This window comes from Uloborus diversus, chromosome 4 (assembly GCF_026930045.1).
Source record: "Uloborus diversus isolate 005 chromosome 4, Udiv.v.3.1, whole genome shotgun sequence".
NCBI classification, from domain to species: Eukaryota; Metazoa; Arthropoda; class Arachnida; order Araneae; family Uloboridae; genus Uloborus; species Uloborus diversus.
The window spans coordinates 19,345,455-19,417,543 of NC_072734.1; the positions used below are offsets into that span (position 1 = coordinate 19,345,455).

General features: G+C 32.5%; 2 protein-coding genes across 6 annotated transcripts in view; one reads left to right on the forward strand and one right to left on the reverse strand.

Annotated features, from left to right (window-relative positions):
• Positions 1 to 12,959, forward strand: part of LOC129221533 (filamin-A-like) — a 112,966-nt gene extending 100,007 nt beyond the window's left edge. For both annotated transcript variants that reach the window (XM_054856024.1, XM_054856025.1), the window contains exon 16: positions 12,792 to 12,959. In XM_054856024.1, the coding sequence (XP_054711999.1) occupies positions 12,792 to 12,809 (18 nt within the window). In that variant the 3' untranslated portion in view covers positions 12,810 to 12,959. The remainder of the gene's footprint in view (positions 1 to 12,791) is intronic.
• Positions 12,960 to 17,698: 4,739 nt separating this feature from the next.
• Positions 17,699 to 57,628, reverse strand: LOC129219632 (zinc finger protein 629-like). 4 transcript variants are annotated; one of them, XM_054853891.1, is made up of 4 exons: positions 57,491 to 57,623; positions 40,973 to 41,007; positions 37,962 to 38,066; positions 17,699 to 22,476 (listed from the first exon to the last, which is right to left on the reverse strand). In XM_054853891.1, exons 3-4 carry the CDS (start codon positions 38,056 to 38,058, stop codon positions 21,317 to 21,319), a joined length of 1,257 nt encoding a protein of 418 aa, XP_054709866.1. In that variant the 5' UTR covers positions 38,059 to 38,066; positions 40,973 to 41,007; positions 57,491 to 57,623; the 3' UTR covers positions 17,699 to 21,316. The 4 variants fall into 4 exon arrangements, with proteins under 4 accessions (XP_054709866.1, XP_054709867.1, XP_054709865.1 ...); XM_054853892.1 differs by having other exon boundaries at positions 40,894 to 41,007; XM_054853890.1 differs by lacking the exon at positions 40,973 to 41,007 and having other exon boundaries at positions 57,491 to 57,628.
• Between the last annotated feature and the right edge of the window lie 14,461 nt (positions 57,629 to 72,089).

The window sequence follows — 72,089 nt, forward strand, 5'->3', positions numbered from 1 at the left end:
TCGTTTGACTGTTGAATTAGCACTTTCTTCCGTTGGTTTAAGATCTGATAGTATTCTTTAAATTTGACTTTTAATGATATGAATTTTGATGTCTTAGCTTTACGAAATTTTTCGTAATCATCGGTCTCTTCTTCGTTTTCAACTTGCATTACTTCTAGAATTACATTATTTAAAATATCTTTGTGTCTTCTAATTTCGACAATAAATTTTCGTATAGAAAAATATCTGTATCTGTTTTAGCAATAAAGTCTTTTAGCAATGATTCAAATGTACACACTTCTTTTAAATGTAAATTAAACTTAGCTTGAGCTAATAGTAATTTTTTGACCATATTTGCCACACTAATAGATTAAAGCAGTTTTAATACTTGAATTTTCAAAAAAAAAAAAAAAACACGGACCATATATGGTATACGATGCTTGTCCGTTCAATTTAGGTTAGTTTTAAACTGAGACAGATGACATCTTAAATAAAAAAAATTCTTCTTTTATTTACGATATTTACAATGCCGCTTCTTGGCCAGCAAACAACTGAAGAGAATAATTGAATCTTTGACTAAGTATAATGGCCTTCAATTAAAGTTTTAAATACAAAAGCCAAGATAGTCCTTTGATATTATCTCTACTAATAATAAAGCTGAAAGTCTCTCTCTCTGGATGTCTGGATATCCGGATCTCTGTGACGCGCAAAGCGCCTAGACCGTTCGGCCGATTTTCATGAAATTTGGCACAAAGTTAGTTTGTAGCATGAAGGTGTGCACCTCGAAGCAATTTTTCGAAAATTCGATGTGGTTCTTTTTCTATTCCAATTTTAAGAACAAAAATATCATAAGATGGACGATTAAATTGCGAAATTATCATAACGTGCAACCGTAACAGGTGCACAAGCCAATTGGCGAGATACGAAATTATCATAATGTGGAACCGTAACATGGGCACAAGCCAATTGGCAAGATACGAAATTATCATAACGTGGAACCGTAACATGGGTACAAGCCAATTGGCGAGAAAATTCACAACACATTATTTGTAAATGTACAGGTGAACCAAAAGACCTTTTATTTTTCTATTCTGGGCAAAGCCGTGCGGGTGTCACTAGCAAATAATAAATGAAAAGTTGCTTTCCTGGTGTCTTCCCAGTCTGTGGTGTGAAGAATATGTACTGTTGAGATTGACTCGTTATAAACTGATGCATGAACGAACTGGCGACGACGACCTTACTCATAGTGCAACTCGCACTTTTAACCAGTTCGCGGTGTATGACGTATAACCTCATCATTTGCATTTCGGGAGGAGACTCTCACCATGTTTGCCGCAAAAGGGGGTAACAAAAGTTTTTCATCTAAAACAACTAAAATATACAGATTTAGCCAACGAGGTTTCTTAAGGTACTCCTTTCCTTTTCTGTTGAAAGGGGTGTTCTAAAATTGGATTTTAGAACTTCAATTTCGCAATAATTCCAGGGGAATGTTTCGACCCCCTCCCCCGAAAGTCGGCTAAAATTGCGCTTTTTTGAAACTTCAGTTTCGAAAAAATACCAGATGTTAGTCACTGAACCCATTCTTTACCCTAAAATTTCCCGACGTGTATAAAATCGCGTCTTCATGACTCACATTGTACAAAATGCCCAGGGGGGAGGCTTCCAAACTTCCTATCCTACCATCGCCAAAAATTCCCTTTTTGAAACTTCAATTCCGAAAAGTTTCTGGGGCGGTGTGGGGGAGATTCGAACCCTATTCCTTTTCTTAACATCATCAACAAGGGCCGACATTTGCATTTGTACTACAATTCAGAAAAAATGCCGGTGCACGTTCCCTCAAGGGAGGCACGATAGCCCCACCCTTGTATCCGTCCTTGGGGGTACAAGAGCAGATGCTGAGTCAAACATGGAATCCTCAGGGCTTCAGTGGCGTAGCTAAAGTGTTTGCTGTTTCTCAATTTGCCGCCCTTTCGTTGTGAAATAGCTAATGCATTTAACTGCAAAGGGTGTTTAAATTAAAACTAGAAATTTAATTTAAGACAAAAAGAGATAATTAATTTCTGCGTACATACAAAAGAAAAAGAAGAAGGGTGGGGGAGGCCTACACTTGGAAAAAAATTGCTAAACTTACCTTAAAAAAACGGTTTAGGCAATTTTTAGTAAAGTGAAGAGAAAGGGCGGGTTTGGTTTGCTCCCGATTTTTTTCAAATCAGTCTCTTTTAGTGTTTCTTTGTTCACGTTAGGGATCGGTGGCCACTGCAAGGAAATGTTTCGAAATCAAAGTTTTAAAATGCAGCTTAGGCTACTTTGTGGAGAGGTTAAGAAAATCTGGAATGGTCGGATACTCAATTCGCAAATTTTCAGCTCTGAGATATGCAATTTTAGGCCATCTTTGGCAACGCAATTGTATGTGTAATGCAGTTGTAGGCGTTAGATGGGAGAAGGGCGTTGAGGTTTCTTACTGAAATATTTTTTAATTGAAATCAATTTTAAATGTATCTTTGGTGATTTACTGGAGTGGAGAAGGTTTGATTTCTTTCTTTGAAAATTGTTCAGCACTAAAGTCTCAAAAACATTATTCTAGGCTGCCTTTGGTAATGTTAAAGGATTCCCTAACAACCTAATAGCACCAAAAATGGTGTGAAACCGGGCGGCTCTCTCGTAGAAAATTGCCGTAATTGACGCCCAACTTCGGGCTTTGCTTGATATTGATAATGTTATGAGCAAAAAGAGGCAGTGGGAGGTTTCCCTCCCAAAATCTTTCTTAAAGCTAAAGTTCATTTTAGGCTATCTTTGAGGAGGAAGGATTAGCGAGCACTCCCACCCATGCAAGTTTTTATGAGCGAAATTTTGGGCCATCTTTGGGGACGTTAGGAAAATGTATCAGGAGCTCGGTTTTCCTTCCTCGGAAATTTTTCAAAATTGAAGTTTCCCAAACGCAGTTTAAATCATTGGAGACGTTAGATGAGGAGTGCGGGATGATTAAAGTGTCGTTCTCGGAAAAATTCCAACACTGAAAGCCTAAAAACGTATTTTAAGCTATCTTTGATTACGTTAGGAGATAAAGGATAGTCTAGGATCAAATGAGGTAGTGAGAAGCAAAGGGATGCAAGTGGCAAAATTAAAAATTTTGAGATGACTAGTGCAAATGGTAGTTGAACCTCTCCTCTATCTTGGGACAAGAGATTGTACTAGTAGCCCCTGGTAGGTGCTGCTGTATAGCATGATTTTAAAAAAAATTTCAATGAAAGCCTACCTACGATCTGATCTTTAAAGCGTATTACTCGAAACTTAAAATAGTCTACTTGCATCCCTTTACTTCTCACTGCCTCAAATGATGTTTTCGCAAATTGATATTGAAGTTTTAAAAACGTAATTTTAGGCTATATGTTGAGACTTTAGAAGAGAGGGTAGTAGTTTTCTCCTGGAAAATTTGCTACGTTAGAGGAAAAGACAGGGTTCGGGGTTCAACCCAGAAGTTTTTAAACATTGAGGTCTAAAAACGTATTTCTAAGCTACACTATATGACCAGAAGTATTGGGACACTTTCAAAAATTCAATTTTACGGACTTCTCGAGAAATAAAAAAATAATTGCTCTGTATTTTTTTTTCCACATAAAAGGTATATTCCAGCCGCCATTTTCCAACAAAAATTAAGTCTACTACTTATTTAGGGGGCGAACAACAAATTGATGAAACAGAAGAATGGGTTTTGATTATTTTTCATTGTAAATAGCTGGGAATAAGCTATGAATTTCAGAAATAAGTTAAAAACCTATCTAGAATTTATTTTTATATTTTGGTGAAAGCATCTCTTATACCCAAGGAGATATAGGCATTTCTTTCAAAAATGCAATTTTTTTTTTTGCAGATTTTCGGCTTGTATCACGCAGAGTTTTCCGTCAAACGTTATTAAACTTTCAGAATATTTGACAGCATAATAAAGAAACATAATAATAATATTTGAAGTTAAAATATTGAAAATTTAATGAAATATGAACGTTTAAAGCAATTAATTTTTCACTGCGCATGCGCGTAAGATAGACTTTATAACCTTTCTAATCGGAAGCCCAGATGTATCCTACATCTTATAAAAAAATTTCACCTTGATATCTTTAAAATCTAAAACGTTATCAGCGATCTAATGAGCCGAATTTAAATAATTCTTGGCTAGACGACGAATCGTGAGGTATCGTTCGCGAATAATCCGTTCTTATCATGAATCAATTTGAAACGATAGTAGGAAAGTGTTGCCAGTTTGCGAACGACCCCTTCCATTCGTCGCCTATCCAAGAATTATAGAAATTCGGCTCATTACATCGCTGATAACTTTTTAAATTTTAATGATATTGAGGTGGATTTTTTTTTTTTTTTTGAGTTGTAGGATATATCTGAGTTTTTGATTATAAACGTTATAATAAACTGCTATATCTTTCGCGCATGAGCAGCGAAAAATTGCTTTAAACGTTCATGTTTCATTAAATTTTCAATATTTTAACTTCAAATTTTATTATTATGTTTCTCTGATATGCTGTGAAATATTCTGAAAGTTGAGTAACGTTTGACGAAAAACTCTGCGTGATATGAGCCGAAAACCGTCAAAAAAAAATTTACATTTTTGAAAGAAATACTTATATCTCCATGGGTTTGAGAGATACTTTCACGAAAATATAAAAATAAATTCCAGATAGGTTTTTAACTCATTTCTGAAATTTATAGCTTATTCCCAGCTATTTGCAATGAAAAATGTTCAAAAACCCTTTTTTGTTTCCTCAATTTGTTGTTCGTCCCCCAAATGAATAGTAGACTTAATTTTTGTTGGAAAATGGCGGCTGGAGTGTACCTTTTATGTGAGAAAAACTACAGAGCAATTGGTCTTTTATTTCTCGAGAAATCTGCAAAAATGTGAATTTTTGAAAGTGTCCCAATACTTTTGGTCATATAGTGTATCTTTGGTGATATCAGGAAAAGAGATGAAATATTAGAGAGCTCCCCCTCCTAAAAACATTTTAAAGCTATCTTTCACGCCGTTAGGCTACAGAGTGGAAGTGGGAGAGGTTCCCAACCGGAATTATTTGAAACTGAATACGCCAAAAAAAATTTTAGACTATGCTTGGTCAAGTTGAGGGACCGAACCAAATGTTGAAAATTGAAATTTTCATAAAAAGGAATAGACGAACATGTGATCCAAAGTTGTAAAATATATTTTATACTCTCAAAAGCAAGAAAACATCCATACCTTTTACTTCTTTTGAAATAGAGTACTCTTATACTGAATGAGAAATCAAAGCAAATTCTGCAACGTATTAAACCACCCATATGATGAGCAATAATTGTTTCGTGTACTATTTTTCTCCTCCCCCTCCCTTTCTTTCTTAATCTTATCACCATTTCCATGAAGTAAAAAAAAATATTAAAAAAAAAAAGGTTTTGTTTCTCTAGGAAGTTTTTAAGAAACCTGTTAACTCTTTCTTATAACGAAAATTAGAAAACTTCATTGTTTTCTTCCTCCTCGAGAGCTAACCTCTACAGTCTAAAAATTTCGATTTCGATTCCGAGTAGGCCGTGGTAGCCTGATCGGTAAGGCATTGGACTCGGGGCCGGAGGGCCTCGGGTTCGATCCTTGCTGGTCGAAGACCCACCGTCGTCATTAAAGGGGACTGGGCGACGTTAAATATGTTCGTGGTCTCAATGTCCTCCAAGTGAAACGATACCTCTGGGGGTGCTAGCACCAGGTAGCTATTAGCTCTTGGACTAGTTCTAAATTCTCATTAACTCTTGATCCGGTGATGGTGCTGCCATCTATCGGTATATAAAATAATAGAGGCAAGGCACTCAGTATGCAGACCTCGACATAAATGCAGTTGAAGTCAGTTGTGACTCTGAATCGAATCGATTCCGAGTCACAACTGACTACAACTGTGTTTATGTCGAGGACTGCATACTAAGTGCCTTGCCTCCATTATTTTTTTTATACCGATAGATAGCAGCACCATCACCGGATCGACCAGTTAATGAGAATTTAGAACTAGACCAGGAGCTAATAGTTACCCGCTGCTAGCATCCCCAGAGGTATGGTTTCACTTGGAGGACATTGAGACCACGAGCATATTTAACGTCGCCCAGTCCCCTTTAATGACGACGGTGGATCTTCGACCATCGCTGTTCGAATTCAGGACCCTGCGGCCCCGAATCCGACACTCTACCGATCGGGCTACCACGGCCCCTACAGTCTAAAAAAACATTGGTCTCATGACTGTCCACTGCCGCCTCCTCAGAAGAAAAACAAGGATATGTACTGATATGCTATCAAGAAAGGCTTTCGAAACTTTTTGAAAGAAAGCAGAGTTTTGTATAAAAGTGATTTTTTTAACCTGGTAGTGATGCAAAAGTTTTATAATTCGCAAATTATCTCTTTATCTGCAGTAGCAGATTAAAACCATAATCTCCTTATCTGAAAAATACTTTTATTTTCCTCCCTCAAAAAGTCCCATACGGGGCGGACCGCCCCACCCTAGTTACGCCACTGCAGGGCTTACACCCACTGAAAAGATGAACGGCTGAGTCAACCATGAAATACTGTTAAAAAAATCACATCAAAAAAATAATATACTTTTCGTTTTGCTGGTGAATCAAAAAGCTCCACTACCTGCACACATCAATGCAGAGAAACTCAAGCCTTGAGGAAATGTTTCTCGTCATTTCAAGTTGCATAGTTGACCGCAACCGTAACTTTAATTTTCTGTTTGTTTACATTTTCTTGAAATTTTGCATGTTGATTCGCCGAGTTGTAAGTTTCGCCGAAATTTGAGCTATTTAATACACTATCAATTGCTGAAAACGTTTAACAACTTTTCCTTTAAAAAAAAAAAAAAAAAAGGTAAGAATGAGTTTCTATTCTGAACTAGACTATTAAATACAGTGGCTCCCAAAAGTGTTCGTACACTTACGACTTTCAATGAAATAGGCTCCGGTCCATTGGTTAGAATTAATTTTTCGAAATAGGTATTTAATCATAAGATCTATGATTAATTTTTAACAAAACTACATGAAAATTTATAATGAAAACTTAATTTTTTTAAAAATCCAAAACCAAAAAGTACCGGAATCGTACACTTTAAAAAATGTTTGTATATTATGGAATAATCTAAATTTTTTATTAAGTTGTTAGTGAGTAGAATATCATTTAACATCCACAACAGCTTTTAAATGTCTGCGAGTATATTTCAATGTTTTTTTTTTTTCTTTTTGTTTAATTTCTGAGTAAGTGTTCAACCACATTTGAGTCTTGCTGTTTCTAGCTCTCTTTTCGTTTCAAAGCCGCATTTTCGTAATCTAGCCTCCAGATATGTGTCTAAACATGTTACATTAGGTTCAAATCTAAAGATTGAGGGGATATTTTCTAAACTTTAGGATAATTTTCGAGGCGCTAGACGCAAACGTTAAAAACTGTGTGCTCCTTATCGTTATCTTGATAAAAAAAACAAAGTTGTTTCCGATAACCAAATTTTGGTTGCTGGTTTTAAATTGTTTTCAAAAATATTTGAATAAACAGCATGAGTCAATATTTTATCAAAAAATTTCAAACTACCAAGTCCTGATGCTATTACCAAATCCTAAGAAAGCAATGAAAGTGGATAAATTACATATTTGCTCCAGAGAAGCTTTGATTCAAATTTTTTTTTAACAATTAGTACTATTAATATTACTGTTGTAAGGCAACAAATTTGTAACGATGGGTTTTATATTTAAACATTTAATTCAGAAATTGCATGAAATTTGCTGTTTTCCATCCTAACCGAAATAATTATTATATTTTAGGATTGAATTTTTTAGCGTTAAGTTGTACCTTAAGATTAAGCAAACAATTAGTGAAATCCCGAAGCCTCCAAGTGGTCAAGTTGCTGAGATATAAGCAAAAGCAAGCCTCAGATTTTTCCATTACAATCAGGCCAAGTATAATAAAAGTGCTTAATAATAATGCAAAACTGAATTCCAACTAGTTTGGTTGTTATATATCATTTCAGATTGTGCCTTACAGCAATCAGAACTTTTTTTCACTTTCCATGGTTCGAGAAAACTCCGTTTTCAGATCGGTTATGCTAGTATTTTAAAATGTCTCATACAGTAAATTTGTCATGATGCAGTAACTTACTTCTATAAGGGAGCAAATTGTATCATCTTTGAATCATGCACAACTCGTAAATGTTGTAATTGGTTAATAAGACTTTTTAATTTCACCCTTAGGACCTGTGAAATAATTCTGAGCAAAGTTCATGTGTTGTATAACTTCAGTGTCTCCAATATTACTTATTAGGGGTGCGACATCAATGTCGATGTTTTTGTTAAAAAATCGATGTTTTACTTTCAATGTTTTTGGACCATCGATGTTTTGGTTTCGATGTTGATAGTTTTGCATTTTAATGGAAAATTATTATAAAATTTGCTCCAATTTTCTCGCTAGGTAATTAAGTTTACTTATGTAATTGCAAAAAAAAAAAAAAAATCATTTTTTAAACCCATTTTATAAGATCAATTTTTCTGTGTAGAGGGTGATTTTTGGGAAGATCACTACAAGATAGTAGAAGTTTAACTAGAGAGTGAGGAAGAGATCAAAGCTATTGGAAGAACCTGACCCTGGTAGTCGGTGTCAGAATTTGCAGTCTATTTCAAGGCTCCAGTTCTTAAACTAAAGGGAAATCCTTTACATTACTACGGTGAAAATTATAACTTTAAAAATTCAGAGCTGGTAAAAGTTGCTTTAAAGTATTTGATAGTGATGGCAACTTCTGTTCCATCGGAAAGAGATGTTTCTCTGAGTGGTGGGATAGTCTGCGAAAAGAGAAATGCACTTCTGGGGAAACAAAGTAAACAAACTTCTTTTTCTCCAAATTGTCAACACCGATATTCGGAGTTACTTATCGATTTTCCCTCTATTACTATTTTTCTTAGAATCCTTTTTGATGTAAATTTACTTTGTTTCATTCAGTTTGACAATATTTCCTTATTACTATAACTAGTTTGTATTAATCGGTGCTTGTCTTATTACCAATTTTTGTCTTAATATAATACCGAGATGTTGCGAAATTTTTATATTCATGATTAGAGATTCAGTATTTTCAATATATTCGTCGGGTACGTATTCTTTTGTATTGCTTAAATTAGTGTAGTATATTCAAAAATGTATGTTATACATTGATAAAAAGATCGATGTTTTTCGGCTGATGTATCAATAGCATCGATGTTTTAATTTCTAACATTGATATTTTGAAACATCGATGTTTTGCCATCAATGTCACACCTCTATTACTTATCTCTTAAAAATAATTTGCATTTTCACAAAACAGTAGTTAGGAGAATGTGCACAGCTGGTTATTTATCTCCTTTAAAACTATTTCTGTACCTCAGAACCAAAGTGACTTAAGTCAAAAAATTGCGATTTTCTGTTTATTAGTGCATTGTATGTTGAAGCCAATTCCGCATCAAGCTACGTAAACGTAATTATTTTTAAAAAATCCTTTTAAATTTTTTAGCAGGGTTAAAAGAACGGGCGTCACATATTTTATATGTGCCAGACAATTTTTTTCCTCTATCCTATAAAATTATCATAATGTGACATACGTTCCTTTGGCTCAGAGGTACAGATTTTACCCCTCTGAAATTTGCAAGAATTAAATAACAGTAACTTACTAAATAACCAAAAAAAAAAAAACAAATGGATATAATTCAAATATGTCCTGTTATAGAATTTTCAGTTTTCCCAGTTAATTTTTTTAAACTAAATTGTTAATTTGTTGAGAAATAAAATGGTTTAATCTTCTAATTAATTTAGAAAGTTAAAAACACTATTTTAAATGTTGTCACACCAAATTTCCCCAGAGGTTAAAATGTTATCAAACTCAAACATTGTACTTTTATTCATACTTGCAAACATTAGACTTTTGGAAACTTTTACGTGTTTTCCATGGAGGAACGCATTTGCTACAGTCAGTGACGCAGCAGGGGGGTGGGGGGTGAAAACACCCCCCAGAGCCAGTGGTTTAAACACAAATGCAAATTCTAATACAGTAGTTTATGCGTATGAGTTGGCTGTTTTGTTCCAAGAAAAAAAAAACCTTCAGAAGATATTTTTGATCAAAAAATCCCCTTCAGAAGGTATATTTGATCAAAAGAAAAAAAAAAACACCTCCAGAAGGTATTTCTGGCTGCACGATTAAAGCTACAGTAGTTTAAACATCTTTTTTGTGACGGATGTGAGAGCGAGACCTTATAACTTTCTTTATACTAAAAGTCCTATCAAATATGTTGTTATGGAAAATTAAGTGTCCCAAAGGATAAACAAATGTAACAAATAATAATTTACACACAATAAAAATGTTTTTCCTACATACAAGTTTGTTGAATTACGATAACTTTAGGCTCAAAAAATAATGAAAAAACAACTTTTATGAAAATGTTTTTTACAATTTCATAAAACTCATGTTATTAGCTTTAATTTGATATATTACTTGTAGCAATAAAGCAATTTTTAAATTTCAACCCTCATGTTCACTTTTTTGTGGAATTGCCCAATACCGTTACTTAGAAAGCTTTTACTATGCCGCCTCTTTTCTTCTCTTTATTTTTAATTTAAAATGTATTGGATGCTTTAGGATTAACCTAAACATAAAGATACGAGGATTTAGTGAAATTGCCGAGTGTTGTAATCAAAAAATAATACACTTAATTTATTTCATACTTTTTAGTGCATATCAAGTTTAGTCTTTGGATTAACTAAAATATTTTTTATTTAAGTTCAAATTAAAAATATTTATTGCATTCACAAATAATGTATGATTAATTACTGATTTATGATAAATTACTTGTTTTCAAAATATTTAATTCAAAAACAGCTGTTTGAAAAATACAGTTACCAAAAGAATAAAATTGCGCCCGTTTAGTTAGTCACTAATGTAACGTTTGTATGATCCACATATTCCTTATTTTATAGTTCAAATATTTCGTGCCAATTGGCAAGTTTTGTTGTTATGATCTGAAGCTCAATTATACTTAAAAATCAATTTTTTTTAAATATATTTCTTTCCAAATTTTGGTAAATTTAATGTTTATCATTCATACATATTTTGGGGGTGTTAAATACTTTTCGGAATATAGTTTAAAAAGATAAAGTAAAATTTCCATATCTTATTTTAAATATCTTTAATGCAAGTCTAAAATTCCAATTTTGGAATAAAAGATCCAAATGTTATTTTCTCAATTGTCTCCACTCTAAGTAAAAATTAAGCAAAAATTATTCCTAAGCAAAGAAACAAGTTCACATTTTTGTGTTTATTTCAAAGTACTGAATAATTCGAGTTGATAAAAATGTATAAAATTAAGTTTTCATTAAAAAAAAAATTAGCTTGCGCAATTGTTTTTAATTAGTCCCCAGCGAGTATTATCATTCCCTCACAACAGTCCCTTTTCTTTTCCAGAATCTTAACAAAATAAGGGTAAGCTAAGCCTTACCCTTATTTCGTTTATTATTACTTATTCGACCTTATAGCTTTCTGATCACTTCTTCAGCAATTTTAATTTGTTTAACAATGTGTATGTTTGCAAGGCGGAAGACAGGCTTTTTTTAACTGCAAAATTTCATGTTCACTTCTAAAATATTGTGCGGTTTATAGAGAACTACGTTATATAGGCCGGTGTTGTAAAGATATTCTACACTATAATACGAAAACACGTGTTATTTGAGGATTCTACGCCACTGTGTTGATTTTTCTTAAAAAAAAAAAAAAAAAAAAAAAAAAGAAGCTATATATATTCACTATTACTATCATTAAAAGATTTTTACAACTGGAATTTATTGCAAGAGAAAACACCTGTTACGAAACAGCAAGAGTCGCCATTTTGAAAAATAGGTAAAGTATGAAATACGGTCACCAAAAATACATGTGGGTTTAGATTGAAAAGCAACCCTGCTACGTAAGGCGAATTCAAGTTAAGTCGCCAGATCTACCCCAACCCATTACCCCCTACAGTGCGGTCATCAATAGGGGAAGTAGTTAATCCCCTGAACCTCTTAGGGAAATTGGAGAGTTTGGAGTACACTTTAGCCTGCATGTTTTGCCAGAATGAAATGATAATTGCCCAAAACTTTGCGATTGTGCCAAAATCTCAAGTAACGAAATATCTCTCAGCATTAGAAGCCTAATTTAACTTCAATCAATTTTGTAGAATAAATACAAAATTATTGTGCTACAAATTTATATAACACTGCTACTCCAGTGTTAATCTATTGCAAATTAATTATTGCATTTGATCTACTTGTCTTTGCTTGAAAATTTATAAGTAGATTATGGAAAAGAAATTCATCCTGACATTTCTACATAATAACCTGTCAGCAATTTTATTGCCTGCAGCAAAACCATCATTCAATTTTCTTAATACAGTGAAACCTGTGCATAACGATACTGTCTATAACAATAACCTTCAAATAACAATATTTTTTTTGGGCCCCAGCAAAATGTCAGCATGAATAATCAAAATGTCTATAACAATAACCTGTCTATTACGATATTTTTTCAATAGGTCCCAACAGTATTGTTGTAGACAGGTTTTACTGTATAAAAAGAAAAAGCATTTACTGAATTTGATGCATCCTTAAACTTGACATAACTTATCTTCCCATTAAATAACACTCAGATTTCTCGAGACTAAAAAAAGGATTAAACGTTTTAAAGTTCCAGATTTTAAATTTTATTAGCTCTACCATCATTCTTTGATATATTAAGACAAAAATTAATCAAAATACTTTTTTTTCCTAGGTAAACGCAGGTAGATAACTTCTAATGTCAACATCTGCTAAAGTGGCCCTGTTTTCAGCAAGTGGAATAGCAATTGCAACAGTTGCGTATGTGCATTTAAAACAAGAATGGGAGCGTCAAAAGTTACATGAAGGAGTGATAAAAGACATGGAAAGACAAAAACTTAATTCAATGAGAAAAAAACTGGATCAATTTGAAAGTGAAAAAACTTAACTTTTTGTTAAATCAATATTTTGTCTTATACCATGTTTAAAAAATAGTTGTCAATAAATATTTTAGTTTATTCTGTTAGTCTTAGTCCAAAAGTTTAAAGCATTAAATTTTCAATACATTAATTTCAAAACATTCAAATGATTATTCCAGAAAGTGCATGAATTTGCAGACTCACTTTTGTGAAACTAAAATAAAATTTTTATCAGCATAGACTTCAAATAAATCTTGGTACAGTAAAACCCCTCCCAACGGACATTTCTCAAATTCGGACACACCTCTACCATGCTTATGCCCAGACAACTTTTAATTACAAGATTTCAAGACAGATATTATTAAACACATCCTGCGACACCCCCTCCCCCCTATGTTGAACAAAAATACTTGTCCCGTTAGTATCCCAGCATTAGAGTTTTTTTACTGTACAATAAATACATTTCTCCGGTGTGTATCATGGAAGGAAGATATGGACATGCATTTTGCATTCTCCTTTTGATTGCTCATCATAAATATACAGGATGAGGACAAATGATAGACCTGATTTCAAAATACCATATTGTCAAAACTAGAGGAAAGTTACCTTTAATTTTAATGTTTTAGGAGATTTTTATGATAAACTAAGATTGTTCCTAAACATCGAAATTTCTATGTATCGATTTTTTTGCGGAACTTTGCTACTTCGATAGAGGTCCGACTGTATTTCCTTTGCTTGGCCCTCAGCTTATTTTTCCACAGTCAAGTAAACTTGCAGTCAAGTATAGTACATATGGTAGAAGAAACTATAATCTGTATACGGAAATTTTCGATTTTTCAATTTTATTTTTATATGATAAAGTAATATGTATGAACATCGTAGGTGAAAATTTTTTCCGATACAATAAGCAGTTTTTTTTAAAAATTAATTTTTAAAGTTCACGCGATTGTGACATCAAATGGCACAGGAAGTGACGTCATGTGCTCTTCTGCCGCGGGAGAAGCTGAAGGACTTGCAGTCGGCTTCGAAGACGAAACGTAAGACTTACCTCCTCGCGTTTCTGGAACATTAAACCTTTCATCCTCTCGGAAATATTCGAATACCATCATTGATGTTACTTGAGGAAGATTATTAGATTGTGCTTTAACGAATTCGGCCTCCATAGTGTGTTCAAAAGGATTATTGAATTTCTAAAAAATAAAAATATCAGCGTGCTCAAAATGTCCATAGCGAAAACAAGGGACCTTCGGCGGAAGGCTGCCCATTAGTGCCCTGCGACGTAAGCTCGTGACGTTTCAGAAGAGCGCACTTTTAAAATTTGGCGATGGTGAATTTTTTAGTTTTGATGGTCAATTAACAATATCCAATAGTCAAAATATGAACATTTAATAGGTTGCAACTTCCCTATTGTGGTAAGAGATGGTATGAGTAGCCCAGGTAGATGTAGCAATACAGTAGGATTTAGACAGACTTTTCAATGAAAGCCTACCTATGGTTTGAACTTAGCACAGATACCCTCTTACATTATATCCCTTTGTTTCTCACTGCCTCGTATTTTAAAATAAAAGTGATACTCATTGTTTTTGCGTAGTTTTTTTAAAACTAGCATTAGTGTAAGGACATATGTGCAGGACAAAATCTTCTGCTGGATCCCGAAAACCACTCAAAAGAAAAGTTTAAAAAGCTTCATAAGATCCTGTTGAACGCAAGTACAATAACTACAAAGCAGAAATACAGTAAGCCAAAGAAATGAACAAAAGTCAAATGGAAAACTATCACAAATATTTATTATTCATTTTCTGAAATGACTATGCATTACATTTGTCCTCTCAGCAAAATGATAATAATTTTTTTTTTTTTGAAATAATTTACAAAGTAAATAGCAAACTATTTGCACCTGTTGCAATATAACTTACATATAATAGTCAATAAGGACTAATTTTATCAAATTATTGCATATAGAATTGAATTAAAATTGCATCCGTTGTGAGAATATGACACATTGAAATTAAATCAATATGTACATTTGTTTACATATGTTAATAAGCATTCACGAGTCCTAACAAAGTTAGTATGAGAAATCTAATTTTGTTACATTAATTTTAATAACTTTTTGACAATACATTAAGCAACTGTCTTTTTACTCGAGATAAAGTAAGCAAAAAGACAACTGCAAATTCTTTACATGAATAGGTTTATTAAGTTATTCTTTAACTTTTCAAAAAAAGGAGGGGGGGGGGGGGGTTACAATCATTTGTAATTAATTTTCACAAAATAATACATAACTTATACGTTTTTTGTTAATAATAGAATATATAAATATTAGAAAACTTTTTTTTTTACAAATATTTATACAACCATTTATTCTTAGTTTAAAAACATTTCAATGATTCTCATAAAATTGCAAATGAAACATAAGTACTTATGAAGGGATTTTATTAATGATGCTAATCATTATTCAAATTCATTAAATATTCATAAATAAATACTCACGGTTGCTGCATAATCATATCTAAAAACTCACTGCATTTTTTCAATCCCAAGGATGAGCTTAAATTACGTGCAAAGAATTTTGAGTTAATTGTATTATGAGTGCTTATAATAATTATAAAACAGTAGTCTCCAGATTGACCAGCCTCTGTAAAACTGGATCTCTGCTTCAACCGGTGCCAATTTAAGTATGAAAACCGAAAAAGAAAGTTTAAAAAAAAATTAAAAAGTTTGTATCATAATTAAAATATTAAAAAAACTAAAGCGAGAAATATCTCACTAGTACGTTGAATGGTATGATTCTTTTTACAATTTAAAAAAAAAAAGGGAAAAAGGATCGCTGACATGGTTTACAATGAACATGGCTACCGTCATATCGCTTGGAGGAGCAGGCATTAGAAATGGCACCATGCTATGTAGGACACTAGTTATCAACTAACCTTATTCTTTTTTAAAAACTGCAAAAATTAAGATCAAATCACTTTAATCTTTCAGCAAAAACAAAATTATTGATTTTTTTTTAACATTCCTATTAATGATACATAAAAATCTTCAAATAAATTCACTCACTCAGAAATTGCTTTTAATTTAAGGTAATTAAAAGCTATTTCATTGTTTAATGCAATTCTAAAAAAAAAGAATATCTTATATGATTTTTTTTCTTTCACCTCACTGGATCACCCCTATCCCAATGAAGCCAGTTAAACGGGAGTCTACTTTATACAGAAGCACATATATAGTTTTGCTTATCAGCAACAATAGACAGGCACGTCACTTGGTGAGGGAGCGAGAGGTCAACTGCCGGGAAATTAATGTATTTAAAGTGTAGGAGTCAAGAATTGGAGAAGATCAACGACTTATGCAATACTACATTATGGGCAAAACATTTATGGATGTCTTTTCATCCATTAGTTAATTTCTCTTGCATTGAAAAAGGCATTCCTCGTAACACCGAAACACATGTCTGCAATTTATAATGTCAGTTTCTGTGGTCTATATTAATAACCAAAAAGTTTAGCTCTGAATTTTTTTTCTAAATTGAAATTTTGAACATTGGCCATCATTTGTTACATTATTAATATGCCACAGCACTAATTATGCTAACTAACTTGGCCAGTATAGTCTTGTTTTAATGCCAAAATTAGTATTCAGATTTCAAATTATTAACCATGTTTTTTGAGTATGTTTACTACAATCCTTAGGGAAGAATATTATAGGAAGGTGTGTCACACACACACACACACACAGAAGACTTGACATCTGCCACAGTACGAAAGTTTCACATACCAACCATTTGGGGAAACAAACTTGGTAGAGTTTCTTTCTATCGATGTTGTTTCCTTATTGATAATATGTTTTCCTTAATAAGCCCTCCAAACCTCTAAGGGAACAATCCCACCCTGCTTTTACAAGGGGAGGGTTATTCCAAATGTAAGGTCGGATCAGTAGCGTAACTAGAGGTTGGCAGGAGTGGCTCTTGCCAGGGGCGCAGCAGCCAGGGGGCAGCATTCCGCCTGATTTTTAAAAAAAAATTAAGCTTTTTTTTTTTTTGGATCATAAAATTTGAAAAATGCTTTAAATTTTTTTTTTTAAACTCGCAAGAAAAAGAGTTAGAGGGGGCATATATATATATATATGCATACATCTACTGAGAAGGAACACTGGGCATCTTAAACACAATTCTAAAAAAGAAAATAAGCAATACTGCCTCCTATTTGCCGAATCAATTTTTTGGAGGTCACAGTGACCTCCGGTGACTACCTGTGCGGGCAACCCTGGGGAGGGGGGACGGCGCAATTTCTTTAGTTCGGCAGGGGCGCTAGATCTCATAGTTACGCTACTGGGTTCGATTCACTGTAATCAACTTGGCGCAGAGAAATTTCTAGTTGTTCCACTATCTAAAGAAGTTTTGTCACCAATGATGAAGTGAACAAAGCTGTTAAAGATTGGCTATCCTCACAGGCGGCCGATTTTTCTAAGGCTTAGACATTCAAAAGCCTGTTGAACAATATCTGCAGGCACCCGAAGCTGAAGTTATATGGAGTTGCAGTGGGCTGGAGTGATGAGTCCCCACAAATGTAATAAATGTTTAAATAATTATGAAAATAACGTAGAAAAATAGAGAAAGAAGTAAGGAATGTACATATAACAATTGTTTTGAAAAAAAAACGAGTTACTTTTGAGTTACTTTTGGAATAACCCTAGTATATACATAAATATGAGAATCTATACATTTACACACATACATGTATAAGCATATAGGGACTAAATGTCATGCTAGGTGGCTGGATTTCAGCTGAAATCCCTCACACCCTCTACTTGAAATAAATTAATTCGGGAGAGTGATGCCTATGGAAATTGACAACATTTCTTTAAAAAGGTAGAAATTCATTTTTTTGGCTTGTGTAATGTTGCAAATATTGTTGTGCAAAATGGATTTTTAGTCTGCCCCTAAGGAAAAGGGCCATAATTTTAATTTCTTTTGCTCAGAACAAGAAACTAACCCTGAATAAATTTATTGCACCTAACTAATAGTTCGAAATCAAAGATTTGAGTTTGGCACATTGTTGAGCAGATTTTCCATTACAGAGTAATTTTTTAATCTACTTAAACTGTACAGAAATTCTCCATTTCAATAAACATCTAAAGTTATTACCGGACTTAAATTTTATTTTCACACACACACACAGTCAAAAAAAAATTCCTTTTCCATCATTAATTGTTTTAACTTTCAACATCAACCTAGCTATGGCACAGGATTAGCAATTTTACACACAACAAAAAGGGGAAAAAAATAATTGCAGGGTAAAAAAAAAAGACAAATTAAGGAGAAACAGTAAACAATGACGAAAAGCATAAAATTGCAGATTTGTTGAAGAATTTCATGCCTAGGCAAGATGCCTATAAAGTTCAATTGTTTATGGAGGAGGGCTGATCCAAATTCTGTCTGTTATTTTTCTTTGACAGACGGCCCCCTTTTCGATTTCTTTAAGAGGAAATTGTATATCACAGTCGAACTGGCTTATAACGAGCTCAAAGGGACTGTGATATTAGCTCCTCATAACCGAGTGCTTGTATACAGCAAGTTTGAAAAAAAAAATAAATAAATAAATAAAAACTCAACAGTTTCTTTTTTTCTTCATTTTAATCACTGTTCAGTACCAAATAAGTTTGTTATTTTGCTTTGAAATGTCTGAATGTCTCTTTCCTTTGTCATTGTTTTTGAGGAAGACATACATACATACATATATATAACTTTTAAATGTTTATTTACTCCACAAATTAAAAAAAGTGCTGTCATCGCTTGGTCTCAGGATTTATGATTTATCAAACTTTGGTTGACTTTGAAATGTTGAAGAAAATTTACTAAAAAAGGATAAACTGAGCTGGAAATCAAAAGAAATTATACGAATCGCAAAAATATTGCTCGCTGAGCTTTAAGAGGAGTTTGTGCTCATTACGAGTTATGCTCCCGTTGACTTAACATTGTACCAATCAAGTATTTCTGATTTCCTCACTAAATCCGGGTTCTCGTTGGCTGTATTTAGTTCAAAATGCCTTTCCTCCCAAACTTTGTGAGAATTAAGATTGTACTGTATAAAATAGTGCTTTGTATACAAATAAATAAATGAAATGATATCAGGTGCCCTCAACGATTGGCTAGATCGATCACTGCTTCAGAACGTATATCACATTCTAGCTGCATGCACTAAATTATATTAAATGATTTTTTAAAGAAAATTATATCAGCTTTGAACAGAAAAGTGGAAGTTATAAGAACATGCAAGACTAGAATAAAGAAGGTGAATAGGCAGCACAACTTAACTGTAAAAGAACTCAAACACTCATAAAGAAATATGAACTAGTAAACAAGTGTGAAGACGTTTAATCTTGTGGAATTAAAAACTAAAATTCACAAAAAGATTGTATAGAAACAATGAGTGCTTATCAGAAATTGCTAAAGGCAAAGCTAATTTCAATTGAGGCAGTGAGAAGCAAAGGGATGTAAGTGGCAAAGTTAAAAATTTGGAGATAACCAGTACAAATGGTAGGTGGACCTCTTCTCGTCTTGGGGCAAGGGTACTAGTAGCCTTAGTAGGTGCTGCTGTACAGCATGATTTAGAAAAAAAAAAAATAATAATGAAAGCTTACCTAGAAATCAAACTTTAAATATGATTTACTCGAGACTTTAAATGGTTCACTTACATCACTGCTTCTCACTGCCTCAATTAGCCTTTTTTTTGTGAAGGTGTATAGATATTAAATATAATAACCAATACAGTAATATTTACTGGAATGTATTGAATAAGTATTGCTTTATCCATTACCTCTATTCACAGACAACTTCAAAAAAAAAAAAAAATTCTGATCCAGTGGGTGATCTTTTTAGAAAAGAAGGGCTTGACTCTATACATAATTTATTAAGAGTTTTTTTTTTTTATCTTCCATTTTTGTCCCCTCTTTTAGCAGTCGGACCCTGATTTAACGAATTTCACGAATTTTTCTTTTTCCTCAACTAAAATGAATGCAATAAAACCTATTTAACGAATAATAAACCCCAAATTAATAAATTATTTTAAAAGCCGATTTTTTTTTTTTTTGTTAATTTGAGTTTTGAAATATTTTATTGTTTTCCAAATGTTACATTCACATTGTCCGAAGCAGAAAAAGACTTTGCTTAGAACCAGCCATTTTTGACGGGAGAGGGCGAGGGGGCAACCAACGAGTAGTGATTCTGATGCAGAGAGCAATAAAGAAACTCCCACTGTTACTTTTTCAAATGCTTTACAGGCATGGAAACTCCAAAACATCTCATGCAGCAGGCTACAAAAAACACAGTATTTTCTTCTCTCCATAAAGTCAAAAAAGAACTATTTCGAGTCAAGCATCAAGGAAATTGTCAAACATCTATTACTCAGTGCAATAAAATTTCAAATTAAGTAGTGTGTAATGAGTCGTGGAAGGCTGAATATTAAGTGTACGCTTTCTAATTATGGATATTTTTGTGCAGTTGTTTATCAGGGATTTTAGATTATAAAAAAAGGTGCATTTTAAAAAGAAATTTTTCACACCGATATTACGAATAACCCAGATTGAACGAATACAAGTTTCGGTCCCGGTAAATTCGCTAAATCGGGCTCCGACTGTTATTTGAACTTTCGTAACTAATGATAACAGACTTTTTTAAATTTTCAAACCAAGCAGAAATAAACTAAGTTGTAGGAACAGAATACACCCCCAAAATGCAATAAATTAAAAGTCACTAAATTAAATACCTATTATATTTATTAACTGGTACATACTACTGTTAACATTATACTTAACTAGATTGTAACTATTTTCATTTATAACATTCTCCTGGTCAACACAAAACATACCAATAAAAGTGAATGCCATTTTATTGAACCAATACTATCTGGTAAAACTTAATCTGGCATAACTTAACAGAAACGTCTAACAAAATTATTAAAAAGTCATCCCTGAAATTGACTTTTTAAAAACCTTTTATTGATTTTGATCAGCTATGTATCAAAAGAAATTACAAATCATTTTGTGTTTTGCCAGCTTCCAATTTTTCTTTGAGCATATTTATTACCCCCCCCCCATTTTAAACAATTCTGCACTTTTCCTGCCTCTCAGGCTCTTTATATGCAGCAACCCTGAGTTCACATTTTAAAAGCAACACTTTCGATATTTTTCTAATATAACACGTTCATTTATGGAACTTATGTAGTAGCAGGGTTTCTTACCTTTTGAGTAAAAAAGCATCATTGTATAATTGTCTATGTGAGACAAAAGCAATTTAAATACATTTCTATAGCTTGAATTCCCGAATTTAAAAATAATTGAACTAAAAAGTTAGATAAAGAGGAGTGTCTTCATTTGGATTAAATGTATCAATGTACATATTTTCCCTTTTATGCATTCTACGTACATGAGATCGTAAATTGTCTCTACGAGCTGATCGATAACTACAATGAGGACACAAATGAGGTTTTTCTCCAGTATGCATCCTACGATGCTGAATAATTTTTTTTAATTGAACGCTAGAAAAATTGCATAGGTCACATAGAAAGTGTTCTTCATTTCGATGCTTTCTCATATGTTTTTGCATTTCACTCTCAGTTGACCGATCTTTACCACAAATTTTACAACTTAATTTGAGTGTAAATGTTTCAGTGCCGGCTGCATGCACTTTTTGATGCTTTCTAAGAGCTTTGTAAACAGTGCATGAATATGGACACAAAGGACATTTGTATTCTTCTGCATTATGCCGGTGTCGCTGAGGTAAAGCTTCGGGTTTATGCCGCCGTTTGCCGCATGGATGAACGCCATCTAAAAGAACATGCTTTTCCATATGCTTGTCTAATTTATCCCTCCTTTGTGATGAGTATGTACAAGAAGGGCAATTATACCGCTTGTTTGTATAAAGGTATTTATCTTTTGAACTTTTTTTGCTTTTACCCTTTTGATATTTGCCGTGTTGACTTTTTAGGTGCTTCTTAAACGCCACTCTGTTTTTTAAAACCACACCACACTCACCACAATCATAAGCTAAGCAAGAAGGATCTTCAAGATCATACTGCGTATCTATGACGAGTTTGGTGTCTTCGAAACTAGGGTCATCCATTTGATCAGACCCTATGTCGATAGAAGATCCTATCACAAAATGATCTGTATCCAGATGAGTGTCCATGTGATCATCTATAACCACCTCACTTTCAACACTGGATCCAACAATAACTTCACCACCCTCAATGATATCTTCCTGCTTAATCATGGTGTTGGGAACTAAAATGATTTCTGCATGAGGGTCTTCACTGCCAACTTCCACATTCTGCTCGACGATTAGCTCATTTGAGACAGCATCGTGGAAAAACAGCTGATTAACGTGAGTGGTGTCCAGAACAACCTCCTCCATGCCCTCGGTTTTCATTGTTATGTACCCATGATCAACATGATTATCAGAGATGATCAGTGAGTGGTCACTCATCATCTTTGCAGGATTACCTGAATAAAAAAAAGTGCAATTCAAACGATTTGTAACATTACAAAAGATCATTCATTTCAGAAAATTTCTTAAGTGTTCAGAATTTCTACAAAATTAAAAGCAAACAAGAAAGCATGCATTTCTTCTCTATCTGCTGCAAAACAATAGGTGATCCAATGTGATTTTTTTTTTTTTTTGTTCTGGAAGTTTGGAAAAATAATCTGTTTCGAAACTTCTTGGGATGCACCAATAAGCAAATTGGCAAAAAATAATCAGCCAATGTTGATTAATCATAATGAATTTTAATATTAGAATTTTTACATAAATTTTGTTTTAAAGTTTTATTTAAGTTCTGTAGACCAACATTCTTATAATAAATATTACATTCAGATATTAACTACAGGGGTCCCGATCAAACAAAACGGACCCTTCACAAAATTCCGATAAACAAGATAAACAAGATCGGATCTTTCACAAATTGTTAATTGAAAGAGCAAATCTGAAAGCAAAACAATGCATATTTCTGTGTATAAACGGATAATTTTTGGAACCTTTTTTGAAGTCAAATTAGAGGGATCAGCTTATACAAAATCGGCTAATTTTGAAGAAAAATATGGGCACTCTTGCCATGCTCCTGCAAGCGATAAATAATTGCTACTGCCAAATAAATATAATGGTTGTTTGTTTGTTTTATCACAGCTAATTAGCAGCGGTGTTGTTGTAAACTTTTCTGAAAAGGCATTGGTAAGCACTTTTCTCCCTGCTCATGATTTAATAAACAATAATAATATATATCTGCGAAATGAACTTAGAACTGCAAAAGGATAGCAAGGGTGGGGAAAAATATGATCGCTTCAGATAGGGTTACCAACTTCAAAATTATCACCACTTAGCATCTGGCGTTGAACCTTTATAATGACTTGATTAGAAAATATTCTCATTTTACTAGCTTGTCAATATTTGCGTTTTTAGTGCGATGTTTAATTGTTATTTTGGGAGAAAATTATATGGGTTTTGATTTTTCGATGCTAACAAGGATGATTAACTTTAAATAAACTCTTTTAATTACCGTTTTTTTTCTTTAGATGTCTACATTTTGAAAAATGCAATCCTTTAAATCTGATATGGGAGTCATATTTTGTTCTTTTTTCGAGCTAACTTCTTTATACGTTTTAAACGAAATTCTGTGCTTTTTAAGAGTGTCTTGGGTCACAAAGTTAATGCTGAACCCTATTCTGAATTTTATTTATTTTTTTTGTAACAATTATTTTAAATACTGGACAGAAATATTTGTAGTATAATTTAACAAAATGTAGAATGGTAGATAAATATTGATACTTGAGAGAGCGATGCCCCCCCCCGCCAAATATCAGAAAAACACTCCAGAATGGGGGGGGGGGGGCAACAGACACATTTTGCCATTTAATAACTATCTGCTTAAAACATATTCTTAAATTATATTATTGAAAGAACTTGCTCTGTTTCAAGAAATTTTATTTAGTTTTTAAATTTATTTCTGCAAAATATTAAAAACAATCAGGGCTGTTTGATTTTAGCTGGGCCAAAAAAGGCCGGCCGGCTTTTTTTTTTGGTTTAAACCACTTTGAAAAAGTCAGCTTTTTAAAAAAAATAATATTTTGAGTTTTTTTAATTGTAATTTAATTAAAATGAAAATTATCTATATATCCTTAATGCAATTACTACTGTATTAAATCTAATTCCATAAAACAAGGATAAACATTTGGTAGTTGTTAAATAACATTGTTCATTACAAATAAAAAACTTGCTCTATATTAAGAAATTAGTCTAGTTCAATGGAATTTAAATGATTATAAATAAATTTTAGTTAAATTTGAAAGATCGCATGACACTTCTGCTCTCATGCCAGTCATTAGGTTCAGACTTTAAATAACAATGAACTTACACCTTTTCGTTAAATCACCAAAACAGTTTCTTATTTTCTGAAGAAAAGTGAAAATTATTTTTACAAAAATAGTTTCCTACATAAGAATAAATATAACAATATATGTTAAGAAAATCGAGAGGACCACAATTGGTGAACAAATTTGAATTCCGCCGGAATGATATATTATATCATTTAGTTCTTGTTTTCATATTTTAAGGTGCTAATCTATAGCAGCAGAAATCTAAAATATGATGTTTCATGAATGTTGAATTTAGTTGTTTTATAAATACACATTAAGATACATAAAAAACATTATTAAGGCATGAAGAGTGGCAAATTTTTGCATATAAATGTTTCAAGGAAACAAGGAAGCTATTTTCAGTGTTAAAGACATTAGCTTATGGCGGATAATCCAATAAAAGCGTAAGGGTTTCGTCTGAAATATGTTTCAGTTTTTTTGACTATATTCCTTTTAACATTTTAATTTCAGTTTACACTTTGCTCATTATTGTTTTATTACTTCAATTGACATTTGTTAGCTTATTAAAATGTAGAGATCATTATTATGAAGAATATAATATAATTTATCAAAGCTAAAAAAGACTGGCTTTTTTGCTACCCTGAAAATAATATTCCTACATTTTACTAAAATGGGAAAGTGAGCTGATCGAAGCAAGCAACTGTCTGATTTTAAGTGAATTTCAAGTACTAAAAGTACATATGAATATTTGAAAGGAAAGTATAGCAGATAGAGTCGGGTTAAAATGCCTTTTTTTTAAAAAAAAAAGGTCAGCCCACCTAAGTTTTTGATGAAAAACCCAGGTTTGTTTCTTTTTTTCAAGAATCACTTTAATCTCAAACTCTATTTTAACATTGAACTGACTTACCGTTTCGCAACTCAGAGAGCAATATATATTTTTAAATCACAAAAATCAATCCAGGATTTTTAACAATGTCCGTTTTTTGTGAAAAATGAAATAATTTTGTGAGTTGCAGCATCGACATATTCACTGCACCCTAAAAGAAGTGGGCCAAAAAAATTTTAAATGCTCAGAAACGCCGCGCTTAAAAGCGATGATTTTCCCATCCATGTTACATCCGAGTATAAAATACCCATTAAAAATAAAGAACTTACAGTATATACTTGCGTATATGCAGAGCTGCCAACTGTTAAGAAAAAATCGTAGTTTCTAAGAATTATAGCTTCAAACTGCAACGCTACGAAAGCGGGCCCAAAAATTACGATTTTCTATTTTTTTTAAATTTATAAACCCAAAAACGCAAAAACAGCATGAAAACTAAACCGGTAAGTTCAGAAAATCAAACTTCTACACTTGTGCTGACAATGTCTGCGCAACTAGCATTGCTCTTTGAAAGTTGCATGGTGTAAAGATGGATAAGTTTCTAGATCGCAATGCTGATCCAGTCATTGAATCTTCGGCAAAAAAGGCAAAAAACTGCCGAAAAATCTGTGAAGCATAGAAATTTGTTTGTTCTGTTTTAATATTTTCTGTATCATATTTAAAATTTGTTAGGTATCTTTGTTTTTGTTCTTTATACTGTTGACAATTCATCAGTGTGTTTAAATCTGTGCGCCCCCCCCCCCCCACTACAAAATTCTACTACGATTTTGGATTTTCAGAAAATGGCAGCTCTGCATGTATGCATAGCTGCCAACATGCCAACTTAAAAAATCTTACAATGTAAGCAGTGGCTATATTTCTATGCTTCTTCGACCATTATAAAGCAAAGTATTAAATTTTAAAGAATTATAATATTTTTAAATCCTTACATTTACTTAATCTGTGCATTTATAAGCAAAAAATTAATAAATTCAAAAATAAGTAAATAAACTTTTGTTTCTTAAACTTTGAAAAGTTGCTGACTTCGCAGCTTTCAAAAATTGTCAATCTCAAAACAATAGTTTTTCTGCAAGTTCTTACAGATTAAAATGTTCTCCATGCTGTTATCCGATAACGAAGTGTGCAGTTCTCGTACAACAATACAAAATCGTACAAATCTGCCATAAGACCGTACAAAACATTCGAAAATCTTACAATGTTCCGTTAAATCGTACAAGTTGGCAGCTATGTATATGGTTCTACCCCCCAACGTATTAAAAAAATTAAGGGAAAAAACGGAATCCAGCGTTTAAATTAATTCATGATTTTTGGGTAAAAATCAGGAAAGTTTTGCTGCGTTTTTTTGCAAATTAACTAGATACAAAGAAATAAAATGAAATTTTATAATCATGTGAATGATTTGGAATGAACAACAATAATTTTTGCATAAAAGCATTTTTTTGCAAAAAGTTTGTTCTCGTGATTTTTTTAAATGGTTCGTTTTAGCGAATTTCTGCTATCTGTTGCTTTAATTCTGTATTAACATCAGTAAAATATGCAGGTTTTCCTTTTTTGTTTCCTTACGTTCCTTTTAAGTTTTACATTGCCTTTTTGTTTAAAAAACGAGCTTCCTGTTACTTGTAATCAACTACACAAAATTTTGCGAAAAGGAAATTCGGATTTTCCAGCACTTTTTGAATAGTCGGCTGTTAACTGTAATTAAAGCTTTTAACTATGGGGTAGATAAGATATAACTGTATCAGAATATGTCAGTATCTATTTCTTAACTGTTTCGTAAAAACAGCTGGACTAAAATCAGGGCTATTACAGAAAAGTCGATCGCCCACGATGCAGCAGTAGAAAGACCACACTTCTGAAAATTTAACTTTTAAACACGTAAACACTGAAGCATTTCATCAAGAAATTACTGTTTAAATTTACATATCATCATTCAACATTCTTCTAAATTTTACTCATTTAAAGTCTTCATTCAGAAGATCAGGAAAATACTATAACCAGAAGTATTTGGCTTGGTTGGTTTTTATTTTATTTATTTATTTTTTTTCAATCTCTATGTAAACTTTTCAATTAAATGACCTTGCTGAATTTAAAATGAAATTTTATTTGTTTGCCCTTTAAAAAGTTATAATAACCAATAAAAACGCGAAAAATCCGATATCCATTGTGGAATGGCAATCACTAAATGGCACTAAATTAAAAGTTTGTCTTTCTTTTCTTTTTTTTTTGTTCAAACCATGAACAGGAAGAAAAGTCCGATACAGAATTTTCTATGGGCCCGTGATTGCATTTTCAAAGAAATCTAAACAACCTCTCAGCCATTTTGTTTTTGTTTCTGCTGGATTAAAACAATCAAGCAAAATAATAGGAACAAAACAACCGACTTGATTTAACATCAACAAACTTTACAAGTAAGAAGGTTGTATTTGGCAGTAGTTAATGATTAATCTTTTGTGCATCCCCCCCTCCCTTTTTTTTGCTGAATTATCAGATTAGATCCACATATAAGATGATCCCCCTAGTTTAATTGAAAAAAATTATCAGAATACACACCGAAATTATACCTTATTTTTGTTTCCGATTTTCTCTTTCAATAAATAATTTGTGGAAGGTTCATTTGGGCTGATCGGATTTTGTGAAGGGTCCATTTTGGCTGATCGGATTTTTGTGAAGAGTCCGTTTTGGTTTATCGGATTTTTGTGAAGGGTTCGTTAACAGATCCCAAATTTTCTTCGGCCAGACCCCTGAATCATGCCTCTATTTTTACTCAAACATATTGTAAAAAAGGTAAACTAAAGAAAAAATATATTGGTGCCTTAGAGCAACAGTAAGATATCTTAGTGTTATTTGTGGGACTAGATATCTTACTGTTGCTCTGAGGCAAAAAAACACTCGTTAGAGTCGAGTGGTACGTAACAGCGGTTGCAAAATTGAACAAAAAAATGGGTTAGTAGGTGGTATGGTCCCCTCTAACAGACATACAGGCCTCGCAGTGCGACTCCATACTTGAAATGAAGCTTCTTATGGGATCCTAGGGCAACTGCTTCCACTCATTCATTAACGCTGTTCTCAGGCTATGGAGGGTCCCCGGAGGGGCGTTGCAAGTTGCGATCGACATCCCGAGAGCGTCCCAGGCATGCTCTATAGGATTGGAGTCTCGAGATATGCTTGGCCAATCCATCCAGGGAATATCCTCCCTTCCAGGAATTCGTCGACCAGAAGAGCTCTATATGGAATTGCTTTAACATCCATTAAAATTAGCTCAGGGTTAGCAGTGCCCCTCAAGAGGTGAGCAGAGGGTTCAAAGACCACATCTCTATTACTCGCAACTGTCACAGAGTCTCTCTCAAAGACATGGAGGGGTGTGCGGCCATCCAACATAATGTCTGCCCAGACCACCAAACCACCACCGCCATAATGGTCGATTTTGCGGATATTGGAGGGTAAGTAGCGGGTCCCCGGTTCATCTTAATTGACTATTATTGTCCTATGTTCATTTGGATAGAAATAGGAACCTGCGACCTATCCTCCAATATCCGCAGAATCGACCATTATGGTGGTGGTGGTTTGGCGGTCTGGGCAGACATCACGTTGGATGGCCGCACACCCCTCCATGTCTTTGAGAGAGGCTCTGTGACGGTTGCGAGGAACAGAGAGGTGGTCTTTGAACCCTCTGCTCACCTCTTGAGGGGCACTGTTAACCCTGAGCTAATTTTAATGGATGTTAAAGCAAGTTCATACAGAGCTCTTCTGGTCGACGAATTTCTGTAAGGGAGGATACTCCCTGGATGGATTGGCCAAGCAGGTCTCTAGACTCCAACCCTATAGAACATGCCTGGGATGCTCTCGGGATGGCAATCGCAACACGCAACACCCCTCCGGGGACCCTCCATAGTCTGAGAACAACGTTAATGAATGAGTGGAAACAATTGCCCTTAAACTGCTTCATTTCAAGTATGGAGTAACACTGCGAGGCCTATATATCTGTTAGAGGGAACCATACCACCCACTAACTCTTTTTTTTTGTTCAATTTTGCAACCACTGTTTCATACCACTTGACTCTAACAAGTGTTTTTATGATCATGCGTGTGTATTTTAAATTTTTGGTAGTTATTTGCTTTGTATGGTTTCAATGTATGTACATACCAAATTTCATTAAAATCGGTCCAGTAGTTCTGGAGATAATAGACGAAATCTAAAAATTCTCTTAATTTCTTACACCAGTGTATATATGAATTGGAAAAGTTTTATATTTATATGAAATATTATCAATTTTTTTTTCTCTAAAACATGACCATTTAAGAAGGAAACATTTACCACTAAGAAACAAATTAAGAGTCACATTTAAAAAACATTGCTCCTTGTAATCCCTGAAATACATCACGCAGTAATACACTTTTTGCAGTTTGTTCTCACAGACTGAGGAGCAGAATAAACCGTAAACTTGGGAAATACCAAATATTTTAAAATTCATTGATTCGAGAAGTTAGAAACAAAAATTTAAACAGTACTAAAATTAGTAATTGTTTTCAAGTCACTGAAAAAATCTTGCATGCAATAATATGGGTATATGACATAAATATCCATGTTTACAGTTTAAGGAATATCGTGCAGTCATCACACAAGGTGGCTAAATTGACAAATCTCATGCAATTATTGTAATTTATTTTCCCTATGCAATCTTGCATTAAGCTGCTGCTAAAAAAGAGATTCTCCATTAAGGTTTATCAAAGTATTTTCCCCCCATCAATGAAAAGGGGAAAAATTCTTTGAAATTAAATGAAATAATTCTTGCTTGTTCTGTTAATTTTTTTAATGATTGTGAAACCCATAAACAGTTTTAACTTCAAATATTTAATAAATTTTCCAGAAAAGAAGATAGTCATTTCTGGGCCTGGTATTGATCAATAAAGTAGAATTAGTTTTTTTCCATCTAAATATTGAATGCAGTAAATTTTGAAGAAACCTACTTTACCGAGACTCAAAGCAGCAGGCGCTAATGGTTGAAGTCTAATTTTTATACTCAAGAATTTATACTTCATAAAACAAGAACTATTATCCTCATGTGCTATATACATTTCAATTTTATGAAAAGAGGAATACAGGAAACTACTTGCAATGTACAAATACTTTATCATGCAAAAAACTTTCCTTTAAACTCATGGCATAAATTTCCTTTTCTTTCTTTCTTTTTTTTTTTTTTTACAAGAGTTGATAGCAGAAAAAATAATAAATTTTTAAAGTTCGGTTCTCCATTTTAAGTATGTGTACAATGTAGTAATAAGTCTCATAGGTCATACTTTACTCTACTCCAGGGGTCTCCAACCTTATTTGTTCAATGAGTACATTGTAAGTTTTTGGAGGCAAGATGGGCCAAAAATCCAACAATATTTCAATTCAGATGATTTAGTTAACACTAGCTCCCCACCCCCATCACCCACAGGTATTTTTTTGAATAAGCGCTGAGTGGCATGAGTGTAGTCAGGATTCACATTAGGGACAAGCAAGCCAAGGATAAAAAGCAGCTAAAAACCACAAGATGGTGGTTTTTAGCTGCCCCTTCTTCCCAGTGCCTGTTTTCAAGGTCAGGCCGTCTTGCTTCAGTTTCCTACACTAAAGTTTATTTTAAAAATAATAAATGAGTGAATTTATAAAATGTATTTGCTTTGAGAAAAAGATACGATACGAAAGCTATAAGAGTACACTATTTCACATTATTCGAAATTTTCCTTATTTTACTAGAAATTCAGACATTATATATCACAAGAAAACTTAAAATAATGGAAACAAATTAAAACTATGGCAGCAATTCAGCATTTTTTTTATTTTTTATTTATTTATTTATTTATTTATTTTTTTTTTTGACATATGACAAGCTCAAAGAGCATGGAATTTCATTTAAAATTTTCAATTTTATAATTGACATAAAAATAAAAAGGACTTTTAATTGTTTGTCCCATAGCAAAGTGTAATAAATACCAAAAAATGAGAAAAATCCTATTCCTCTTGAGGATGCACAGTAGGGTGGGCCGGAAAAACTTTTTTCGGAAATCTATTTTTGGATAGTGTGGAAAAGTTGCTATATGGGTCTGTTATCACCCTCAGAAAATTTCCCTAAATTTGTTTAATTTTTCGCCGGCGGTATTTAACCTTGAAAAAAAAGGGCAAAAATGTACTTTTTTCAAAAAAGGGGGGGGGGAGGGAGGTTCCAAAAAGAAATTTGAAATTAGTTCCAGCAAATGATAGAAGTATTAGTCAGTGAATCACTTGTAACCCTAAAAGACTTCTATACATTTCGTGGAATATTTAGCTGCGCTTCTTAAAACTAAAACACGGAAAAAATGAAAAACAATTTAACAACAATAGTTTAAAAAGTAGTTTTGAAATAAGTACTAATACTGAAATGTTACGTGATGCTTAGAATATAAATTGAAATTCAAACAATTTTATGCAACATTTGTTCGCCATCTTTTTAAAATGCACACACTCAAATAAAACTAGTGATACAAGATGCTAATTTTTTAATCTGCGGTTGTAATTGTTTCTTTTGTTTAACAAACGGCGCTCAACTGTTTCTATTATTCCTAAGATTAGTTTACTACTATTTTAGATATGTTTGACAAATAGAACCATTAAGTATTAAAAAATGTAAATCCTCTGAAGTCCTTTTAACTGACCAAATTGAACGCAAATATTCTTCCTTTTTTTAAGCCATTCCTTTCTCAACTTTATGACCCGCTTTTGCAATTCAACACCATAGCTGGGAGTAAGCAATTAAATGTTGTGTCCCGTGTCCATCTTGGGGGAAAGAAAGTTAACTGGTAGCAAGTACATCAGTCATATATCATTAACAGCTGGTGAAAGTGCAAAAGAAATTTCGCAAGGTATTATAGGCTTTGCAAAAAAGTATAGTATGAGCTTGCTCAAGTTATCGGTTATTGGATGCTACAGAACAAATGTAAATACAGGATGGAAAGGTCGAGTAATTCTTTCACTTGAGACATGCGTCAAAAGTCCTTTAGAGGAACATATGTCTGCTGCGTACTAATGAGTTGCCACTGAGGCATCTTATTCTGGAAATGAACGGTTGCACAAAGAGACCACATTCCTATACTGGAGCTATCACACAACTTCTTAGAGATTGTGAAAAATATCCAACGGTCAAATTTGATAAAATTGACTGTAATCTTCTGGCTTTGGATATGGAAGATATAAAAATTTTAAGTACTAAACAACAGTATTTGTATCGAATCTGTCTTGCCGTAAATGGTGTAGTTGATCCTCTAGCGTGGATGACTGTGGTGACAGCTCAGGCAAACTCGGTTATGCATGATGGCCGACATCTGCAAACCATTTGTTACGCTTGTATCTTGTATATAGGCACTCAAAGTCCATCAGAAAATTTTACACTGCTTGTAAAGTATGTAATGCTAGCTCCAATGTGGTTAGAAATATAAATAAAACCAAACTGCCAGAATGGCGCCCAACATTTTTGGAAAATGATTTCTCTTGTAAGGCAGTTTCCACAGGCAACGTTAAGCATATAATTTTCAAAGTTTTCTGAAATAATGCATATTTCGCTCATCCCAAACAGCTATGTTGACAATGGTGTTTGACTCTGGAACATACATTCGAGAATTAACAATTAGGCACATTCTCAATTCTAGAAATAAGAAGACTAAGAGCTTGGATGGTTTTTAGCATCCTCAACTCACTTTCAGAAGCCGTAGATTATGTTGATTTAGTTGATTGGGTAAACTGTATTGTAATCGAGCCACTTGTTACAAGAAATGTTCTTGTCACATGCTTGCTGCATAACGTTGTGTGAAACTAATGACTGAAGCTACAATAAGAGTTTGAGGTAAAACTGCACGAGATGTATATATTCATGCCAAACTTCAAGCTAGGAAAGAACTTACATCATTCGATAGGGACAATATTATAGGAAAAAATAAAACTCATTATGCATTAGGGATTATAAATCAAATTGAGATTTTTTTCCAAAATTTTATTATCTCTATATGTAATTCTAGAAAATGTACGACTCTATTGCGTGATAATAATTACTATGATAAATAGTGCTATTTAATTAATCTATGAATGAATTTTGAAAAATAATTTTTATATCAATTTTTAAAGAAATCCTATGTTTTTTCATTTTTTAAAAATTTTTTATGTTAAAAAGGTGCTGTTAAATCCTCATTAAAATCAATAAAACATTTTATAAGCTCGAACTGGCTCATTATATTCCATTTTCGTAGCATTCCAGCAAAATATTTGGAATTTATTTTGAAAAAAATTTGACAAAAAAATCATTTTTCTCCTTTTTTTTCGGTTTTTCAATATCAAATAGGGCCAGCTAGATATATTTTAATATCCAAGAAATTTTTTGTGAGTGCTAACTAGCTCACTACGCAACTTTTGCTCGCTGAGGTGTCAAACTTTTTGACCCTGATAAAGAATGCAGGATTTTACTTAAAAATCTTGAGCCATGATTTTAATAAAAACTAAAAGAAAAATCATTTATTTGCCTGCTAACAAAGCATAGTAATCATAAAAAAGGAGTTGAATTTGATTCTTATAATGGAGAAATCAATTTTTCAAAATGAAAGCAACATAAGTATAAAAACAGCAAATAAAAGAATTTATTACTGTAAAATAATTTTACACTCATTTTAACACGTGTAAATGGTAACCCTATTAACAATCAGACACATATTTGTCAAAAATTTAGAGTAAGGAAATCAAAATTTGGTGTTGTGGAGATAAAAGCATAACAATGCCGGACCACCAGTATTAACACCCAGAAAAATACGAAAATTCTGGAATATAACCAGAACAAAATCTCCCCTGCTAGCATCAAAAATTCAAAAGCCATATAATTTTCTCCCAAAATAACATTAAAACATGTTGTTAAAAAGGCCAGGCCCTAAACGGCGATAATTCTAAAACTGGTAACCTTATTTGAAGCAAGCACACTCTCCTCTCATCCCTAGATATGCCTTTGCAGTTCTTTCAATTCCCTGATTGTGCTGTTATATTTCTATTTTTTGTTATATCGTGATCCCAAGAAAAATCGAAAATATCAGTTTCCAAGCTGCAGGAGATTGACTTTTTAGAGAAATCTAAAACAACAACATTGCTGCTATCCATTTTGATTCAACTATGATAAAACAAAAAAGCAAAATTGTAAAAAAAAAAGACTTAGTTTCTTTAAAAAAAAAAAAAAACACACACAATTTGGCAGCATTAGTGATTTATCGCTAGTGCAAGCACTAAAGAAGATTGCGGAAGTTTTTAGCAAAATTAGCAGATTCTTGTTTAAGCCGATTTCCATACTTTATCTTCGAAAAGGATTCCAAAAACTATCGCATAAAAATAAAATCGGCGTTATTTTGAGTTCAGAGTTGCTTTTAAACGAATAATTTGTAAATTGTCTGTTTCAATTGATCGGAATTCTGTGAAGGCTCCGTTTTGGTTGATAAGAATTTTGTGAAGGGTTCATTAACAGCCCCACATTTTTTCTGGCCTGAAGTCTTTAAAATTAAAAACCAAGTGAAAACATTTTTTGTACATTTATTATGCACATACATAATAAATGTATGTGCATAAATCTTATAATTAACAAATAAATGTGACAGAATTAAGTGATAGTGGTCATGAAAATAATTTTGTGAAGGGTTCATTAACAGCCCCACATTTTTTCTGGCCTGAAGTCTTTAAAATTAAAAACCAAGTGAAAACATTTTTTGACTGCTAAAAACTTCAAATAATGAACACAAATAATTCACTTAAAACGGGCATGACAAAAAACAAAAAACTGTTCATGGTTTTGATGAGACACACAATTCATAGCTTAAGTTTTAAATTCATATAAATACACACTATATGCACATGTTAATTTTATTATAATATTGTTCAACGGGGGAAGGGGGGGCCTTACTAATAAATGTATGTGCATAAATCTTATAATTAACAAATAAATGTGACAGAATTAAGTGATAGTGGTCATGAAAATAAGTGATGTATCACATTAGATCACCTTGTGCATAACATGCAAATGTACACAGAAAGCATAAAACATAAATGAAGCACAAAAACTAAATTTTGCATAAAAAGCAAATGATTTCAGTTTTTTCAATAAAAAAGATATAATACTGAATTGACATTATTATATAAAATGAAAGTCCAAGATAAGTTTCTTATGTTCTGAATTGTATTAAATAATCTTAATGTTTAAATTAAACTTCAACGTAATAAACTACTCAGTTCTGCGATGAAAAACATACAAGAAAAGTTATAGCTGAACTTTATGTATTCTTTTATGCTGATTTCAGGAAAAATAGCGAAGAAATTCTATCACGTCGGGTCAGGGTTTCTGCTACGGTCGCATTTTTCGCATAATGCGAAAACACTATCTGAATTGCGAAAATAAAGCAATGTATTTTTGCTTTTTTGCTCAAATAAAAAATAAATTAGTTTTTTTAAATAAAGAAGAAATGTATGATCCTAGAGAGGAAGCGTGCATGGCGATAATGAACTTAATCTTTTTTAAATCTTAGCTAAGATGTTTAAACTACAATTAAGTTCAATAACTATTAGTCTTATCCAGCATTATGTCCCCCCAAAAACTGCTTTATTAGGAGGAGGGGACTGCAACGTTCTAAACACCAATCATGTTTTTTTTTATTTTATGTTTTAAAAAAATTGCTGTTGTACTTATTTCTTCAAGGATGTCACAAATGAAATATGAACTTTATTTTCAACTGGAGATGAAACACACTGAGGCATATATAAATATATGGGAATGTGTAACATTTTAGCATTTTGCTAACATTTTTCCATCAATTTTAGCTTTTATGCTAAAGAACTTTTGAACCCAGCTTAAATCCTGCGTCGGGTTTTCTTGAAAAACTTAGTTTCATGTGGATTTTCATCAAAATATTTTTTCAACTTTAATTTTTCCCCTCCTTTTCTGTACAATGGGACCTTTCAAAAGCAGCCAAAGACTTAAGATTGAAGAAATAAATTTATTAACCAAAGGAACTTTTTTTTTAATGATACAGGAATTGAGAGAACTTTGCTAAGTACTTCAAAAATGAGAAGAACTGTCGTGTTGATTGTTCCAATTCCCATTCATTGATGAACAAACTCAATATCAGCTCTAATGTTGATTGATTTAATATTAATAATAATGACCATTGGGGGCTGTTTATAATAGAATCATCAAAAAAAGAGCATTAAAGTTGTCCTTCTTCATTATGGAAGCCAGTACGCATCCACACATTTAAAAGACCGGAATGAAAACCTGTAAATAGAATAAAATATGCTGACTACAGTTGGACCATTTGCAGTGATAAAAGTTATCTCCATGATTCTTACCCATCTTTCATTTGTGAGCAGTAGAACTGCAATTAGGTTTAACATTTGGTCGAAAAAGAATGGCCAAAAGGAGAAAATCTTGAACCAGGCATAAAATATTATTCAGAACAGCTAAGTTGAACCAAAAAGAGATTGCTACAATCCTCTAGAGATAAAATTAAGTGTAATGAAAACAGTGTGTCATCAAAAGATGGCAATAATTTCAAATACCTGTGCAAAGAATTTCCAGGTTTAACCACATTCGAAAAATGGATCTTTGTTAGTACGAAAATCCACAAGTGCATGAAGGATGAAAAATTTGAGACTAGCAAGGCAAGAAAGAAAAATGGGTTGCTTTCAGTAAATTTTTGTGCCACTTCAAAGGTTTCGACTTTAAAGGAGTCGTAATGAGTATATTGGACAAATTTCAAAGAGCTGGTTAGCTCCATGATTGTCAAATTAGATTATCTTCATTTCCAAGTGGACTTTTTTCCAGAACATTTAGGCTCAGTCAGTGAAAATAAACAGGGTTAAAGGTTCTACCAAGACATCAAAGATATAAAGCAGAAATATCAATGAAGATCGTACAAGATCATGCTCACTGACTAATGTTCAATGTTAAGAGATAAACCTGACGTAAAACATAAAAGAAGAAAGAAAAAAGATTACTAACACAAGCAGAAACTTTTTGTTTTGTTTCAATTTGTTTTTTACTATTAAAAAATTTCACTCAAATTTTCTTGCACACTATTTGCTCCTCTTGGTTAATCGTCCATTTTATGTATATTACATCGTAACAAAAACAAACTAAAGCAGTATGCTGATAATTTTCAACCAAAAACTCTACCATACATTACTGTGTTCAGACTCAAGGGAACTTTTATTTTGTCTCTTGACCAGAAGCAAATCGGGAAATCTGGAAACTGTTTTTCATCTATTTAAAATAATCAAAATTTTTGAGTGCTCAACAATAACTCAATATGTATTACCAAGAAAAGATTATTTTACATATATTTAAATAGAAAAAAAAAAACACTTGCAAAAAATATCCTTGCAAAATTGTTCAAGAGAACTTATTTTGATGGAGGATTTCAGCAAAAATAGAAATTAATTTTATAAAAAATTCCAATGCAATAAAAAAAAGAGATTATTTTCGAAATCAGCCGACTAATAACATAAAAATCAGCGAAAACTTATTTTGTGTTTTTCAAAATGTTTCAATTTTGCAGGCATGAGTTATTGGATCACCAAAATTATCTATCATACTCCAAGTAGGATATTACTGATCTGTGCTTCAAAATAATTAATATTTTTAAAAATATTTCTTTTCTTTTTGCCAAGACAAGCAAATGCTTGAGGTAGTAGATTCAAACTTACATGCGAAATCCTCTGAGGCCAAAATGTTCCAAGACTCAACTCCTGCCATTGGGGAGGAGAATTGTTCTAAAACAGGGTTTTCCACGTGATGGTACATAAGTACCCCTATGTCAGGGTGGTCAATCATTAAATTTGGACAAAAGCAATAACATAAAATTTCATTTAAAAATAAATCATGCATAAAATAAACAAAGAGTAAAACAGAACAAAACTTGTTTATATAGCATCAGCACTGAATTGCATTAAAACTACTACATGCCCATCATGCATTCTTTAAAACAAAATATTAAAAAAGCTAAGAATTTATTTATTTATTTTTTTTTTTATCAATAAGCTCACAACGAACTAGAACGATGCAGCAAATTAAAAATTCAAAAAAACATGCATGCACTAAATTGTTAACTTCAATTGTAAGTAGCCGCTTATTTCCTTCTTTAAATTTAAAACCTTTAAATTTATTCACTAAGTGAGGTAAAAATGCAAAACAAGAGCTTTGATACAAATCAGAAGCTGCATGCTGAAATGTTTCAAATGAAAAAAGGCAATAAAATACAACTCATATACAATGTCTCAAAAATACTATTATTGAATATTAAAACTTTTTTTTAATGTTAAAAATGTTTACTGTAATATTTCTAATAATAATTTTATCAAGAGAAGAGCAAATACCACACTAGATTATTTATTTATTATCGACTGCAGGCAGCAGGAAATCTTCCTCGGCCGAATTCTGACCCGGCCATGAATTTTATCCATTCCCAACATATTATTACACGTCTTCTTAATAATTTTTAATGCAATATTTTTTCATAAATACACTTAAAAATATTGCACAACAACAAATTAGCACTATACTTATCTAAAAGAAACTCAGAGTCCATGAGCAACAAAAGTTTTTTATGAAACACACTCAGTTTATAGTTTATTGCGGGATAGCATGGCATAACTCTGCCAACCAGAGCGACAAACCTAACTGGAAACTTTTCTGAAAATAATTATTTATCCTAATTCACCCTTAATTCATATTAAAATATAAAAAAGGCAAAAAAAAACTTTAAAACCTTTTTTTTTTGCAATAACATACACAGTAAAACCCCTCTAATGCAAACCCTAACGGAAGTTGCAATAGAGGAGTGTCCGCAGGACAGGGGATTAATAATGTTATTTGCCTTGGAATCTGGGAATTAAAAATTGCCCGCATAAGAGGGGTGTCCGTTTGGAGGGGTTTTACTGTAGTTTACGCTTACTTTTCACCAACTGAAGAAAACGGCCTCAACCATTATTTTTTGCCCATGATCTTCACCATCAGGGATCAATCCGTAGTCTGTAATGTAAAGTTGTTAATTTTACATAGTTTGAATTCTCCTCTAACACAATTCAGGCTGGGTAAAATCAAAAACCATACAGTCATAGTAGCAGCAGTCTCCATTTGCAACTTTTCTCTTTAAGTAATTAGCGTACTATGACCATCACAATTTCAAGAAGAGATCCTTATTTTTTAGATTAATTTAGCACAAGATTCAGAAAAAACAGAAATAAAGTTCTTTTTTTTTAATTCCTTCTTTTTTTTTAAATTAATGTCAGTAGTTTTAAAAAAATTTCTGCAGAGCCAAAATTTTTCTGTGAACACTGTTTGCGCGATCGTCTATATTATGCAAGATTGCTGCCAACGTTGTTAAATTAAAATTGGGAAGACTTTTGAACAAATTTAACAACAAAAGCTTGAGGGTAAAAAGGATTTTTGAATATAAGTAGGGATTTCTTAAACTAAAGCTGTATTGGACAGGAAATTCCGATATGTTGAGATTCACTTTTTGAAGTAGAAAAAAATACAACTTGAAAAAAAGTGTTTTAAAAGCAGCATAAGTCTCTTTTCTCTTACAAGTGATAATGAACATTCCTTAGAGCAGATAAAGGTTTAGCAGTTTCACAAAAAATGAGTTACGTTTCACTGCATATAAAATAAAAATGTTCCCAAAACTATCAAGCATATAAAATTACTTCGTCAGGTTTCCTTTTTCTCATCGCAATTGTTTTATCATAGGGAATTTTCTCAAAATTATAATCACTAAAAATTTATTTGGGGAGGGGGGGGGGGAGGGTCATTGTTTTGATGAAAATTCGGGAGATATTTACTTAATTAGAGTTGGGATGATGGCATCTAAATTCCAGAGTTGTCCAACCATTCAGGAGAGTTGGCAGCTATAGCATGTTTATCAGTAAGCTTTATCCTTGGTCCCGACAATTAATCAGTTCAATTATTAATGCAGCATCAAATTCATTTACATTTTTTCTGTTTCCAGTTAAGGTAATGCATTAAATAAACCAGATTGATTTATGAAGTGTTTTTATTTGTTTCTCGAACTTTCTTGGACTACGGACCGGATCAAAATTTGAGATAGAGAATTGGATTAGAGTTTTACTTTTTATAAAAAACTTCCTTTGTGTCAAAGAACTGCTACAAAAAAAGGATGTTACATGCTTATTATCATTTACCAACTAAAATAGTAAAATTATGTACGAAGAAGCAATATTTTTTCATAGAGGCAACTCCTTTCAGAAAACTCACAGAAAATTACGAATTTTTTTTAAAAATATAGCTGTTCCAAAAAAATAAATAAATACAAGTGACAACTACATGAGCACAACTTAGTGCTGCCAACCTCGGAAGACAAGATTCTAGATCATAAAATTGTGCATTAATGCTAAATAATATTTTTAAAAATTTATATAGCTATTAACGAACATTTTTAATGCAAACAGATAGGATTGGCAAACATTTTCTGCAAGCCAGTAGTTGAGAATTCCTGATCTACAGGAAAGAACAGCTAGAAGAGCTTGAAAAAAAAGTACAGTGCATAGAAGCATGAACTTAAGATTAAAATTAAATGGGGATAATGCAGAAAAGATTACAATTTATTATATTTTATACCTTCGGTTCGTCTCTCGTCTGTTGAATATCAAAAAGGATACTAATTAACTAATATCACAATAAATAAGTATTTGCTCACCTCTTGCCACAAAGAAATAACGGATTGAAAATTACCTTTGAAAGAAGAAAAAAAAAGTTACAAGAAATATTTGACATTAAATAAACATTGTAAAAACAATTCTGACAATTTCAACTTATTGCACTTGACGTCAATGGAGCAGAGCATTTATGTTGCATTCTTTTTATTAAATTTTTTTGTCACACACATATAAAAATATACAGGAGCCATTATTCAATTTTTAATTTTAGCCTTTGGAGGGGAGATTCTCCTAACAAGTTTTATGTATTTCTGTCCAAGCAATTTCAAAGGAGAGAATTTCAGTAGTTCCCAGCGAATCCTACCACCAGGAATTTTGTGTCAAAATATTTGCAAAATGACATATTATTTATAAAAAAAATTAAGGAAAAACTACCCCCAAAAAAAAAAACCACACCTACATTTACTTCAAAGTAACCTAGACATTAAATGTGAAATAAATCAGTAATGATCATTAAAGTCTAAGTAGGGTGTCAATGATTTATATTGCAGTTTAAATCATAAAAAAAAAAGAAACATTGATTAAATCATTGTTTAAATTAAGCACTAGATTTAGGCTATAATTGTGTAGCAATCTTCTACTATCTGCTCTCGGTTTGCAACAAGTATTTTGTTCTTCTCATAAGTAAGCAATACAAAACCTATTGAACAAGTTCAAAACTATTTGCAGTAAAATTATGATTTATTTATTGTACCTATCGATCAGCACATTATATAATAATAAAAAGCAATATCTGCTGATCAACGCCGATGAAAATTATCTCAGACTTTGGTTTTATACTTTCCTTCTAATTGACCAAAAATTAATAGAAACTAGATGCGTCGCCCGGCTTTGCACGGTCAACCTCGAAAATAAAAGTCATGTCAAGTGACGCGTGTTCATCAATCACGCTTGAACCAAAAAAAAAAAAACGGTAAAATTTGCATAAAAATAACCAAAAAGGAAACATTTTAAATTCCTCAATTTCAGGAAAAGCCTCAAAACATAAGTCAAAATTTTATTAGTTCATATTCAAGAAAAAAATGGAAACATATTTTTTCTCAATGATTTTCTTCACGCTACAAATTTTAATAAAAATCTCTAAATAAAAAAATAAACCGATTTCAAAAACTGCAGCTGGAAATTGCTCTAAAAAGTCAAAATTATTTCATTCTATGAACAGCATTTATACTACTTTTTAAACATAATTTTTGAAGTTGGCAAAAAAATGATGGGGAAAATGATGTTAACCATTTTTTCATTTACTACATTTTTCATGAAAACTTGTCAAAGTTGAACAAAACATTTATATTGATACACAAATATGTTTTAAAAATGTATGCGAATTCTATAGAAGAACCTGGGTCCACTAAAATTTACATTTGTTATTGAATCATGTTTGAGTATGATTTTACCTACTATTTTTGGGCCAACTTCAAAAATTATGAAGTTTCATAGATGCTGTTCAAAGAATGAAATTATTTCGACTTTTTAGAGCAATTTCCAGCTGCAATTAGTTGGTTCTATTTTTTTATTTGTAAATGTATTTCAAAAATAGTATGTCACCATCACCCTATTTTTCATAGAAATGCAGATATAAAATTTTTTAAACCAATGGCACTAAAAACTAACCCTAATCACAAATACCAGAGATTGAGAGGTCTACACTACCGTGGGAAGATAAAGGGCAGTAACTGTAATTTTTTCATTTTTCGTTTTTTACATTTTGTGGTCTATTGTACAAGCTTGCTTATTTGGTTTCCGCTGTAAAAAAACGTATAATTCCAACATTTTCCTTGCGTTACAGGGTTCGTACTCAATTTCAGAAGTAAAATGAGATTTTGAAGGAGTACTAATGGGCTAACCTTAAGTGATGTTACTTTGTGTTTCCAACATATTTGACTTCCTTCCCCTTTGTCACAAAGTGTCACACTTCACCTTACTACTCCTCTTGTCACATGTCACATTATTATAATAACTAAGTGAAGTTACTTTTTGTCAACCTCTCCCTTCCCCTTGTCACAATTTCTTGAATCAGTCTCCACCTCAAGGCTTAACATCACTTGTGCATGTTGATGACCCTTTTTACAATATCGTACATCACTACGATTTACTTAATTTTTTTTTAACACAATCACTTAATGTAGTACTTTTTTTATGTATCTTTAAATATTTAAAAAAATTAAACAAACTGACTTTTGCTGCTGAGAGTTTGGTGAGGGAAAAGCAATAATCATACAACTTGAAAAAATAGCCAAGCACCATTTAAGCATGTTTTACTTCACTAATGAAATGTCTTAGTCTTCTAATAATATTTTCACCTTTTGTAACCTTGCCCACCTTGCTCAATTTGTAAATCACATCTTTATGAAAAATATAAATATACGAAATTACTACACCAAAATCATCCTTATACCTTTTCCCTCGTGACGATGTTAAGTTGTCGATTGAAGTATTTTATGTTACTGTAGAGGAAAATTATGTAGCCTTGAACTAAAAAAGAAGGAGTTTTGAAGGAGTTAGAACTAAAATGAAGGAGTTTGAAGGGCTCTTCCAAAAAATTTCCTGAATGAAGGAGTATTGGAGGAGTTTTGAAGAAGCGTACGAACACAGCGTTAGTATTGAATCCAACACACATTTCTTCAAATATCTTGAAAACTTATTTCTGCAGATACTGCTGTTTACCTGCAGACGGCAGTACACACGAGAGACAGACAGGTCTGAAGCTCATTCATGATGATTTTTTTTTTTGTAATATACCCAACTCAGTATAAAATAACGGGAGTGAAAAAACAAAAATAGGGTAGGAATTTCTTTTTTAAATTTATATGGGATCAACTTCCGGGTATACCCTTTCCAATAAAAAAAGAAAGTTATCAAAATCAGACTATTCTGTAAAAGTTATGGGTGGTCATATATAACAAAAATAAAAAATCTTTGAGTAAACAAATCACCCTCCTTTTCCCACCCTTAGGGTAGGAATCTTTTTTTTTCTAATTTATATGGGACCAACTTCGGGTGACCCTTTCCAATAAAAAAAGAATAACCAAAATCGGAGTATTTTGTAAAAAGACATGGGTGGTCATAGATTTAAAAAATATATATATACATGTCGACTTGAGAACCTCCTCCTTTTTTTCGGCGGTTAAAAAGCATTGTTACGGAAAGTTGAGATTAACTAAATAATAATTTGAATGGAGGAAAGCCTTTGAAAAATATGGATTTTATGTCGAAATCCAAGTGTCATAATTAATAGTTTTTAATTAATTATGACACTCTCTATTATTATCGGAGGATTATGTTAAATAGCCAAACATAAAGACGGGAAAATTAAGAATCTACCGATACCTGGCTCGATGGTCAGCTTCTGCTCATTGGCGTTCGGGAGAAGTAGCTTGGACATACATGCATATGCTCAGTTTTTAATTATTTAAGATTCAGCGCAAACATTAGTGAAACAGTGTTGGGTTTTTGACGTGATATGTCAAAAAGTAGTCGAAAACCTGACAAAAACGTCAAAATGCGTTTAAAAAAAACTGTAGAAGTGTTTGCACTCTTGGCTTCCTTAAGAGGTTTTCCATCTCCAGCTCAGTCACTTTCCTATGCCGGGCTGATGAGTGCTAATAAGCACGAAACTGCAGTCCTTGGCTGGAAACGACTGAGCTGGCGGCGTATTTCACGTATTTCTGCCTTAGCCCTGGCTATAGGGCGGTAACTTACTGAATATACCTGCCTTGCCTTCAAAATTCGATTTGAACCGAACCATTGCTTCGGTCACTCGTCTGGTCAGTGCTAATTCTGTATTAGCTACCAGTTTGTTTGGCACTCTTTGCTTCCTTAAGAGGTTTCTCATCTCCAGCTTAGTCACTTTCCTATGCCGGGCTGAACAGTGCTAATAAGCACGAAACTGCAGTCCTCGGCTGGAAACGACTGACCTGGCTGTGTATTTCACATATTTCTGCCTTAGCACTGGCTATAGGGCAGTAACTTACTGAATATACCTGCCTTGCCTTCAAAATTCGAGTTGAACCGAACCACTGCTTCGGTCACTCGTCTGGTCAGTGCTAATTCTGTATTAGCTACCAGTTTGTTTGGTACTCTTGGCTTTCTTAAGAGGTTTTCCATCTCCAGCTCAGTCACTTTCCTATGCCGGATGAGCGCTAATAAGCACGAAACTGCAGTCCTCGGCTTTTAACGACTGAGCTGGCGGTGTATTTCACGAAAGCCCAAGTAGTTCAACATCAAGAGGACCTTCTCTAGTTTTGGATTGATGCATTCCTAACTTAGAAATGAAGAAAGTATAAAAGCTTCAAAACTGGTTTTTGTCACTACATGCTTCGAGGGGAAATAATTTAGAATAGGATAAAATTTAAGAAGTAAATGTTAATCCAAGTTGTCAATTTTACAAGTGTAAGGTGGTTGATTAATCTAGACAAATGTCTACTCTATACTTTCAGAGCGGAAAAACTAAATGAATGTATACATATTTTTTTAATATACACCCTTTACTTTTTAATCTTATATCTCTAATGTTTATCTCTTTTATTCTACAGAGTTTCTGTTGAATAAAAGTTGTGTTTGAGATTTTTTAATGTGCATCATTTTTAAAATCTACAATAATCAAAACGATTCCTTTAGTGTAAGAAATCAAAATTTAAGAACAGGAGAGTTTTCACTATTTTTATTTTCTTCTATATCTAATATATAGAAGAAAGTATTGGATTCGTGCAAATTTTCGAATTTCGAAGGATTCGAATGTTTTGAGGTGTGCTGAGTCCATTTCGACTATTTTTGGAAAATGTCTGTGTGTGTGTGTATGTCACGTCTGTGTGTGGGGTCATTCCATATCAGTTCAACCACACCCCAACACCCACCATCTCAGATGTCAATGAAACTTTGTGTACTTCTTCTTTTCATAGTCCTAAGTAACCTCCTAAAGTTTTTCTTCTGTATTAAAAATAGTTTTTATTTTTTGACCCTTCAAAGTTTTGCGATTTTGCGTTAGTTGTCATTTACAGTTCTATGAGAATGAACAGCAGCTGTTTGCAAAAAAAATTATTTCTCAATAACTAAAGATAAAAAAATTTTGAAATTTTTTTAATTATATATCAAGATTTCAAGTATTTCAGAAAAAAATATGTCAAAATTCTAAATTTGTATTCAGCAATTTAAAAAAATTAACAAACTGAAAAATTTAAAATTTTTTCAACAAAAAAATGATAGTCAAAATTTTAAAATTTTGGCATGAGGGTCTAAATTAAAATAATTTATATATATTTTTTAATGATCATTAACATGTGTGCTAACATATAAAATGAAAATCTTTAGGGGACTTTGAGTGATTCTGCCCCCCTGCCCCCTATTTTGATAAATGAAAAAAAGTTGATCGCAATATTACAAACTAAGTTAATAATTTCATTAAAGAAAATTTAAATATTGAAATACATTGGTGTTTGAACTTAAAAGTAAACATTTAAATACTCAAGGTTTTTTTTTTTCTGAATTGAAAATAATTAAATTAATTAATAATAAACAATAGAAATAAGATATCGCGAAATTCGAAATTTTCCTACAATAGTTTATGCATACTAAAAATTATTGTGAAACTTAGGGAAACATAGAAATTAAAACTTTTCATCTAATTCTGATTTATAATTAAGAAATTTATCCAAAGTATTAAAAATCCTATAAATACCAGCTCAGAGCTTTTAACTTGTTTCATTAATCTAATGCAATATCGAACTGAAACTGATGTTTATCTCTGATCCAATGGAATAACCCAGAAAAGTTTTGGTTTAACATAGCAATTTATTGGGTATGAGTTTAAAATGGTTGCCATTGGCCAAAATGTTTACAATTAAGGCTTTGCAACAATCTCATTTGACCCTAAAAGTGTGTTTTGTTATCTTGAGTGTTTCTATGATCATAAATGGATCCTAATAACCTGGCAATTGTACAAATGACAGGTATTTTTATTTTACACTTCACTAGTAATTTTTTTATATGTTTTGTTTTCTTTTTAATATATTTGCCTGTCACCTCCCTAACTTTATGGTTGCTTTACTAGCTGCCATAAAGGAACAGCTGGTATTAGATGACAGCTGATCAGCAAGCTGTATGGTTTACATTTATAGTTAGTTGCTTATATTATGACTGTGAGATTGTTAACTACTTTTTATTTAAAAGACCCTTTCCTTTTCTTGATGCCTCTTTCAACTGCTGCATTAGTTTTATCAAGGGCAGTATGTTCTTTTAAGCCACTTTTTATTTTGCATAAATGATTATAAACCTTATATATATTCCAGTTTAAATACAGTGAAACTTCAGTAATTGGACACACTGATAATCCAGGTAACTCAACATTTATTTTCCTTAGGGTTGGCCTAATGCTAACTTTAATGGCCGAAAACCTTTCTAACTTGACACACATTTTGCTAGAATCCCTATAGGTCAACATCCAATTGCTTTTCTAGTTCAATTCATTCTTTTATATATTGACCTTTTCTCAAAATTTTAGAAAAGCTGTTTTAGAGAATTCTATCTTTTATCCAGGGGAGTCAGCAACCACTATGTGCTGTTAGTGCAATTCTGATAGGGTAGGATAAAATGTACCTCATGGGAGGCGTGTAGACAAAGAAGGCACCATTACTAGTTTTCTAAACAAGTGTGAGCAGGACTTGTTATCTTTAGCAGACCTGACTAACAAGAAGCTTTTATCTCTTTTCAACAATTATGTATTTATTCCTCACAAGATATTCACATCTATTATTGATTTTATTATGTTTTTTCAAAGAAAAAAAACAAAAAGAATAGAAAATTCATTCACTGGAATTAATTTTCATAATGTGAATGTTTAAGTATAAGTGATACAGACAGAAAATTTTTAGGAATTAAAATTTTAGAACCCCAGTAAGTTGAGGAAAAATTGCGAGTTACGTCATTAAGCTGGGGGGGGGGGGGATCAGGACAAAAAAAAAAAATCCATGCAAATAATGTTTTTCAATTGTCATTAAAAAAATATCAAAATCCATTGAATACGAGAGGTGCATGAATATAACTTTATTTCTTCATTTGCTATGAGGGGAGGGGGAAAGGTAATTTACTTTATTTAGAACATATTATTACTAAACAATCAGGCCATTGATTTTTAAGGGGTGTTAAATGTAATTTCAAGAAGTTAAAAGGATGAATTTGTTGTTGTTCAACAGTAAAACTATAATGGAAAAACAGTTCCACGATAGCAATTTTTCTCAAACATAAGGGGGGGGGGGAGGGATCCTCAAAATACTAGAAACTGCATGATTATGAATTGGTGTTAAGACTTTACTTTTGTTTCAAGTTGTCTGGACTAAAATGCAGTAATCCGTATGCAGATATTGTTGTCTGCAACTTTCGAATTTCATGATATCTTATTTTCAGAATGTCTATATTTTAAACAATTTTTAACTATTTCAAGTAAAAAAAAACTTTAATATTAAATTAATATGTTTGAGTTTAATTTTTAACACACTTTATATTTAAATTTTTTAAATAATTGCAGGGAACTCTTGTTTCAAAGACATGGAAGAGTTTTTCTCTATGATGCTTTCGTTGTTTCTAGGGGGGAGGGGACAGAATCCTTAAAAGACCTGTAACTTTTTTCATAGGAAAAGTTAGGGCACATACTCATGAACATTTTTTCTTTAAATCATGATTTTTAAACTGACCCTGATGATAAAAATTCAAAATTTTGACAATGGTTTTTTTTGACCAAAAAAAAATCAAAATGTTTAACTTTCTGATTTTTTAAAATTTTTTAGTACAAATTAGGATTATTATAATATTTTTTATAAAAATATTCAAAGTCTTAACATTTTTAATGAAAATTTTCAAAAAGATAATATCATTAGTTGCTGAGAAACATTTTTTCCCATTAACAACAGCTTAGTTAAGTGTCTTTGAAAGTGACAAAAAAATGCAAAATCGAAAAATTTCAGAAGTCTACACATTTAAAATACATTGAGATTGAAACAAAAGAGACGAAAGGGTTGCTTTTAACCACAAAATAAGGAAGTATACCAAGTTTCATCAAAATCCGAGATGGTAGGTGTTAAAATCCCATTTTTGTGGTTGATTTGATATATTTAAAACTATTTCAAATAAAATAGAAAATTATTTTTTTTTAATATTTCAGTTCCATATTCAACACACTGAGTATTTCAATTTTTATCATAACTGTTGACAATTCTGTTTTTAAGAATATGGAAGAGATTGTATGATATTTTACGCTTTTTTTCCAGAATGTGGGAGGACGGGGGGGGGGGGGGGGGGGCAGAATCCCTAAAAGTCCCCTAATGTTTTTCATTGGATAAGTTAGAGTACATATTCATGATCATTTTTTAAAAAAATCATGATTTTTAAAACTGACCCTCTTGTTGAAATTCTGATTTTTGCCAACACCTTTTTTTGAAAAAAAAAATTTCAAAATTTTCAATTTTCTAATTTTTTTAAAAAAATTTGTGCAAACTAAGATTTTAAAGATATTTTTTATCAACATGTTCAAAGTCTTTCTATTTTGTGTAAAAATTTTCAAAAAGATTATAGCATTAGTTATCAAGAAATAATTTTTTTTTCATAAACAACATCATCTCAGTTTGAGTGTCTCGAAAATGACATAAAATGTAAAATCGCCAAATTTCAAAAGGTTATAAAATCAAAACGCATTGATACTGAAAGAAAAAAAATTAGAGGGTTGCTTGTAACCATAAAGGAATGAAGTATACCAAGTTTGATCAAATTCCGAGACGGTGGGTGTTAAAAGCCCATTTTTACTTTCTTCTATATCTAATATCAGGGGTCTGGCCAGAGGATATTTGGGTCCGTTAACCGGACCCTTCACAAAAATCCGATCAACCAAAACGGACCTTTCACAAAATCCCTATCAAACAAAACGGACCTTTCACAAAATCCCGATCAACCAAAACGGACCCTTCACAAAATTCTGATAAACAAGATCGGATCTTTCACAAATTGTTTTTTGAAGGAGCAAATCTGAAAGCAAAGTAACGCATATTAAACTGATAATTTTTGGAACCTTTCTTAAAGTCAAATTAGAGGGATCAGCTTATACAAAATCTGCTAATTTTGCAAAGAAAAAAAAATGGGCACTCTTGTGATGCTCCTGCAAGCGATAAATTGCTACTGCCAAATAAATATAATGCTTGTTGTTTGCTTCTTTGAAAGAAATTAACAGCTTGAAATAAGTTTGGTTTCAAATAATTTTGTTTGTTTTATCACAGCTAATTAGCAGCGGTGTTGTTGTAAACTTTTCTGAAAAGGCGTTTGGTAAGCACTTTTCTCCCCCACTGATGATTTAATAAACAATAATAATATATATCAGCGAAATGAACTTAGAACTGCAAAGGGATAGTAAGGGTGGGGAAAAAAATGTGATCCCTTCAGATGGGGTTACCAACTTTAAAATTATCGCCATTTAGCGTCTGGCGCCATTTAGCATCTGGCGTTAAACCTTTATAATGACTTGATTAGAAAATATTCTCATCATTTTACCAGCTTGTCAATATTTGCGTTTCTATGGTGCAGTGCGATGTTCAACTGTTATTTTGGGAGAAAATTAAATGGGTTTGATTTTTCGATGCTAACAAGGATGATTAACTTTAAACAAACTGTTTTACTTGCCTTTTTTTTTCTTTAGATGTCTACATTTTTAAAAATACAATCTTTTAACATCCGATATAAGAATCATATTTTGTTCATTTTTCAAGCTAACTTCGTTTTATTAGGATGCAAATAAATGAAAAGTCTATTTTTGTTAGAACACGCACTTCAAGTTTTTAAAGCAAAATTCCATTTTCTTTTATGACTCAAAAATTAAAATGCTGAATCAATGGTTTAATTTTATTTTTGCTTTAGCTGTGTCCACAGATATTAATGATATGTTTATCATAGGACTCTAAAATGCAATTTAAAAATAATTTTATCAAAAATATTTCTTTTACAAGCCGTTTTTATACCTTTGATGCCTTCACTTTGAGAATTGCGAGCTCTTTGCATCCGCTATGGGATTCCGATTTTTTGAATTTTTGATGTTTAGTACGCTTTGTTAAGAAGTAAACAAATAAAATCTATTTTTATTTTTGTTAAATCACGGAATTTATAAGTTTTAAGCGAAATTCTGTGCAGTTTTAAGAGTGTCCTGGGTCAAAAAACTAAATGCTGAAGCCCCTCGTCTGAATTTTATTTATTATTATTATTATTTTTTGTTACAATTATTTTAAATGCTGTACAGAAATATTTCTAGTGTAATTTAACATAATGTAGAATGGTAGATAAATATTGCTACTTGAGTTAGCGATGCCGCCCCCCCCCCTGCTAAATAGTAGAAAAACACCCCCAGAATGATATTCTCAACATAGCAGAGGAAAACTCTCTACTTTAAGTTTAAATGATGTAGTTTGTGCCTGCTCTAAATTCTAAAATTTCGATTTAACAAATTTTTTTTTTTTTTTTTTGCGAAATTATTTTATTTTTCACAAAAATAATTCACTTTTCACAAAATTATTTTATTTTTCACAAAACACGGACCCTGTGAAAAATCCTGGACAGACCCCTGAATATATAGAAGAAAGTATTGGATTCGTGCAAATTTTCGAATTTCGACGGATGCGAACGTTTTGAGGTGTGCTGAGTCCATTTCGACTATTTTTGGAAAATGTCTGTCTGTCTGTGTGTGTGTATGTGTGTGACAAGTTTTTTGTGGCCGCTCCACAGTAAAAACTACCGCATGAAATCGAACGAAATTTGGTACACATATGTGCCCCTATGTGAACTTGTGCCCATTGGTTTTTGGCGTGAATTCCTCCAAGGGGGGTGGAGCAATAGGACGTTTTTTGAGTTACGCGTGCTTGCTATTCCTCAGGAAGTAACTGGCGGAATCAAACAAAATTTGGTCCATATGTTGCCATTAACAGGAACAGGTGCTGATTCAATTTTGGTGTCAATAACTCAAACGGGGGTTGAGCTATAGAACGTTTTTTGTCGTCCATTGTGACTGCTATATCTCAAGAAATAATGAACGGAATGAAAGAAAAATTTATCGGCAAGTAGCCCTTAAGGGGTAAAAGAGCTGATTTTATTTTGGTGTCAACAGCTAAAAAGGGGGGTAGCGCAATCGCCGTTCTTTTTTTCCATTGTGAGTGCCCTATCTCAAGAAGAAATGCTACGTTCTGGTTGAAATTTGGAATATATGTGAATCCATATGTAAACAGGCTTTGGTTCCATTTTGACGCCAATCGCTCCAAGAGGTGTTGATTTTTTTTTTAATGAATAAAAATAGCTTTATTAATGCAACAATAAGAAAGATAAATTGTAATAGATTGTCATCTGCATATTTCTCGTGATTTTAATTGTATGGAAATGATCATTTTAATTGTACGGAAATGATCGGAAATATTATCTCAATGATTTAAAATTTTTAACTGTTTCCATCTTATGTTTGTTAACTAATAAAATATTTGTAATTAATTCAAGCAAGGCTTTTAAACTAACTTTCAATCTTCGCTCTTTGCTTTGCTTTTGCAATAATTCAGACATTGGGATGGTCATCAAGTTTTTGCATGTGTAATTTTGTTTTTGTTGGGAATATTGCTTCCTCGTCAAGCATGGGGAGGGATCAGAAAAAAAAAGAAAAATATAGAAGAAAGTTTCATGATGGCCACAACATACTAGTTGTGAGATAAATAAATACCTTTGTGCTGAATAGTAAAGTCAGACCAAACAACGTAAGTAGAAGCACAAATTTGTAAATTGCAGCAGACACGTGTTTCGGCGTTACAGGGAACGCCTTTTTCAATGCAAAAAATAATGAGCTTATGGATGAAAAGACATCCGACAAAAGCCAAGAGCAGATAAGCATGCAGCTTAAAAGATAAAAACAGCGGATTAGCCAAACACCAATGACAAAGTTATACACCGATCAGGAACCAATAGGAATGCAAGCAAAGGCTAGGAGCTTTCTCTTAGGTACAACCCAGAAAGAAAGAATTCAATTGGACAAGGATTAAGCCGAAGCTTCAACAAAAGGAAAAGAAATTGTCAGTAACCGTGAACCGCAAGAAAGGAAAAGCAGAATGGAAAACCATGAAATAAAATAAACAGAAACAAAAAATATTCGAAAAAAGGAAAAATAAAGATAAATAGAAGAAAATTGGGAGGGGGGGGGTGTCAATCAAGACAAAAAGGTAAAAATAAACAAAGGAAGATAGATAAAAATGAGTGGGGAAAAAAAAAAAAAAAAGAGGGGATGGGGATGGGGAAAGGACAGTATTAAAGATATGGGAGCCAAATGTTAGAAAAATATGGAACTGCACTAAGATCGTTAACTAAGTTAGAACTGTTCCTCAAAATATGAAAGGATTCCCAAAAGTCAAGATCTGATGAATTGGGGCATTTTTGGATAATCTGATAAGAGTTAAAATCAAAAGAGTGATTCGAATCCCAGCAATGTTGAGCAATACTAGACTTATTTAATTGTTGTTTTTTCACATAATTTTGATGCTCTTTCAAGCGAATTTTTAAAGCACGCCGAGTCTGTCCAATATAGGCAAGTTTACAACTACAATTAATTCTATAAATTCCACAACAATTAAGAGGGTGAATAGGATCTTTAAGAGAAGAGAATGAAAGTTTATTAATAGGAGAGAACACCACCTGGAATTGGAAACATTTAAGAATCTTAGCAACCTGATAGCTTACAGATGGAAAGAATGGCAAAACAACCAAATTCTTTCTGATGAAGGTTCGGTTAAGAACATTAGTTTGGGATTTATTTGAAAGTTTTTTATAAATGGAATCAATCAAAGTTGGCGGATAGTCTCTATCAATTGCCACAGCTTTAAGATAATTAAGTTCCACTTTAAGAAGTTCCGACGAAGAACAAATATTAATTGCGCGATAAACAAAAGAATTGAAAGCAGAATATTTTTGATTTGGAGGATGAGACGATAGTCTATGAGGAGGTAAAGAGACAGCAAAAGGTTTGCGATAAACAGTAGTTTCAAAACCAATTTCAGTACGAGAAACAAGTACATCAAGAAATGAAATGCAATTATTCTGTTCTTTCTCACAAGAAAACTGAATATGAGGATCAATGGAGTTTAAAATAGATAAAACCTCATCACTCTCAAACTGATTCTGGTTCATTAGAACAAAACAATCATCAACATACCGAACATAAAATTGGAACTGCAGTTTTTGGAACAGCTTAACCTCAAAATAATGCATGTAAATATCACTAAGAATGGGGCTAAGTGGGTTACCCATAGCCAGACCATCTAACATAATATAAAAATTCCCATTAAAAACAAAAGAACATTGCTTAAGACAAGTACGAGTAAGGAAAATTAAATCCTCAATTTCCGTATTGGTGAAATGAAATTCAGAAAGTCTTCTACGAAGGCATAACAATGAACCCTCGACGGGAACGTTTGTAAATAAAGAGTTAACATCAAAAGAAGCCATAAAAGAATTATTTGGAACGAAACTATGAATTTTTTTAACAAACTCAACAGAATTTTTAACAGTAAATAAATTGTGACTCCTAAGGGGAGAAAACACAGAGACTAAATATTTTGCAAGTTTGTACGAAGCCGTACCAATATTGGAAACAATCGGCCTGAAAGGAATACCAGCTTTATGCACCTTAGGTAAAGCATAAAATCTAGCACAATTAGCAATAGATGGAACAACAGAGCGTTTAACATTTGAAGGAATAGACTTAACAGACTTGACAGCAGATGCAATAGTTTTTAACTCTTTATCACTAGGATCTTTAGAAATTTCAGCATATGGCCCAGAAGAAATCAAATCATTAGTTTTATCAACATAAGATGATTTGTCAAGAACAACAATTTGGCCACCCTTGTCAGCTTTGGTAATAACCAGATCAGAATTCGAAACTAAGTCTTTAACAGAACGGCTAACAGTATTAGCAAATACAAGTTTAGAAATTTTCGAGTTAAAGTCAATATTAGAAGCTATAAGATGCCGAATAGAATCTTTTTGAGAGGAAGTTAAGGCACTAAATTTAAAAGCTTTCTCAACAGGAGCAATAAGCTTTGAAAAAGAAGGATTAACACTCACAGCAAAATTATCATTACATTTTAGAGCCTCAATTTGAGAGTTACTTAATGGAACGCTAGAAAGATTAACAACAACATTCTTATTAACAACAGGTAAATTATCAAGAGGAACGACATGAGAAGATTTACAAAGCACAGTTAATTTCTTTTTCAAAACAATTTGATGTTTATCAGAGGAACGAAGGGTTCTAGACCAAGAATTTCTGTCAATAATGTCAAAGTTGGGAATGGAATTAGAAACCGAAAGATGTAAATCATAAAGTTCACGTTCAATAAACGATAAATGTTTCCTAGTTTCCTGGATCAAAGCTCTGAGTAAAGCCAATTTCGACCGAAAGATTACTTTGTTAATTTTTACAGAACGTGGTCTGACTATACTAGTTGTGGTTGATTTGACGTGGAATGACCCTGTGACCAGTTTTTTGTGGCAGCTCTACAGCAAAAACTACCGCATGAAATCGAACGAAATTTGGTACACATTTGTGCCCCTATGTGAACTTGTGCCCATTGGTTTTTGGCACGAATTCCTCCAAGGGGGGTGGAGCAATGGGACGTTTTTTGAGTAACGCATGCTTGCTATTCCTCAGGAAGTAACTGGCAGAATCAAACAAAATTTGGTCCATATGTTGCCATTAACAGGAACAGGTGCTGATTCAATTTTAGTGTCAATAACTCAAACGGGGGTTGAGCTATAGAATGTTTTTTGTCGTCAATTGTGACTGCTGTATCTCAAGAAATAATGAACGGAATGAAAGAAAAATTTATCGGCAAGTAGCCCTTAGTGGGTATAAGAACTGATTTTATTTTTGTGTCAACAGCTAAAAAGGGGGTAGCGCAATCACCTGTTCTTTTTTTCCATTTTGAGTAAACAGGCTTTGGTTCAATTTTGACTCCAATCGCTCCAAGAGGTGTTGATTTTTTTTTTTTGCGAATAAAAATAGCTTTATTAATGCAACAATAAGAAAGATAAATCGTAATAGATTGTCATCTGCGTATTTCTCGTGATTTTAATTGTATGGAAATGATCGGAAATATTATCTCAATGATTTAAAATTTTTAACTGTTGCCATCTTAAGTTTGTTAACAAATAAAATATTTGTAATTAATTCAAGCAAGGCTTGTAAAATAACTTTCAATTTTCACTCTTTGCTTTGCTTTTGCAATAATTCAGACATTGGGATGGTCGTCAAGTTTTTGCATGTGTAATTTTGTTTTTGTTGGGAATATTGCTTCCTCGTCAAGCATGGGGAGGGATCAGAAAAAATATATATATAGAAGAAAGTTTCTTGATGGCCACAACATACTAGTTAAAATCAGAATCCGAAATTCGGAAAGGTTGAGAATCTTAACATTCTGGATTCGGGGTCTTATACTGTAAAATTAACAACAGGTTTAAAATACCATTCAAATACCTCCAGTTACAAAAGTATAGACAATATGAATACGAAAAGCAAAAAATACTGACAACCTAATTGTGTTTTAACTTTAGAGATTAAAAAATTGTAACTGAAATCAATTTCGTAATACAGTCAAACATCAGTAGACAATCCAGTTTATCGATTTCTAATAACCATTAAAAATATCGAATACTTGATCATGTTATATTGAAACAGTAATAGAAATAAATTTCTAATCTAGTAAAACGAAGAATAACTTGTTTTTCGAAAGGCAAAGTGGTCGTATTGGACATCAATAAATATACATAACGTATATGCATGTAATTGCGGGCGTTACTAAATGCTATTTTTTCAAAACCTTGATAAATCCATTTTTTTTTTTTTTCCTGTTTACTTTCTCTTCTCAAGAGATTCAAGGTATTGAGGTTTAAACTGTTATATAAATGGTAGAAAATATGTCTAGTCGAAAACTAGACCGAAAGATATGGAACTGACGAATTTTAGCAAGCATGGCGAAATCAAATTTCGTAACGCATCTCTCACGTACATCCGTCTTTGTCGGTTTTTATATTGATTTCTTTATTAATATCTGCTAATATTTGTAGTACATAATTTTCTGGTATGTCGTTTTTTTGTTCAACCATTTGCTAGGCTATTCATTAAAAAAACCATAATAAACGAAAATGGATGGCTAAAATTGATCGTTAACAGTGCAGGCAGATGTATAGATCAATAGCACACATAATTATGGCGTCGGTAGTAGTGAACAAAGGATAATTATCACACAAATTTACGTAAAAAAGCGGCATGATCACATTTGAGCAAAATGAAATGTTCTAATTTCTTATTCAGAAGAAAGAGTAAGGCTATTTTAGTAAAAAAAATTTATAAATTTGAAATCTAATATAATGTATAGGAATAACGATCTTGTGTTTAGGCATAATAGTTAGGCCTACTTATACACAAATATTAAGCAGTTACTCACCTTTTTAATTTTTTGCTAGAGTTCAAAATAACTTTAGAAGTTGAATAATGTTACTTAAAGGTATTCTAATAGCATAAATTACAGAAAATATAAAGTTCTCCATGGTCGGCCAGCTTTGTGGAACAATCTAGTAGTCAGCCATTATAATATGACGTCACAAAGCGTAAAGCGGGAAATTTAATGATTTTATAGTGTATTTAATTGCAAAGTGTTTGCAATAAGACTGTCTATCTGCACAGATAGTTAACCATTAAATTAAATGCACAGTAAACTACAAGCTATAATGTTTCTAAATTAAAATTATGAAGCATATTCATATATTATCAAATTTGCTGAAACAATTTTAAAATTTATTCACTTCACTTCACTTTTTTCCATTGGCTCTCTATTTATTTAATTTTTAAAATCTTTCTTACATTGTTCATATAAATTCCTCTATTTTAAGCTTTTGTTCTCTCGGGAAATAAATTATTTGTTTTCATCTGTAGGCAATTCCACGTCAAATTTGAAGAATACAATAATATACTTTAAAATGATAGTTTTTAGCACTACAACGAAGAATTTAAAATGAATAAAGCATGAAATCGAATAACCTACTCCGACACAATGGATATAGTGTCTAAAGTTAATATTTTAATAATTTCTACTTATGGACTGTAAAAATAGAATCATTTTCTTAAATATAAAATATGGTTGGCAACCTGAATAAAATGGAGTATGGCGCTTGTTTCGAAACTATTGATTCTGACGAGCGAACATTGAAAGCTCTATTATCTATTCTAAACTGTTCTATTTGGAAATTTCCAAATCGGACTAACGCAAAAGAACTTTCATGTCAGTTTGAACATCCTGTCAATGATTATGACAGTGTCTATACTAGCTGTCATCTGTCATCTACCAAATGCTGCACGACGAAGCAGACTGGAAGCAGCATATGTTTACTTAATTCTTCCCGAGAAGCAGAAATACCTTCTGAGGTTGTTATGCTTAAAAATTTCGATATTTCTATTATTCAGTTTTTTTTATTATTGTTATAATTGGGAGGTAACGCCCAAATTATTTCTGCCGAATATATTTTAACGAATCTAATAATTTTGACTCATTATTGTCTCTTGAGAGTATATAACCTGAAATTAAAACATATTTTAAATTTATTTTAAAATTATAACCTATCCTCATTTGAGGACGCTGGGCGTTCAGGGATATAAAATCTTCTTTGTTGAAGAAGTAAATAAACTTTGTTTTAACATGCAAAAATGTGTGATTTGCATATTATTTTAAATTTTTTAAAAGAATTTCTTAAAATAATATTTAAATAGCTATACAACATGCACTCTAAATAAAAATTATAAATTGCAAAATTAATTCATCCTCAAAAACTGCACCAGATGACAAAGAATTTTTAGCTGGTTGACCTCTTTCTACACGATTGCTTTGACTCTTTTTCAAATAAGCCACAGCGATTTTACGTCGAAAGTCCTTGATCGACATTTGTTTCTTAGTGTCCTTTTTGTGACAGAGCCTTATACAAAATATAAGCATTTACATCTGCCATGTCAATCATTCGGGTAAACAAACACCGATACCATTTCTTTCCCCTTATGGATATTGTGTGTTTTTCCAAGTACCAGTCATGCTGATCAACACCTCCCATAAACGTGTTGTATTCTAGTATTGTCTTTGGTTGAGGGACATACACTCTTTCTTTTTAAAGGGTGTAAGAATTACGGCTCATGCTTTTTTTTACTAAATCAATCCCCAAGTCCTCATGGTCGGACCAGTAGTCTCTTTCACTAGGCACTACGTGGCATCCAGAAAATATTAAAAATCCTATAAATTTCATCAAACCATTTTTAGATAGAGCATAGTCCGGAATATTTTTTATTTCAGCATCATACCTAAGGGTTTCCCTTAGAATGAGGTCATAAACTTCTGGAGTAAAAATTTTTTCAAATGTTTCTAACTTAGTTGCTGTGTCGTCCCCTAAAAATTCATTTGCTTTTATTTCTTCTTTCAATTTTGTGTACTGTGGTCGACTTTTTATCCAATTAACTTTTTTCTTCTTTTCCTTTTTTTTTTTGGTTGGTGGAGGCATATTATAGTTCTCTTCTACATCACTGTCGTCTTTATCTGCAATTTGAATTTCCACAGTACCAGTGATATCAGGTATTTCCGGTAAATTTGTGCCTTCATCATCAATATCCTCTTCATCTGTGAGCTCATCAACTTCAGGGTGAATTGAATTTATGTCTGCTTCAATTTGTTCTGAGAACAAATATTCGTGAGCTTCTTCAATTGTAAGAAATTTACGAAGCATACTATTTTATAATATTCGCGAGTAATTGGGATAACAATCTGAAAATAAAAAGAAAACCTATTTTTGATGTCTAAGGTGTTTTAAATCTAAACAGAATGCAAATATGTGCTTAAAACCTCCGATCAAAGAAGAATAATTAGCGTCGGAAAAATTCTTTTGATTTTGCCTTCAACGCCCAGCGTCCTCAATTGAGGACAGCAATATGTTATGTAATATATAAAACAAAAAATGAGCAGGAAAAGATTTAATTATATTTTATATGTTCAATACAACTCTAAAGGAAGGCAACTATAAATAATATTAAAACTTACCTTGATAATTTTCGGTGTAAAAATTCAAAAAGAACAGGCACATGTAGCATTAGAAAAATCGAAAAATGACGATCCAAATAACAACACTAAAAAATAACCGCAAAAATGTGGAACTGGAATAGAATATCTATAGTGCTGTCATCTACCCTCAGAATAATGAAATTACAATTTTAAGTTAGTTATAGAGCTTCTAAATAATGATTTATTGGCTGTCCTCAAACGAGGACACTGGGCGTTAATAGGTTAAAGGAAAGCTCACAAAGCAAATTTCGAAAGTTAAATATGCAGATACCACACTGCTCAAGCTACTTTTCAAATGTTTTTTACTTTATTCATTTATTTTTGAGACAAACAAATCCGCAGCACTTTCATTGAATTTAAGTATGTTTTTCATCTTGCTTTTCTCAATGGAATAAGTAGTTATTGTGCTAAATTAGTTGCTTCGAGCATAGTGATTTCTTAAATTAGTGTTTTAGTTGATCACTGGATAAAACTTTATAGATTTGGCTAAAGTTTGGCTTGCAGCAAAATATTATTGAAACAAAACTTCTTAGAGTATTGTGTTCCTTTTTATTCAATGTATAGTTTGGAATGTTCAACACTTGTACTATTTTATATGCAGAGCTTTATACAGAGCTTGTTAATGCAAATTTTGTTTCAGGTTCATGTAAAAATATTATTATGGGGCTAAAACTTAGGCTTGGATAATGGGATCCCCTCCATCAGCCAAGTTTTAACCTCTCTATTATTATTATTAATTCTGTGAATTCATTGTAACTAAAATTTTTCAATTATTAAATATAAATAAGATAACTAATATTTTTTCTTACTTTCTTCTTGTGGAATAGTTGGCAGATGTAGCAGAAGTTCAATGCGCAATCAGTTACATGTATGAAATATATAAAGAAAAGCAAAAAACCCTTCAGGTATGTGATATTAATTCAGTTAGCAAAATGTTGTCTTTTAAGAAAGGCAATTTGTATACTTATCAAATGTGGATACATGTGTAGTATGGTTTAGAATGGAATATGAGTAAAAACTTTTATGAATTGAGTTGAGCATGGATTTAGGTTGCGCTTTAGTTCACCTTAAGGCTCTTCTATACCGTCCATCTTGGTTTTCGACGCTAATGCTTTCTCTACGGGAAAATCTGCTACCTATACAAAGCATAACACGAGAAATTACTGGAATATTTTCATGCGGTTTGTTTTAAACGATGGCTATGACTTAGAACTAGAGATGCTCTTTTTTTATTTTTTCTGTAGTTATTTTGAAATTTTTTTAATAACATTTTAAAACTTTAAACGACTATTTTCACACGTTTGAAAAATGATATGGAAAAACGGAAAAAGGAGCGCAAGAGAGTGAACATTTCTCTTTAAAAACATATTTTGAGTTTGTTTCTGAGACAATTTGTTCTATTGATATTCTCCACGGAGTAAAGCCTTATTTTCGAAAAATTGAGAAAAACTGCGAAAAACACGCCTTCCACCAGACCACACCCATTTCCCCCCCACACCCCACTTTGAGGGACCACTTTCTCTTCTCCCCCAGGGTCTTTGGCTGCTTCTCCGCTTTTCCCCTCTGCCTCGCCACAGGCCTCGCCAGGCAATAAACTGGATCCCTACTAATGACCATTCATTCTTTGTCGTTTTTTGTATCTATGTGACTCGACGGTGACATCCGTTCTAAAAAGAAAACGCTTTTTTTTTTCTTTTTTCGAGTTCCTCGATAAGTTTTTGAAATTATTTAGGTGATATATTTTTCAATGCTGTTTTAATATAAGTACACCGTTTGAGTGTAGAAGTTATTTTGTTTAAAGAATCTGTGTAAATTACTGCATCTTATAATGGGAAAAAATGTGAGTCTTCTCGTTTGAAGATTCATATACATATTTCAAGAATTGTCATTGCTTGAACTTTTGTCTTAATCATTTGCGCATAACCAAGATCAAAGAGCTCTACTCAGGTCCGCGCCAAGCCTGATCAACGCCGTTGTGCAAATGTCTTTTGAGCGCCTTTATGCAGTGGCGTTCGGCGAAAATATAGTTAACAGCTGGATTGACGTTTTGTAGACCAATATGACGTAGAAAAAAATACGTTTGTCATTTAATTGATTTTGAAAAAAATGTGTATTTAATTTTGGATTACAGTGCACGTGTGTGATTACAGTTTCACTTCATATCTCGAACTTATTTCGAGTTCAGTAGCTCCTCTGATATGCTAATGCGTTTAGGAAAAAGAAAATATTTTAAATATTAACAATTCTAAAATACGGAAGGCATTGAATATGATATCTAAAACAAATACATTGTCCAAAGCTCTTTTTCTGACACACAAATAGTTTTAAAAAAAGGAGGGGGAGAGGAATCGAGTAATTATGGTCAAGTCGTTACTTTTTGGAACTAAAAAGTTAGCCAAAATTGTAGTCTACAATATACAAATATTACGCACAAGTAAAATATATGCAAATACACTTACCATAATTTTTATGTATGATAAAATGAAATAGTCGAATTTCCGCGAGCAATAATTTAAAATCAAAAAGAGACATATTGCACAAATTATAGTACAACATATTCTCCTCAAGATCCAAAATGAAGAATAGAAAATTTCTCGCGCCTCATATGTTCAGCTTCGTGTACTATTAACCCTAAACAGCATTCACGCCTCCACACGAAGAAGAAAAATGCTGATGTATGAATTAACTAGCATCACGTGATTTCAGTGTAAAAGATTGCACTCTTGAAAAGCATGTTTAGACACACAACATGGCAATAATTTTTCATTTTAGATAGGCAGCGAGAGGATTGCTTGTTTCAGTTAGCAGTGTAATTTCTCCGCCACCATAGGATATATAATCAGGGCCTGATGAACTCACGGTCTGGTAGGTCCATGGACCTGGGCACCACAATTTTAGGAGCACCAAAATGGGGGTAAATTTCTTTATTTCTTCCCGTTTTTGAAAACTTCCACACAAAAAAAATTGCAGATATTCCTGTGAGAGGGGGCACCAAATTTTGCCAGGGCCTGGGCATCACTTTGGGCTGAGAGGGCCCTGTTGGATACTGGATATAATGAAAAGTTCTTTTTTTTCCCTTCTTTGGTTGGAGAGATTTCCCCCATTTGGAACATTTTTGATTGGTAGTGAAAGGCGCCGTTTTGACTCTGGCGCCGTAGTGCGCCTCACGACCTCGCACATAAGGACGGCGCGACCATGGATCTATTCTCTTAATTCACAATGGTTTTTTCGAACTCTTTAATGTTTCATTTTGGATAAAGGTTTTTCTTTTTATTTTTTTTTTATTTACAATATCAATTTATCAGTCATTATAATTGTGTGAAAAAAAAGGAAAGAAGGAGACTGCGAACAAGAAAGTTCACTATGGTAATACTCTCATCAGCCAGTATTTATCTTTTTCCCAGATAATTGTTTTTTTAAATTTTCATATTATTTTGTGTTCCTCCTATACTCAAAATGGAAAGGGATCACATTTGATTAATCTAATATATATATATGTATATATATATATATATATATATATATATATATATATATATATATATATATAAATACACAATTTCATGCATTTTTTCCTCCCCTGTGACTTTAGAGCCACAGGTGAAAGTATTTTTTCGAAGAATCAGCAAAGTCAGCACCTCGTATCAAAATGCTTCTCCTTTAAAGATTGTACATATTTCAATAATTATCATTACTTTTATTTTCGTCTTGATCATTTGCGCAGGCTCACAATCAAAGAACTCTATTCACAATTTACAATGCATTTTCCGAACTCTTTTGATGTTACATCAAGTCGATTTTTGCAAAGCGAATTTGTCTATCTTCGCAACTGCGTGAAAAAGAAATGAGACTGCGAACAAGGAAAGTTGAGTGTGGTGATACAGCCATCAGCAAGTAATTTAGTACCTCACAACCTTTTTTCTACGATCAATGTTTTTGAAATTTTCATATTATTTTGTTTTCCTCCAATACTCAAGGTGGAACAGGATCATATTTGATTCAATCAATTTCATGTATAAAATGATGCTTTTCGGCCAGATAGCTATTTAAAACCTCAAGTGGAAGTATTTTTTCAAAGAATCAACAAAGCAATGACGCCTGCAGCAATTCATATCAAAATAATTCTCGCTAGTACAAGAAGTATCATCAGTTGAACTTTCGTCTTGATCATTTGCGCATGCTCACAATCAAAGAACTCTATTCACAATTTACAATGCATTTTCCAAACTCTTTTCAGGTTACATAAAGTTTATTTTTGCAATGCGAATTTGTCAATCATCGTGACTGCATGAAAAAGAAATGAGACTGCGAACATGAAAGCTCAGTACGGTGATACTGTCATCAGCAAGTATGATTTAGTACATCAACAGGGGCGGATCCAGAAATTTTTGTAAGGGGGGTCAAGTTTCAATGGATATCGTTATTATTCCTACGTAAAAAAGTAGCAGTTAATCAGGGTTGCCCATCATTCCATGCAGGAGAGCGTACCGCCTCATATGCTACGAAGCACTCCCCTCCCCCCCAAGTCAAAACCCATTCAAATTACCTCCCCTCCCCCTAAATTTTCAATGCCACAGCCTGAGCCATGGATCATATTCCCTCAAACTTTCATCAAAAGTCACATTTCTTTCGGCAGATATGCTGGTCGTGTCACCGTAAGCTTTAGTTATATGAGATAACATCTATAAATAGTAATAAAAAGCACCCATAACACGCACAACATGTGGTTTGAGGGGGAGGAGAACTGGGGAAAAGTTAAGCTCATTAGAGAAATTTGCGCTTTTGAAAATGAACAAAGAAATCAAAATAGCAATGCCTCAGTAAACAAATCCAGTCAATTCTTTGAATTATGACGCGCTAAAAAGAACTACCTTACAGAACCGAGCAAAAAAAAAATGTTGACATTGATTCCATGTACTATTTTTTCGGATGTAAAGAATTGAAGTTTAATAATAATCATAATGACATTCTTCTCACAGGGGGTCGGCTGACCCTTTGACCCTCCCCTGAATCCGCCCTTGTACCTCACAACCTTTTTTCTCCGATCATTTTTTTTTTTTTAATTTTCATATTATTTTGTTTGCCTCCAACACTCAACATGGAACAGGATCATATTCGGTTCCTTCAATTTTATGAATAAATTGGTGCTTTTTTTTTCCGCCCAAATGGCTCTTTAAAACCCCAGTTGAAAGTATATTTTTTCTAAGAATCAAGAAAGCAATACGAATTTTGCAGGGCGAATTTGTCAATTATCGTGACTGCATGAAAAAGAAATGAAACTACGAACAAGAAAGGTCAGTGTGGTGATACTATCACAGTAATTTAGGGCTACAGTACTCTTTCCTCGCTCTTTTTTTTTTTTTTTTGTTTTGAATTTTCATATTATTTTGTTTGCCTCCAATACTCAAGATGGAACAAGATCATATTTGCTTCATTGAATTTCATGTATAAAGTGATGCTTTTTTCCGCCCAAATGGCTCTTTAAAACACTAATTGAAAGTATTTTTTTCAAAGAATCCAGAAAGCAATGACGCCAGCAGCACTTCATATCAAAAACATTCTCCATATTTCAAGAAGTATCATTAGTTGAACTTTCGTCTTGATCATTTGCGCATGCTCACAATCAAAGAACTCTATTCACAATTTACAATGCATTTTCCGAAATCTTTTCATGTTACATAAAGTTTATTTTTGCAATCCGAATTTGTCAATCATCGTGACTGCATGAAAAGAAATGAGGCTGCGAACAAGAAAGTTTAGTATGGTGATACTGTCACAGTAATTTAGGGCCACAGTACTATTTTTTCCTTGCTCATTTTTTTTTTTTTTTTTTTTTTGAATTTTCATATTATTTTGTTTGCCTCCAATACTGAAGATGGAACGATATCAATTCATTTGATTTCATGTATAATTTTTTCTCACCTTTTGCACTTTGTTTCCCCACTTTGGATAAACAAGTCTTCTCTTTTGCGTACAGCGAATGAGACTGGGAACAAGAAAGTTCCTCATAGTGATAATTAATTCGGCACATAAATTGAGTGCCTCACTGTCTCTCCTTTCGAATAATGCTTATTTAATTTTGTGTCTTTTGTAATCTATTTTTTCCTATAATTCTCGATATTGAACATGATCATACATTTGATTCATTGAATCGATGCATTTTTTTTTCTTTTTGTCATATGACAGTTTTCAACTCTAAACGAAAATATTTTTCGAAAATATTAACAAAACCATGTTCCTTCCTTTTTTTAGGATTTTTTTTTTCTCGTTTCATGATTGATGGCAATCTTTTAACAACAGCGTAGTTGTTGGTACACGTAAATATTTTTCGAGACGCTTTCATGATAGATAACGTTTTTCATTTGTATACTGTGCTACTCATATTGTTTAACGCCACTCTATTTTCATAAGGAATTTTATTTATTTCCTACTATGTGAACAAAATGTTTAAATAACAGAGAGTGTCAAACTGAAAGAAAAAAACATTCTTTGCCTCAAGATCAAGAAATCAAATTTTTATGATACGGAAATTCCTAAATACCACTTGCTGACTATTTTGAACCACTGTACGCTTTCTTACACTTCATTCATTCTTTCGAAGTATATTTAAACCATTAGAGTTCAATTACTTACGTTTTATTATATGCATTGGTAAAATTTGTGAACATATAATTTTTATTCTTTTAACAATACGCTCAATGAATTGAAATTATCTTAAAATGTTGATGAATAGGCACATCGACGAAAGTTTGAATTGAAGTATGCTTTTATCCAAGAAAAACAACAGTAAAATTCCCAATTTGCATTCAGAGCGTGATAAAGGGCTTTTGTACGCAGTAACATGGCTTTTCTCAGATTTAAATCAAGCGTTGATTCTGCATGCAACTGTCAAAAATACTAAGCTCTGCAATAATTTGCTTTTAGCATTACTGAGAGGTGTCATTTCATTCTAATTATTTAGTACACGTGTATAAATAATGAAAATCTTAGTGGGTATTTATCATTGGCGCACACTAGGGACCAGGGGGTCAGGACCCCTCCCATAGGTCTTGCTTTTTTCCCCGATCGATTACGATTCTATATTTTGTGCGTGAAATAATTTCAAACAAAGGTTACAATAACTTCTGTTTTAATAAGTGAAAAAGTAAAACCCGCATGTTAAGAGATTTTTTAAAATATTGTGCACTTAGCCTATGAGAAGAAGAATAGGGATTATAAATGAATAGACAGTAATAAGTATGTTTTTAGTTTTGTGATTACAAATTGAAATGAGATCCTTTGAACTTGAATTCATTTTTTTATTATGAGAAAAATAAAAGCGTAAATTATTTAATTTCTGGTTATTTCTTTACTTAATGCTAATTATTTATTCATTAGCTTATTTTTTACTGTTTTTTGTTCTCGGGAATCGATAAAATCAAGTCAATATGTTTGACGGCGTAATAATGGAATGAGACTTTCGACCTTGGACCCTCCCTTTAAAAAATTCATGTGCGCCACTGGTAATATGGTATCCTTCTGATCACTAACAAGACAACAGCATTTTTTTTCTTTTCCTGTTTTCTATCGTGCCAACATGCAGATTCGTCAGTTTCTTTATTTCCTCTTTTAATGCGCAGAAAATTCACAGACAAAACAAAAGCATAATTTTCTAATTAAAAACTGCACAGAAAATCCTTGTACAGGGTGCGATTGTTTTCGAAAGATTTACTATTTATGCCTTTTTATTAATTGTAACATTCATCAAACTAGCTATCAGCAAACCTAACTACACAACTACCAAATGTTTTTATTTTATGCTCACACCAACATCCGCAGAAATTCTTCGACATTTTTCTATGATTAATTTGCTTTTCTTTTCAAGAATAGTTTCAGAAATTTCTGTAAAAAGCAAAGCAATCTTTTATCGATAAAGTTATAAAGATCATCAGTGTTCCGCTCGCCCTCTCCCCCTCAATTATATATTGAAAAATACATAAATGAATGAACTGAACGAATAAATATAAAACAAATAAAAAAAAACGAAGATTATGCTGCCCATGAATTGCAAAACAAATACAGAATTCGATTCGAAGAGTAAATGTGTAGAATTGTCTCGCGGTTCCAAAGTTTTCAAGTAAAAGTGAGAAGGGTGGTAGAATAGAATAGGAGAATTGGATTCTTTTTTCTTCATCCTCATACTACACCCTTCTACCCGATCTGTTGTCGTGGTGGGAAACAGGCCGGAGGGGTGGGGGACATGTTTTGGAACAGAATCCTTCTTAGCTCGCTCTCTGCCCTCATGGGGACAGCTTAGATTTACGACTGTCCTTTCAACAACTCAATGATTGACGTTGTCCATCATGAAATCTGACCAATTAGCAGTGCAAAAAAATCGAGTTAGCCCCTCCCAGATACACCCCCTGTGTTGCCACAGATTTTGTGTTTTCGTCGAATCTGATTTTACGGAGAGGTTTAGAAGAGCCTTAAGTGTACCATTTGACCAAAAAAAAACCTGAAATATGTTGCTCTCTAGAATTGTACAAAATTTGTTCATCAACCAAACATTTTTGGGGTTATGCAAGATTTGATGCCGTATGCAAGATGCATACGGCACAGCTGCCAAGTGCTCCGTTTTTCCCGGAGTTTCTCCGATTTTTATTGCGTACTCCGAAAATCCGATTTATTCCAAAAAACTCCGTTTTTTTGACTTTGCTTGTACATTTTCAATTTCTGAGGAAAAAGAAGAAATTTCCTTATCTTGGAAGGCAGGAATCGTGCACAAACTCAACAAAAGAGGAGGCAATTTGATGCTCTGGAAGCATTAGTGTAGGATAAACACTGAGCGGGAGCGTTTGATCGAACATCGTTTTTTCATCGAGTATTTCAGCTACGTGCAAAACGTAGCCGCCATGTTTGGTCATTCACAAGATGGAAGTAGACGATGCTTAAGTGCTTTCGTTTTCAAAGACAACACAGAATTGGGGGTTTCTTTTAACTGCAAATTAATGAAAATAAGCAAAATGTGCTGCAAAATGTTTTTTTTTTCTGGTTATTTTAAATAATTTTATTGAGAAATGAAAACAATTATACTATTTAAAATTTCATCTTAACCCTACTGCTTTGGACACGAATGTGCTAAAACTTCTCAATTAAATTGTAGTGTCATGGGGATTTTTTATTTTTAAATTATTTTCATGCAACAAATTCAAAATTTTATATCTGAATTTTTGACGTAGTCGCCATATTTGGTCATTTGCGAGATTTAAGTACACAAGACTCTTAAAGTGACCAAGTTTTCAAAATCGGAATTAGATGTTTATTGCAGTGCAAACTATTGAAAATAATGCAAAATGGGCTTTTTTTTTTTTTTTTTTCGGAAAATTCTTAATTTTTTTTCTTGAAAAATGCAAAAATTTTTTCTTCAGAATATTATTTTATCCTGATTGGTTTAGATGCTAATGTGCTAAAAACTGTCTATTTCATCTAAATTTTAGTTTTTTAAGGATTATTAATTATTTATAATTTTAATGCAACAAATTCAAAAATCTATCATCTTAAATTTTTCGCGTTGTTGCCGTGTTTGGTCATTTGCAACATGGAAGTAGACAAGACTATTATTAGCCTAAGTTTCCGAAAACAGAATTGGTTGTTTGTCTCAATGTAAACTATTAAAAATAACAAAAGGCAAAAAGTTATGTTTTTTTTTTTTATTTTTTTTTTTTATTTTTTTTTTTATTTATTTTTTTTTTTTTTGAAAGGGAAATTTTATTTGTGTTTGATCCTTATTGTCTTGGAGGCTTTGTTATAAACTGAAACTATTTCATCTTAAATGAATGTTCCTGCTGACTTCTCATTTATTTATTTATTTTTAAATAAAGCAGAAACCTGTTTTAATTTGAATTTTCCATGTACAAAAAAAGTATTGAATAACTCTATTTTAGAATGTGCAAAGTCCTATTCATCTAATTTTTTAATGAAAGTTGGAAAAACAGCCCCTCCCCCCCCCCCCCCAGTTTGTGTTTCAAAACTTGGTGACAGTGGTGGCCACTAAGTTTCTGGAGTCTAGAGGCCACTGGCCACTTAGATTTCCGAGTCTTGACCTTTACTATGAAGTTGCTTTATTTCCAAGTATAAGAAGTAATCATGTTTTTTTTTTAAAATCTTCAATATGTTCTTATGCAATGCATTTTCAATACATGTAGGATATGTATGAAAGAATGTTTTTAAAAAGGGTTGCAGTTTTATTAAATCAAAAAGTAATCTTGTTTTTTTTTTTAATTTGCAATATGTACCTACGTAATGATGCTTTTTTAATGTAAAATAATTTTATTTTAAACTTGGTTGTAGTTTTGTTGAAAATATAACATGAAAATTTGAAAATTCAGAAACGCATTGTAATGGTGCTTAGAACTTATAGAAGCTTACGGTACAGAAGGAAGTTTTAGCACAGACCACGATTTGGAGCTCCTATTTTAACCCTCATTTCTCCTATTTTTTCCCTTAAGTGCTCCTATTTTTTTTATCTTGAGGTTGGCAGCTATGATACGGCAGTGTGTCAGCCAAGTTCAGAAATCAAGCGATGCGTGTGCCAGTGTGTATCTTACACAAACCATTTTAAGCTACTTTTGACCCTTCCGTTTCTCAAAAACTATTAAATCTATGTGATTGAAATTTTAAATGTCTAATAGAACTGCATAGTGGACCTATAAGTCTAAATTTCATGAATGTACCTCTTATAGGTATGGAATTGTTATGATCTGAAAAATGTTTTTTTTTTTTTTTCACTGACTGACTCCTCAAAATGTTTACGAACTTCCAAGTGTCGCATATACTTGAAATTTTGGCATAAAGATCAAGCAAAAAACTATGTTATTTTTATGAGCATCACATTCCGATTGCAAAATATTTCGGCAAATAAATGGAAACAATTGAGCTCGTCAACCGTTTCAAACAAGGTTGTTGAAGTTTTGAAATAACTATTTAATTTTTAAACAAAATAGGGATTTAAACAATTCTTTAAGTTCCGTCAAAATGAAAGATGATCAAAATTAAATTAGCAAAGCTCGAGCTAAGCCTTTAAAATTAAAAATAACCAGCCCTAAAATTTACCAAGTTATTTAAGAACTGTAGATCTCAGTTTAAATTTAAAATTACAAAAGGAACAAAAACTGAAAATATTTTCTGTCTTGAACACTTCACCAAACTTGCACCCATGCCCCCATCCAACGTGAGGCAATACTATTTCTAGGAATTTGTTTGAACACCAGCGTGCAGGGTAGGACTGCTTGACCGTGACCTGTAGCTGTCCTCTACCTTTTTCTCCCAATACAACGAAAGGAGTGAAAGAGCGATCAAGAGGAAATTTCAGGGACCCCATCTTGATCAAGAATGGTAGTCTCAGATGCTTCTTGATACCATAAAATGTCGAAAATAGAAATATGTTGAATAAGAAGTTGGCAGCCACCCAATAAGTATTGGCAGGCCGCCAATTGGACAGCCCTGAACTATGCCATCCTCATTCTAACCGGGACATGTATTGGTGATTTGCAAAAAAGTTTGGAAACTTACATTATGGTGTATACCTTTCAAAAAAATATATTTGCTGCCAGAAAAAAAAATTTATAATACATTTTTTCCCTCCTGAACCAGAATTGGCAAGATTCTTCTAAAGCGGAAAAAACCCTACGGAAAAAATAGGTTTCTTCCAAGGGAAAGAAACATGCTAAGAATGTACCATATAAAATTAATTTAATAAGATAAAGTTAATTTAGTTTTTAAATCAACCTTGTCCTTAAGTGCATATATCCTATAAGGGCAGTTCTCAAAAGGTGGGAGCAAACACAGACCTCAACTTTGAAGCTTCAACACCAATAACTTTCATTTTAATTAACTCAAAAATTTTTGAGTTATATTATAATACTGTGTAGAGACAAGAATTGACATAAATTATGGGAAAAATGCTCTTTAA

Coding starts and splice junctions, on each gene's coding strand:
- LOC129219632 (XM_054853890.1), bottom strand. CDS start 38,058: ATGTACCATCACGTGGAAAACCCTGTTTTAGAACAATTCTCCTCCCCA. Junction 22,477..37,961: donor GGCCTCAGAGGATTTCGCAT/GTAAGTTTGAAT, acceptor TTTTTTATTCAG/GTAATCCTGCAAAGATGATG.